This window comes from Diabrotica virgifera, chromosome 3 (assembly GCF_917563875.1).
Source record: "Diabrotica virgifera virgifera chromosome 3, PGI_DIABVI_V3a".
Taxonomy (NCBI): domain Eukaryota; kingdom Metazoa; phylum Arthropoda; class Insecta; order Coleoptera; family Chrysomelidae; genus Diabrotica; species Diabrotica virgifera.
In genome coordinates, this window is record NC_065445.1 from 80,215,592 (window position 1) to 80,287,680 (window position 72,089).

The following is a 72,089-nucleotide window of genomic DNA, read 5'->3' on the forward strand; positions in this document are numbered from 1 at the left end:
GTTTCGAAACCGGTAGAGGTGCTTGCAGCACTCTCTGATTGGACTAGAATATGGTTCGGCGGTAGTTTCGTTTTGCAACGAAATTGAAAGTGGTTATTCATTTTTGATTTACATTTACTCTGTGTGCAGTATGAAGGGAACCATTCTCGTTGGAACTTTACCGAGCTGAGCAGATGGGACGTGAATTGTAAATTGTAGAATTCCCTCATCTTCCTTAGTCTCAGCATCCGTATGGCTTGCAAATTGTAGAAGTCTCGGAGGTGTAACCAGAGAAGGTTCCCACTGTTTTCATTCTGGTGGTATGTGGAATAGCATTATGTTGTTTTATGTGCCATTAGAGTGAAAACTTACGTCTTTTTGGTAGCAGTTGCCGCTAGGGCATCTGTGCCATTTCGTTCGTTGCAATCCGGGACTGCACGCTGGGGTTTGTTTTGGTTGGATCGGGGAGAGCAGCATATGTGCCTCCTGATAGACTAATAAGTTTCGAAACCGGTAGAGGTGCTTGCAGCACTCTCTGATTGGACTAGAATATGGTTCGGCGGTAGTTTCGTTTTGCAACGAAATTGAAAGTGGTTATTCATTTTTGACATAATAATTAATATCCGTACTTATTAGTAAGTAATTAATTTTTCAATTTCAATACTCTATAATATGATTTGGTATTGCATTTGAAAAGGAAACAATAAATATTCAAAATGTAGTGGTCGGGATTTTTGCTTATGCGAGGATTGGTGCATGTCGGGATTTTGGCCTGTCGGGATTCTGGCGTGTCGGTGTTTTGGCCGTCGGGATTTTGGCTGCCGGGATTTTGGCTGTCGGGATTTTGGCTGTCGGGATTTTGGGCGCCACCGGAGCAAGGGTAACATCAACCTTCGCAGTAAAAGAGATAAGACAAATGCAATTACAACTAAATGTTATTTGGATGGTTGTTAGAAACAAGTTAAAATGGTGTTAAGAGGAAAGGAACATTTTGACGCCTGTCAAACTTTTCAATGTATTTTAAATGTAATAATTTTTTTTCGAATCCTGAGAAAACTAATAAATATTTTTGAAAAATTTAAACGCAGAATGAAACATTACTTTATTACCGAGGACCGAAAGTCCCTTAGAATAAATAAAAAGTTTATTTTGAATGAGATATTTGAAATTAAAAATCACACTACATTTTCTCTTAGTTTTTCACCCCTGTAACTTATTAAAATAAACATTATATAAGTTTTCAGGGACTTTCTGCCCTCGGTAAGAACGTAAACTTCCATTCTGCTTTTAAATTTTTCAAAAATACTTATTAGTTTTCTCAGGATTCGAAAAAAATGAATCCCCATTTAAATACCATTGCAGCCGAAAATACGTACCCATCCCCTTAACGTCACTCTATTTATTTTTACTTCACTAATTTGTTTAACGGATGAAAATTATTTCATATCAGACTGTACAGAGTAACAATTTACACAGTCTATATATAAAATAATACAAAAAAAATACATAATTTACTGCAATCTTTTTTAATTTATGTACCATTTCGTTCTAATGCTGTCCGGTCTAGTGAGGTTTCGGTAAAGTGCTTTTCGGTCCAATGAGTTCGGTCTACTGCTTTCGGTTTAATGATTTCGGTCTAATTGTCGTGTACCCATACATACAGGCATCTGCTGAAAGTGATGATTTGTGTAAAGACGTGTGTTTTCCACCGAATGAACGAATCATATATCATTCATTTGTATAATATGCGTGGAGTGCATATCGTTTTGTTTACAGGTAGCTGATAATTAAAAACAAATATCTTTTAATCGAATACTTACCTACAGGGAAAGATAAGAGAAGGAAAGAGTATAAGAAGAAAGAGTGTCATGGTTGACAAATTTAAGGGACTGGTTGAAATGCAGTTCCATAGACCTCTTCAGAGGAGTGGTAGATCAAGTAAAGATAGTGATGATGATCTCCAACCTCCAATTAGGAAACAGCTCTTAAAGAAGAAGAAGACTACTTACTCGTCAGTAAACCAAATGATTTATCAGGATTTATGGTTGCTGATATAGTATTTATATATTTTTTTGCATGGTATAATATTTTTACGTGATAGGGACTGAATCCTATGAGTATATTACCAATTACTACTTTGAAATTATAGTTCGTTGGATTCAAAAATGAAAACCATGATATGGTCGAGCATACGAAAAACTGCCTACAAGAACAACAACCATACAACCAAATAACACAAAACGATACTATTGAAATAAAGTCAAAGGCCTTATTATTGTAAAAACTACTAACATAGTTTTTAACGATCCAAAAACCAATCTATTAGTTTTAAATCACTTATTTCAATTCCCATTCTGCATATAAGTGTGGTATGTTATGAACCCTCTGTATAAATCATAATTTAAATATGATGTTATTAACCTTTAGGGTATTGAACATACATAAAAACAATAGCTTATAGTTTGTATCACATGTTTATTACGAGTGAACTTGAACTATATTTGTTATGGTTCAGATAGGTATAAAAACACGCTGAACAATCAGTATGGATATAGATATACAAATAATTATTAGAAGTTAGTATGTAGTAAGGCGAGGCGCTATGAATCATTAATGTTATTGTTTAGATATTGGATACCAGTGAATAAAATATAATGTATAGTAAGACGTGTTTAGTCTTTTTAATTAATTAGAACCAGAAGGCAGTAACAACACACTATTTAATACATGGCTGATCCTGCAGATTAGAGGAGGTCTTCTGAAAGGAGCAGAGATGGCGGCAACAAATTGGAAACGGAGACGGCGAAGATGGACAGGAAACCCAGTGAGCGACAGTGTAAAGACAAAGTGGAAATAAAATGTAAGTAAGAATGTCTATCTAATCTTTATTAAAAATGCTTCCCTCGTTTTATATTATTATTGAACATTAAATATTTATCTTTTCTGATTTTTGAATAATTTATGAAGTATCTATTTTTTTTAAGAATATCTATGAATTTTGAAACATGAAGTGATTTTTGAATTGAATATTTTTATCAAAGTTTATTATATATGCTATTCTTGAATTTTTATTGAATTTTGAATCTTTATTAAATTTATTTGAAAAATCTCTATCCGATTTCTATTTTTAGTACGGTTATTTTTGAATATTTTATGGAATATCGAATTTTTTTTTTCAAAAATTTCTATCGAATTTTGAGATATGAACTGATTTTGAATATTTTTATCTAACTTTTGCATATGCTATTGTGAATTTTTATTGAATTTTTGTCGAATATGTATACTATTATTGAATTTTTATTAGCCAGTTGTTTTTATTATTGATATTTATTAATTCTATAGATACATTTTCATCGATTTTGTGTTAAATTTTGTATGAGATGAACCTGAATTAATATTTTTTTGAGTGATAAATGATATTTTTTTAATGAATAATGATTAGTGATGACATACGTTGATATAAGAGCTTTAAGACAAACATTGCTATAAGCAAGAGATATATTTTTAACGAACCGACCTGAAGAGTCGAGATAAAGAATCTGGAGGACTATATAGATAAGAAGAAGAACTAACAATATTATAAGCTAAATATTATGAGGCAACTAGAGACAATAAGAAACCCACTGCTCTTGTCAAATTAGGAAGGTACTAATGATTTATGGAAGCTTGAAAGCTTATTAGAGACCCACTCTGTGTTTTGAAGGGTACCTATTTTATTCATGATTATTCGTGAATAAACAACGGCCTCAAAGCAAGGGATTGAGGTTGTGATATTTTTAGAAGAATTTGAACCGCATAAAATACCTATTTCGTGTTTTGAGTTAACTATACCACCTAAATGGTGCGTACAGATCAGGGCGAAAATTCGGGTTAATATTGGCGGAGAACTAAGACATCCGAGTGAAACCTCTTTTATTAAGGTAAAACGAAGGTATCGGAGCTAGTATATGAAGTGATGAGTATGATGTTATATGAAATGATATATGAGATAAATGATATATGATTGTTATATGAAATATGTATATGAAGATGAATTATGTACACTGTAGAAGTGCTGTTATATGAAGAAAAATGAAGAAATATATAGTTGTAGTACCAGACAAGAAGAAGAGTAGAAAAAAAGATAATTTTTTTATTAAAATATGTGGGAAAAATGAAAGAAGACACATAAAAATTGCAAGAAAAGAAGCAAAATTAAGAAGAATATCAAATAAGTAGCTAATCATTGAATTATGTCTAAGAATTAAAGCTGTAAATTTTTTTTTCTCTAAAGTAATGTTAATTATAAATAACTTATTTTAAATGTAGATAATGAATTCAGGTTAAATTTTCGCGGAAAATGGAAGTATTTGAATTAAGGATAGACAATATCTTACAATAAGTGTTAGTAGATAGCAAGCAAAGGGACACAAAAAGTGAAGTTCTTAGATAGATTAAATCTTTATTATAGCTACAAAAGAGTTATTAGAAGTTTAGAGAAATATTAGAAATGTTTAGAGAGATTACATTTTTATTATAGGTACATTATTTTAAAGTTAGTAAGACATATATAAATAAATCAAAAGAAGACTGAAATAGGAATTATTAATAGAGTAAAGGATACATTTTTTTACTTATTCGAGTAATATTAGCTTAGCTTAGGACTTTTAGTTAGATACGAGATTTTTAGTTAGGTAGATTAGATTATTCCCCTGCTTATAGGAGATGCATATAGGCACTAAAAGACTATATTAAAAATCCCGATAGGTTTAGTCACTGTTTTTATGTGGACACTGTTTTGTGAATGGAGAAAAGACTAAAAAGCAAGACGGAACAGAAAGTGAATTAGTGATAATAATAAACAATTTTTAGAATAAAAAAAAACTCTGAAACGTACCATGTTACAGTTAGTTAGGATAGTTAGGAAATTTAATTTTTGAAAATAGTATTAGGTAACCATAAACATTTTGTAAAAGGGAAAGAGGAATATACCGTCAGATATTCTTCTTCTCTTCTTAGGACTTTCTTTTTTAAAAACGGCGGAGATGTGGTATGTTATGAACCCTCTGTATAAATCATAATTTAAATATGATGTTATTAACCTTTAGGGTATTGAACATACATAAAAACAATAGCTTATAGTTTGTATCACATGTTTATTACGAGTGAACTTGAACTATATTTGTTATGGTTCAGATAGGTATAAAAACACGCTGAACAATCAGTATGGATATAGATATACAAATAATTATTAGAAGTTAGTATGTAGTAAGGCGAGGCGCTATGAATCATTAATGTTATTGTTTAGATATTGGATACCAGTGAATAAAATATAATGTATAGTAAGACGTGTTTAGTCTTTTTAATTAATTAGAACCAGAAGGCAGTAACAACACACTATTTAATACATAAGGTTTTAATATGCGCCTTACAAATATTATATTGATAGTTGGTTATAAACATTCGAATACCTTCGGAGAAAAACACTTTAGTGTTCCTTGGATTAGAATAAACAAAATCCAATAATTTATTTGTTTTGACAGCTGCTGCCAGCAAAATGAAAGTGTTTGTTTATTTAATACACGCTGAGAGCGAGCCTGAATCAAATTCCAGATCCTGAAAATATTATTAAGCTCATTTGGATGAATATGAAAAAGATTTGTCGAATAAAAATAACTCTGATTATCCCATATTTTTTATTGTCTTATAACTAACACAAAGAACTATTTCAAAATATCCCCAAAATCTAAAATGTAATATAATGTCTATAAAGAAACTATTCAACCAGAAAAAATACGAAAATTAACGTTTAAAAAATTTTAACATGAATAACAAGCGATGTTGTTAACGTTAACAACACCTAAAATTACTAATAGAATATATAAACATGTTGAATACTTTCTTTTACCAGAAATATATGAACAAGAACTAAAATTAAAGTAAACCTAATTATTACAAAACAGTTATTAATCTACTGGTTAATCTTCAGATTCCCTTTTAAGCCCAGTTAACCCATTAGCGCCCAGCGTTACCATATGGTAACGTAAAACATATGATTTTTAAAAATTCTGCGGTATGCCCATGGAACTAGTCAGCCGCATATTTTGAAAAATATCGTTTCTATGAATACTTCAGGCACCCATAAAACGTAACGGATTCGTATTTTAGTCTTCTCTTAACCGTCGAGAGATAATCATATGACAGTGTGGTTTAAGTTTATAGAAAAAGATGGACCTCCGTTTTGCTTATGCAACTTTTGATAGTCTTCTGGTAACTATATCTGCATATTTAAAAAAAACTAAGTTTATTATACCCCAAGTTATTATAAATTGTTGTATTTTATTACCAATTAAATGTAGCGAATTTGGTAGGAATAGTCAAAGTACGCCGTTACCATGTGGTTGCGGTGGGCGCTTACGGACTCATAATCTTATTTTTTTTTCAGTCGTGGATTTTAGTTAGAAGAAGCGATAGTGTTACTGGTGCGATGGAAAGATAACTCTGTTGTTACAATGGCATTTACGAGTTGTGGTGGTTCAGCATTGTGCACGGTAAAAAGATTTTCTCATGAAGAAAAACGCCACAATCAAGTAAGTCGGCCTCACTGTATTGCTGAATACAATAAAAATATGGGGGTACCGAATTGATGGATCAAGGTGTTTTAACCTACCGAGTAGCAATTCGCAGTAAAAAATGGCACTGGCCAATTGTAACATCGTTGTTGGATGTTGCAGTCCATTATTTATGGCATTTATATAAAAAAAAAATAAAAAAGATATATCCTTGCTATCGCTTAGGAGAGAATTGGCCCAAGTTCTTCTCGCAAGATATGAAAGTCCTCCCTTATATACAGGAAGACTTAGTCTATATAGACAGAACTTGCCAGATCTTCGTTTTGATCGTTTTGATCATTTCTTTACACCAAGCAGTAGAAGGCGATGTGCTGGAGACGAATGTACAACATCTGGACGAACAATGTGTAAAAAATGCAACGTTGGTTTGTGTGTTAATTGTTTTATAGGATACCACACCAGACGATGAAAATATTCTCAAATAAATATTCAAAAAAAATTTAATTTTGATTTTAGCGATTCTAAAAATTCCTTAAGCGCCCAGTGTTACCCTATGGTAACATCATATAATTTTTTTAAAAAAAGACATGAAACCGAAAAACTTACTTTTTTGGTTTAAATTATTAACATTTTCATCTACTTGACCCTAGAAGTAAAGATTTTCAAATAAAAAAAAAAACTTGGGCGCTAATGGGTTAAGTTAGCCCAATAAATAGGCATATTGTTACAAAAATTCACTTAGTGCTAATATAGTGGGTACCGATATTCCGAAAACAATACTGAAAATTATTAAAGCTGCAGAACAATATGGACGAACTACAACATCTTCATATTTTATTTGCTCACACTAGACCACAAACACAATTGTGTGACAATTTCGCAGGAACTTACGCAAAATGAACGAGTTTTTGCGTCGTTTTAACCGTGGACGAAACGTGGATCTACTACAACACACCGGAGACCAAACAGCAGTCAAAAGAGTAAAAAGGTAGAATTCCGCACCAAGCGACCGAGACAGGAGACCGCGACAGGCGACAGATAGGTCGCGATAGGCGATAGTTGGTCGCTGGTCTCGGTCGCGGACTGCAGAACTACCCTGATATAATTGCATTGAGAGAAGTCGTGGGGAGACCTCGCCTATCTGTCGCATGTCGCGGTCTCCTGTCTCGGTCGCTTGGTGCGGAATTCTACAGTTTCTCGTAGTCAATCGGCACCAAAGAAGGGAAAGGTGGGTTTGTGAGTCATTTAAGTTATGACGACCGTTTTTTTGGGATGTTAAGAAGGGAATAAAATAAATGGCGAATATTATACCAACTTATTGGGTCCACTCAATGTCGAATTGAAAAACGACCGCATTTGGCAAAGAAAAAAGTTCTTTTCCACCAGGAACATGCAAGGGTGCACGAATTGCTCCCTCATTCGCCCCATTCTTTAGATTTAGCCCCGAGTGACTATTTCTTGTTCCCAAACTTAAAGAAATGACTCGGCAGAAAAAGATTTGACTCCAACGACGAAATCATCTCTCAAAATATTTTTCGGAAGGAATAGAAAAATTGGAGACACGTTAGACTAAGTGTATAGAACTCAAAGGAGACTGAAAGGATGTTTAAAAGTAAAATAACTTTTTATATAAAAACCTGTGTTTCATTCAAAAAGTCACGGATTTTAATCCTCCCTCATATAGGTATAATATAGATAATCGCATGGTCTACAAATTTTTGTCCGACGTATTTTGATAATAAAACTTTCGTTTTAAAAATGACACAAAAATATATTTGGGTCCTTTGATCTAGAATAACTTTGTATATATATATATATATATATATATATATATATATATATATCAAATGAAATAGAGAATGTGGAGAAATCCCCTTACGAATAATTCACACATCCACCATTTTGGGTTGGGAAAATTTTTTTTTTGAATAGAATTAAAAATCCAAACACTAGTTCTTAGAAATGTGTTTCGCCCTCTTCTACGAGTGGTCGTTAAACCAATAACTTCTCATCTTATATATATATATATATATATATATATATATATATATATATATATATATATATATATATATATATATCGGGTGTTCTACAGCATTCGCCGTTTCCCGCATCCTATTCGCCATGCTTTTCGGTCACGAATATCTTCCTCGTTGAGTTGTCTACTGTTCATTGCTTTGTCTACATCTTGTAACCATGTTCTTTTCGGTCTGCCTCTTTTTCTTCTCTCGGGTGGTGCATACTGGATCATTTTCTTGGGTCATCTTGTTGGTCCCATTCTCTGGACGTGCCCGTACCATATCAATCTTTTTTGTTCTATTCTGTCTATAATATAATTTTCTACTTCCATTCTTTCTTTTATTTCTTCGTTTGGGATATGCTGCAGTTTAGATATTCTGCAGCTTCTTCTAAGCGCGTCCATTTCTAAAGCTTGTAGTCGTTTATTTTGTCGGTCTTTTACTTCCCACACTTCCGAGTTGTACAGGACAATTCCTTCCACGATAGTTTGGTAGATTTTTTTCTTTGTCTGATTTTGCAATCCTGTACTCCACCAAATGCCATTCAGCTGTTTTATAGCTTTTCTTCTTTGAATTATTCGATATTCTATATCTTGATCGCATGTGGAGTGTTTGTCAAAAATAGAACCTAGATATTTAAATTCATCACATCCTTTTATGTATTCCCCTTCTAATTCTAAGTCTTCAGTATCACCTCCGACTACAAGGTATTCAGTTTTCTCCATGCTCATTTCCAAGCCCCATTTTCGGTACTCCTCTTTCAATTTTCTAATCATGTAACTGGCGTCATCTTTATCAGCAGCAATCACAACTTGGTCGTCAGCAAATAGCAACAACAAATAAGAATCTCCTACGGAAGATAAATAACTTTGTAAATGTGGAATTCATAGGGACTTTTATTATTTCATTTCATTTTCATTCACATTTCATCATTCATTATAGGCGAATTTTTGTAACCTTGAATGTCTGTCTTGGTCGGGCTATTTAGCATTTAATATTTTTAAAAACCAAGCGGGATCTGAAGTAATGATTTTAAAAAGAATATGATTTTTTAATAAAATATTACAATAAGCAAAAACCACAGTTACTATGCGATTAAAGAATGATAAATTAGCTATTAAATAAAAAAATCACGACCAATGTTTCGGGAACAACTAGGAGTCATTGGAAATTGGAGCTATTTCTTACCGGACAAACACAATAATTCCTGCACAGAAAAAGAATGCTGCTCATCCTCTTACTAATTTGAACATCAACATGCAGCATAGCATACCGCAACACACGAAAAGATAGAAGAGGAAAGAGGCATTGTCCAGCCGAACGTAAGAACAGAAGATGTGCAAATGATGTAAGACAAACGGGCCTTTTTTGCAACTGTAAAATATCTAGAAAAATATAAATATATCCATAAGAAGACAGTTCAATTGTTCAATATTAAAGTAGAATCATTATGGTGTTGAGACGTGTGTGATAATTCGGAAGCTTGAGAGAAATTTAAATGTAGGCTGGACAAAAATGCTCTTCGTACAGCAAATTTTTTGAAGCAAATATCCTCCAGAAGATGATTATAGGAAAATATGACGAGGAAATGGAAATGATTAAAGAATATATTAAGGAGGATGTCTTAGTTTGGAATGCTCAAACAAGCCTACAAATAACTAAAAGGATAACAAAGAAGGGATATGTCGAGGAGGATGCTAGATGCGTTTATGTGCTATAAATAAAGGCGCTGGCAGATAATTGACATCATTGGACGACTAAAGGATAACCTCTTTTTTCTCCCCAGCAGTTCTCAGAAACATAATGTTAACTGCATTAATTGTATTCAACTAATTATGCGACTTTCTTCGCATAAAAAAAATCAAAAAATTTCGTTTAAGTGTAGTAGTGACAACAAAAATGTTTCAAATAGGTACAACAAAAACCTAACTTTCTAGGAAATTTTTACTGCACTGGGATTAAACGTATTTTAATATCTATAGAAATAAAAAAATCTTTACTTGTAACTAAATATTTAACATAAGTAAAATGAATTTTGCTCTAAAGAAAACAATTATTATTGCAAATTAGTACATATACTGCTCAATCTAGCGACATATTTGCAATATAATAGAAAAGCGACAATTTTTGGTAGTATCCTCTTAAAAATTAACTATAAAATAAATTTTTGTGACAACAGAAAAAAAATAAACTTATAAAATCAATATCTAAATTTAACTACTTCGATATTTTAAATTTTTTCTAATGAGTAATTCACAACGAAAACCTAAAAAACATGTTAAAAATATGTATTATAAAACAGATCTCAGGAGGACTTTACTTCAGCCCAAGTTACATGACAAAGTAGGATCACACAGGTTGCTAAAAATAGAGTATAAAATTACATTAAAAGGCTATATTCTATTCTTGCCTAGTAAATATGAAGAAAAAAGTTAAAATTTAAGATACCGAATAGCTTAAACAATGTGATATGAATATTGAAGAGTACTTAAACATAATAAAAATAAAAACTAGTAAATTATGGGTGTGTTAGTGGTATGTTATCTTTTTAAAACAGGTGTCGCTGATAGACCAATAAATGTGAACATAAAAACAAATGAGATGTATCAAAAATTAAACATAAACAATGTAAGAAATTATGAAACAAGAAATAAAAGTAAACTGAAAACAGATTCGAAAAATTGAATGGAAAGGCTTACAAAAGAAATTAAGAAGAATGCTCACCCAAAAACGGGTAAAAGGACCAACTTTGTAAGAATTTTAGGATCAAATACAGAAGGTATAACACACATGTGTGGAATTACAGCTAGAAAATCTGATCGAGATATGTAAGATCGAGAAAATATACCTATTCACGATATGACACAACATATTAATGATCACATTGTGAGGAACCTTTTAGGTTTACTTGCCATTCAACTAGATGAGGGACCGATAGTAATGACGATGTTCAATCTATATGTGACGTAACGTACATAAAGAAACAAATGTATCTGAGGGTTTGTTACTTTGCAGAAAAATATGTGAAAATATACACGTACGTAGAAACGAATCCTCACGTGCACCACCTGTTGTAGATTTCTTTATTATGCTTTATGCTGTAAAAATTTATAATGTTTGTTGATTTTTTCAAAATATTAATAGTATTATCTTAATTACGTGTAATACAAAGGAACATAAGATAAGAGCACCTTTCATTTACAGAAAAATTAGAAATTAAACACAATATATTTTTTGAATCATAACTTACAAAGGAGTGGCATATGCTTGCAATTAGAAAATATTGTGTACTTAAATATTCCAACTTAAAAAAAATGTTTTTAGCAAACTAACTTAAAAACCGTTACAAATATAAACTGAGAGGTATAAGTTAGAGGTAAAGCTAAAATAAAATTGTGCCCCACTGTACAGCCATATCACTTCTCTACATCAACAACTAACACTAGTTTTTGTTTTAACTTTTTTTTTGTTCAAAGAAATAAATAATTAAAATGAAATATCAACAAATTATTTAGTCCCTGTTTTAATTTTATTGCGTCGTAAACTAAATCAAGATGAAGCTGTGGAGCTGTGGAGATGTTTCAAAATGGTTTCCAACAAGTCGAATTGGCCAATATTTTGAATGTTTCGAAAAGATTACATCTAGATTTCGGAATATAGGAAATGTTGCTGAAAGATAAAGAACAGGTCGGCCTAGAATTACCACGGCTCGAGATGTCCGATATGTTACACTAACTGCGAGAAGGGGCGAGAAGGGGTTTTTACTGCACAAACACTCTCACAGAGCCTTTAAATGCCACTGGTATTATACTACTGGTTCCACTCAAACTATTCGAATACGTTTAAAACCATTTGGATTGGTATCTAGGCGTCCTTTGACACCTGTACTATTGACCTTACGATATCGGCGTCTAAGATTAGATTGGGTTAGAACCCATTCAAATTGGAAAGATGAATGGCATTCACTATTGTTAACAGACATGACCAAGGGCACCAAGAAATCAAAGACCGTCTCGTATGGTCCATCCATTTTGAGGTGGTGGTGTTATGGTTTGGACTGGAATCTGTTTCGGTGGAAGAACAGATCTCTACCTTTGCCAGGACACTATTAGTGGTGATGAACAGACGGGACGTTATTGAGCATGTTATTGTTAATTTCTATGCAGCCAATGGGAATCAGTTTTGCTTTCTCGACGATGATGATCGATCACATAGATATGCAGTTGTCTAAGAAAGTAGAGATTTGAATGGATTTCCTCACTTGGAATTACCCCCGCATTCTCCAGACCTAAATCTCATTGAACATGCTTGGGACATGCTAAATAGAACTGGCTTTCAGACCACGTTCTCTCTCCGTAGACCTTTCAGTAACTTCTAGAACTGTTACTTCGGTTATGGGGGACAAATGGTTCAAAAATCTCTTGATAATTTAGTAGATAATATTTCACTTAGATCTTTAGCAATAATTGATGCCAAATGGCGGATATACGACGTATTTGGCACAATATTAATTTTTTTTTGTGGATAATTATTCTTTTTTTATATATTTATATTTTTTTGAATATTATTTTTTGTAATCTATAAAGTATGTTTTTCAAAAGTGTAATTTAAAAAATAATAAAAATTAAATTTATAAGCTGCTTATAGTTTTTTGACAATGTCCCTAACTTATGCCACGCAGTATATTTGAATTATTAAACAATTTTACCACGACAAAAAGTTTTAACTCCCCCTATGCCCTATACAATTGTGGACATATACATATTATAAAATCTTTTCGTTTTATTATATCAAGTATTAAAGCGTTGTCATTGGAGCATTAAATGTCACTACTTTTTTACATATATAAAAAAATAAAATTCCGAAGTAAAGTTTATTGTAAAATTACTGTCTGTTCTTGATAATACCACCCACATATTACCCTGACGTCCAATATGTTTTTGATTCTATCTTTTAGGCAGATGAATTTCAGCCACATGTCGAATCAATTCTCTTTTGTATCTGTAGCTCTTGTTACAAATACTGCAAACGAACTGCGGGTCCTTGTAGCATTGGAGTCGGATATGTTGGACGCAGTTCTTCTTGTATTTATATTTCTTGTGACACTTGAGGCATTCTGTATAGTTTTTGTAAACGCAATAACCAAGACCTAAAAAGAGTAAAGATTAGTAAGGTTCGTATAATTTGGTTGGTATGGGAGAGGGGTAAATTTGTTGAAGATACATAAATCTCCCATACTTTTTATTTTATGTTAGTTTCACATATTTATTAAACCATTTTAGTAAAAACAGAATGCCTTCATTAAAATATCTTGACATCGAAGCCTTTTTCTGCCACTTTTTCAACTATTAATTAAAGCAAAAAATGAAGTAAACCTTCATGTACTTTAAACCGTTTGTACAAAATCTTCCATTGAACAAATTATTCCACGGACCCGTGTATGCCTCCTCCACACATCGGCAGACGTGTCCGCAGATGTGTAGATGGGGTAATTTGATCGTCTGTTGTCTGGCTTCGGACCTCTTTTTCGCAGTAAATTTAAAGTAGATATTGCGTCGCCCTAGAATTAACAAAGGCTGAACGATTTACAGATGTGTACCTGCAGATGTGTGGTCAGCGCGTGATGATACATCGGCAGATGCATCCGCAGACACGTCTGCCGATGTGTAGAGGAGGCATATGATACCTTTAGTGCCCTTTCCACAACCGCACAGATCAACCTAACTACCTCCCATGTAGGGATGAAATAATATACACGCACATGACATGATCGCTCTCGTTTCATAAACAGAAAATTCCAAATGTTAATAAGCAGTGTTGTCTAATCTTCGGGCTCAGTGGAGGATGATCTTCAGTTTATTGAAACACCAATAGCACTGGGCAACTTTATTGATATCGACTGACACCAGGGTAGTAAACCCTACAACCCCGAGAGACCGTTTGATGTACTGGTATGTTGCTTGTACGCGAATTGGCCTGTTGGCCTGGTTGAAGTGATTCTTGAGAATGATTCTAAAATGTATTATCTCTTGTTGGCAACATGAATTGGGTCATAGCTCACACGCCAAAATAACAAAGGTTTTTAATTAGTCAGGTAAAATTATGTCCATTGCCAAAATATTGTTTATAAATTGCAACAATTAAACAAATGAAATATCCCGCACATGTTTGAATATGATAACAAATTGGTTAATGTGATATACGGGGTGATAAAAATATACTGTTAAATATCGGTTATGAATAATGAATGTTTGGTGTTTAACAAGTGTCGTTTTGTCTATGTATGGTACCCAACAACATAGCTCAGCGAAGCCGTCTGTGAAATTTAAATCACAGTACAATTAAGTATGTATAGAAAACAAAAGTTTTCAGTGTTTTATTGTGAGAATTAACTATGTATTAAATATTAGTGCTTGGTTAAAGTTTTGTTGTTCCTTGGTTTGCTCTTAATGTTAAGTAACTAATGTATAATGACAAAATGTCTATTTAGCATTAAATGACTATTTAGCAGAATAATAAAGAACAGATTAGACGTAGAGACAAGAGGGAGAATAAGTGAAGATCAAAGTGGTTTTACTGCGGGACGCTCATGTGTGGACAACCTTTTCGTCATCCAACAACTTATAGAGAAAAGGACGAGCGTAAATGAAGAAACTCACATTGCCTTCATAGACTTGGAAAAGGCATATGACTCCGTCCCTAGAAACAAGTTGTGGCATGCCCTTGTTGAAATGAAAGTTAGTCCGGCTATTATACATATTATCAAATCATTGTACAGCGATAATGTGGGATATGTCAAGATTGGCACACAACTATCTGAAGGAATAAAAATAGAAAAAGGACTGAAGCAAGGGTGTAGCTTATCACCGTTGCTATTTAACATATACTTGGAAGTCGCTTTAAAAGAATGGAAAAGAAGTTGTGGACTAATGGGAATCATGATCAGAGATGACTGCCTGTTTAACATCCACTTTGCTGACGATCAAGCAGTACTGGCACAAGATTCGTATGACATGGAATTCATGTTAACCCGCCTGTATTCAACCTACAAAAAATGGGGATTAAATATAAATATAGAAAAAACAGAATATCTAGTCGTGAATTCTGACGCCCACTTTGACATCCTAATTACAGAGAACACATCAATTAAACAGGTTGAAGAATTCAAATATCTGGGAGCTGTAATAAACAGAGAAGGCCTAGGCAACAAAGAAATTCAAAGGCGAGTTGAACAAAGTAGGAAGGTAGTAGGTTGCTTGAATTCCGTGTGGTGGGATAAAAATATATCCAGAACTACAAAATTAAGAATAGGGAAGACATTTGTGGAATCGGTACTCATGTATGGAAGCGAAGTCTGGACATTAACAGCAGAGTCCAGAAGAAGGATCAATGCTGTGGAAATGGACTACATACGTAGAAGCGCTGGAATCTCCCGATTGGACAGAATACGTAACGAAGAAATAAGAAGAAGGATGCAGGCACACGATACAGCGGTAGACAGGCTCGAGAGAAGAAGCCTAAAATGGTTCGGTCACTTACTTAGAATGGACGACCAACGATGGCCAAAGAAACTCCTGAAATGGAAACCCTCAGGTAGGAAGAAAAGGGGAAGACCAAGACTATCCTGGAATGACACGATAAGGAAGGCCATGGAACACCGAGATTTGGAAGAGGAAGATGCCCAGGATAGAAATAGATGGCGGTTAGGTGTGGGGATGCGGCGTCAGCCGATATGACACCCCGGATATATATACAAAATGTCTCAGTATACACTCTATAGACTATTAAGTTCAATACTATACAGTTGTTTGGCTTTATTGTATGTAACTTAAACCAAGACATAGTTGTTTTTATGTTATTATATATGTATATGTACATTTTTGTCTATTTTTGTGATTTTAGCTTGTAGTTTGTAATTCTGAAGACTTTATGTACTGGGCCTGAAGATGAGGCATAAACTGTAAGCCTAGAAACCGGTCGCCTCATGATTATGTAACAGCTATTAAAATACAAACTTAAGATTGCGAGTATTGACTCAATTCCTATATCCAATTGTACAATGGACTCGCATTGGCAACCCTTTCATCATATTAATTAACTAAGTTTTTAGAACATCTCAAAAAACCTACAAATTGTTTGTAACTATGAATTTCGCTATTGTTGTCGTTTACTTATAAACTTACATAAATATACAAGTATTCGCCATAAAACGAAAGAGACTTATTATATTTCAGTTCGTTCAGAGGGCGTCATAATCACCCTTACTAGTCATTTGAGATATTCAGAGAGTGCATACATGGATATCTCTGAACGGACTGAAACAAATCAAGTGTCCTAAAAAGCGTCAAAAAATAAGCGTTTTTTAGTACCGAATCAAGACAAAATAACTCGTTATGGATGCCGTAGACACATCAAAACAATTCGGTTTTATTTCCGGAGAAATAAAACTTCTAATGAGACCAAGTTTCTGTTAACGCCTTCGTGATTTCTATTACTTGTAAACCGAACCAACGCTGAATAAAAGAAGGCACGGGAGGTATATAATTTGCCTATTCAGCGTGGCAAAATTCCAACGAAAATTTAATCCCGATACTCACTTAGGAGTAAAACTAACACAAGAATTCGCCATAAAACGAAATCAAGGGACGTATTATATTTCAGTTCGTTCAAAGAGCGCTATAAACACCCTTACTAGTTTCACTTTCATTAGAAATCTTCAGAGAGTATTTATATGGCTATACAGTTATGGATGCCGTAGCGACATCTGCTTAAACAACTCGAAGTTTTATTTCCGGAGAAATAAAGCCTCTATTGAGACCAAATTTCTGGTTATGCCTTCGTGGTTTGTATTACTTGCAAACCAAACGAATGCTGAATAACATTTTGATGCTTAATTAAAATTTCGTTGGAATTTTGCCACGCTGAATAGGCAAGAAGTGAGATGCAAATTATAGACTTTCCCGTGCCTTCTTATATTCAGCATTCGTTTGGTTTGCAAATAATAGAAACCACCAAGGCGTAACTAGAAATTTGGTCTCATTAGAGACTTTATTTCTTCGGAAATACAACTTCGAATTGTTTTAAGCAGATGTCGCTGCGCATCTATATTGAGTTATTTTGTCGTGATTCGGTACTAGGAGGCTTGGTTTGTTTCAGTTCGTTCAGAGATAGCCATACAGGGTGGGGCATTAGTGTGACAAAGTCCAATTACTCGTTTGTCGTAAGAGATACGAAAAAAATTTATTTACATAAAAGTTCGGGCACGGATAGGACCATAATTTAAAAATATTTTCGGATATACAGGGTCACCTGTATTGGCAGGGTGACACAAACTTTCGTTTTTTTAAATGGAACACCCTGTATATTTTTATATTTTTGGATTCTCCTCGACGTCTTCTTTGTCAAAATATAGAGTTTTGTAATATTATACGAAGTAGTTTAAAAGATAATTACGTTTTATTGTAAATTTCGTAGCAACATTCACACCCTGTGTAGAATTGTAGCGATTTGACAACAAAGTTTCTATTTATAGTCAAACGATTTTTAATATGGTCTACTATTGTTAAACATTAATAATATAGCGAAAAGTTTAATATTAATATACAGGGTGGGTCAAAACTCGGAATGAGTATTTTCTGAGTTTTTTTAAATGGAACACCCTGTATTTCAGTATTGTAATGAAATTATATTTTTTGGTACTTTTTTATTTCTTAAGCATTCCCTATACCTAAGTGCTTTAATTTTTAAGTTATTCGTGATCCCTTAATCCAAACGTTAATTGTAACAAAAATTACGTGAAATTTTATTAGGTGGCTGTGCAAATATTCAATCAAAAATAATTTTTCGAAAAAAAAAGTAGATATTAATCTAGACTGATCCCTTATTTATTAATTTTGGATGAGATATCCAAATACCTACGTAGGTAAGATTGTTGGTGCGTAAAATATTAATAAAAATATACAAGATTCTACCTAGTTGGTTATTACAATTTTACTAAAACATTTGACATTATACTATTTTTATAGTTCCAGTTGCTCTGTTACCATTACTAATATAAATTTTTCTAATGAGTAACAGATCAAAATGGTTTTTGTGCTAAGAGAGTATAACAAAAATGTGTTACTAACAATTATTAGAATTTTTCATCAGCAATTCCCTGATCCATCAGACGAAAACCAAGAAGAGAAACCTTTGCAAGTACACTGAAACGATTTCAACAGTCTAGGTCTAGATAGTTAGATTATAAGAACGTTCTTCCTAATATGAAGATCCTCAGTTACACTAAGGATTACATTTAATTCATTTTATTTATTTACAATAGTTTTTATTCGATCAGGTTTCTCGTAATTTAAGCATCCAGTCCGTTGAACCCGTTTTAGTATACTTTCAAAAGTTTCTCTTCTTGTTTTTCGTTTATCAGGGAATTGCTGATTAAAATTTCTTATTGCTAGTAGCATATCTTTGTTATACTCTCCTAGCACACACACCATTTTAATCAGTTACTGATCAATTACCAGCAACTAGAGCTATAAAAATAGTATAATGTCAAATGTTTTAGCAAATTTATTGTCATAGCCAACTAGGTAGAATATTGTATGTTTTTATTATATTTTACGCACCAACAATCTTAACTACGTAGGTATTGGGATATCTCATCCAATATTAATAAATTATGGATCAGTCTAGATTAATAACTACTTTTTTGAAAAATTATTTTTAATTGAATATTTGCACAGACACCAAATGAAATTTCACGTAATTTTCGTTGAAATTAAGGTTGGGATTAAAGAATCTCGAATAACTCAAAAATTAAAGCACTTAGGTATAGAGAATGCGTAAGAAATAAAAAAGTACCATAAAATATCATTTCATTAGAATACTAAAATACAGGGTAATCTATTTAAGAAAACTCAGAAAATACTCATTCCGAGTTTTGACCAACCCTTTATATTAATATTAAACTTTCGCTATATTACTAATGTTTAACAATAGTAGACTATATTAAAAATCGTTTGACCATAAATAGAAACTTTGATATCAAATCACTACAATTCTACAGGGTGTGAATGTTCCTACGAAATTAACAATAAAACGTAATTATCTTTTAATCTACCTCGTATAATATTACAAAACCCATAGTTGGAGAAAGAAGACATATAGGAGAATCCAAAAATGTAAAAATATACAGGGTGTTCCATCTAAAAAAAAATGCTATGTGTGCTACAAAATGCGCGATGTGCAAAGTAGGCGCCGAAAATATTAAAATGCCGATCGTCGCGGTCCGTTCCGTAGCGGGCTGTTCCGTATAAGTGAGTACCGGACTTAACACAGCATGCTTACTTTTAAATTAAATATACGTCCTACAAATGGCAACGATGCGCACCGTCGAGTACCAGACGGTCCCACTTCCACGCTTAAGCCGGCTTTACATTTACGAGTACTCGGATCCGAGTTCCTCTACTCGGAGTGCATCTCGGAAGTATAAACGCCTTTTCGGAACCTCTTGTCACTCGGATACGAGTACGGATCAAAGTTGAACGTAAACCGAGCGATAGCATGTGTAATTTACAAATAGAAGAGAAAGAACAGTTTACTGATTTTTACCTATCATTTAAATGTTTGTGGAATGTAAACTCAAGGAATATCGCGATATCAACAAACGAAATAATGCATATTATGAAGCTATTGCAGATATAAATAATGAATATTTTCACAGAGTGAAAAAAAAAAGTAAACAGAATCGCTCGTATTCAACGTAAACGTCCTCAGTTCTATTCGTAACTTGAATCCGAGCTTCTCGGATACAAGTATGTACTCGTAAATGTACAGCCGGCATTATTAGTGCAGCCGATATGTGAAACAATTTTGAATTTAATGATAGAAGTATACATATAATATGGACCACATATACTACACATATAAAGGTTCAAATTTAGATATGAGGCTATCTCAGATTTTGCCTTTTACAAAAATGGCGGGCATTCAAAATGGCGACTATACATATGTGACTAATAGCACAATAACTTTTGAACGACACGTCAGATTTCAACCAAATTAGGTAAGTATATAGGTTCCTTTTGTGATGTATAAGATCGAGGTCTTGAACGGGAAGAATCGGTTTACCAAAAGTTGTGTTTTTCCTGGTTTTTGTAAAAAAATATATTGTTTTTTTTTCAATTCTTTAACCCTCTATGTATTAATTTTTCAAAAAGCTAATACCGCCATTGAAAAGAGCGTAAAAATATTTTATAGGAAATATTTTGAACTTTTTAGTTATGTTAATTACCATTTAATAAATGCATAACGTATCTTCATATGTAACTATGTATGTGCGGCATATTCGTGCAAAATATTATAAGAATTATTGTGGATTTAATGGCGGAAGCATATAATTTGAACCACATATACTACCATATAAAGGTTCAAATTTAGATATGAGGTAATCTCAGTTTTTGTTCCTTTTGCAAAAATAGCGGGCATTAAAAATGGCGACTGTACATATATGACTAATAGCACGATAACTTTTGAACGAAAAGTCCGATTTCAGCCAAATTTGGCATCAAGGTTCTTTTTTGATGAATAAGGTCGAGGTCTTGAACCGGAAGAATCAGTTTACCAGAAGTTGTGTTTTTACTGTTTTTTTTTTATGTAAAAGTATGTTATTTCTTTTTCAATTCTTTCACCCTGTATATATTAATTTTTCAAAAAGGTAATAACGGCATCGATAAGAGTGTAAAATATTTTTTAGGAAATATTTTGAACTTTTTAGTTATGTTAATTACCATTTAATAAATACATAACGTATGTTCACATGTACCTATTATGGGCGGCAGATTCATTTTGAATGCCCGTAATTTTTGTAAAAGACAAAATATGAGATGGCCTCATATTTGAATTAGAATCTTTGTATGTGTAGTATGTGTGGTCCAAATTATATGCTCCTACCATTAAATGCACAATAATTCTTATATTATTATTTGCACGAATCTGCCGCACATAGGTACCTACATGTGAAGATACGTTATGGCTTTCTTGAATGGTAATTAATATAACTAAATAGTTCATACTATTTCCTAAAAAAAAATTTTCCGCTCTTTTCAACGTCGGTATTACCTTTTTGAAAAATTGATATATACAGGGTGAAGAATTGAACAAATAAACAACATATTTTTACATAAAAAATCAGAAAAAACACAACTTCGGGTAAACCGATTCTTCCGGTTCAAGAGCTCGATTTTGTACATCAAAAGAGAACTTATATACCAAATTTGGTTGAAATCAGACTTTTCGTTCAAAAGTTATCGTGATATTAGTCACATATGTATAGTCGCCATTTTGAATGCTCGCCATTTTTGTAAAAGGCAAAATCTGAGATGGCCTCAAATCCAAATTTGAACCTTTGTATGTGTAGTATATGTGGTCCAAATTTCCAAATTATATGCTTCTACTATTAAATGCACAATAATTTTTATAATATTTGCACGAATCTGCCCCCCATAGGTACATGTGAAGATAAGCTATGCATTTATTAAAAGGTAATTAACATATGTAAATGTAAATTGTGACTCTGATGAAGAGATAATAACTAGAATCGAAATATCACGGAAGGCTTTTATGACCTGGAAACCGGTTTTATGTAATAGAAACCTGTCGATGAATATTCGAAAGAAGGTGCTGAAATGTTATGTGTGGTCTATCCTATTGTATGGTTGTGAGACATGGACGTTAAAAACCACAATGCTAAACAAAATAGAAGCATTCGAATTGTGGTGCTATCGACGAATCCTAAAGATATCGTGGGTTTCGCACACTTCCAATGAAGGTGTTCTTCAAATGATGAATTCGGAACGTCTGCTCATAAGCATCATAAAGAGGAGAAAAACAGAATACTTCGGCCATATAATTAGAGGACCTAAATACCATCTGCTTCGCCTTATAATACAAGGAAAAGTGGAGGGAAAGAGATGGATTGGTCGAAAGAAACTTTCATGGCTGCGTAATATTAGACAATGGTGTGGCTGCACAGTAGAAGAATTATTTCGCGCAGCAGCCGATAGAGAGAGATTTCAGGAAATTGTAAACATGATGACGGCCAACGTCTGAATACAGACACGGCACCTAAAGAAGAAGAAGAAGAAGAATTAACATAACTAAAAAGTTCAAAATATTCCCAAAAAATGTTTTTAGGCTCTTTTCAATACCGCTATTACTTTTTGAAGAATTAATATATACAGGGTGAAAGAATTGAAAAAAACAACATATTTTTAAATAAAAAATCAGGAAAAACACAACTTCTGGTAAACCGATTCTTCCGGTTAAGGAGCTAGTTCTTATACGTCAAAAAAAGAACCCATATACCAATTTTGGTTGAAGTCGGACTTTTCGTATAAAAGTTATCGTGCTATTAGCCTAATATGTATCGTCGCCATTTTGAATGCCCACCATTGTTGTAAAAGTAAAATCTGAGATGGCCTTATATCTAACTTTGAACCTTTATTATGTGTAGTATCATTAAATGCACAATTCTTATAATATTTGCACGAATCTGCCGCACTATATGCACAAGACATGATTATCACCAACTCCGTCGCTTCGTTCTCCCCAGTCATTCGGCGATTAAACAACGATAGTGGACTAAGCAATGTTGCCGATTTTAGCGCTTCTTTCAGTTGCCTGTATCTAATCGAAAACTAAACGTATTGTATAATCATCAGAAGCGCATTTATACGTTATTTCACTGTTCGTACTGGTTGCTGAATTTCGCACAATGTTGACTGCTTCTTGATTTCGACTCTTCTCCTTTTTAGTCCTCTTAAATGTCGATATCTGATCGAATTCATACATATTGTACCTCTTTATTTCGTGTATTGGTGATAAAGCTCAGAATCTAAGGATAACAGCTTCCGAAGTATTGGAATTAATGAAGTATTTTACACGTTGGTAGATTTCATTAAGGTTTGCACTGAAATTGATGTAAAAAAAGTTTGAACATAATTTGTTTCTCTATTTAATTAGAGATTCAATACATATTTTTCTAGTGCAACGCAAGACTAACTTACATAATTAAAACACAATTTATAAACTTACAAGTTTATTATTGCATTATAAAAATTAAAAACTACAAAAAGTAAAGAAAATAATATCAAATACTAATCAACTAAAAAACCTAAAATAATATATATTATTGAAATCATGTTTTAAATTGATTAACAAGTCTTACATGAGAAGCGTTCGCAAAATGGCGACAGTTCTTTCACTAAAATTAAAGAGTCGAAATAAAAAACTTAAACTTAACATAAATTTATATATACAGTATGCCAATTTGACACCCTCTACAATTTGGTCCCTATAGAAAATCTAAAATATGCAAAAACACGTCAAATTTATTTGCGAAGAGGGACATTTTGTAGACCAGTTTTCAACTAAATTTCATCAACCATCTAGCAGGGGCGGACACAACCCACAAAATCTTTAATGGAAAGGAGGGTTAAGTGATACCTCATTTTAAAGGTCGTTCAACTAGCTTTTCCAAAATATTACATACATTATAAGTATATCTCTTTTCAATACTTTTGAAAAATCTTGGACTCAATACTCCAAAAAAATTTTGAAGTTCTAAAATCGATACCTACTTAATATCTTTGATTTTTGATTTTTCCAAAAATACTTCCAAAAATACTCAGAACACTCCAACACTCAAAAAAAAATCAGTTTGGAGCTATTCTAAACAATTTTTGGAGTTCTGAATTCGATACTTAATATTTTTACGGTTTCACTTGATTTTCCAAAAGTACTGAAAAGAAATATAAAGTACGTGGTATTTTTGAAAAGGTGGTTAAATGACCTTTAAAATGAGGTATTATTCAACCCGTCTTAAATATTTTGGGGATTTTGTCTGCCCCGCTAGAAAGTTGATTTAATTTAGTTGAAAATTGGTCCCCCTCACAAATAAATTCGACGTGTTTTGCCATATTTTTAGATAGGGGGTGGTACCTTTTCAAATTGACACACTGTATATACAATATTGAAGGCACATAATTTAACAAGTTATACAATCGTTATTGTCTTTAAGGCACTGGAAGATTTGAGCCAAATCAAACATTTATAAGACAACATATTACAGTATCCTACAACTACATCCATACTGTATATCCTACAACTACATCCATACTGTATATCCATAAAATTAAACTTAAACTAGAGGTAAAAAATTTAACCCGGAATTGATCGCTATATGAGATTTTCTCTCGCGGTTTCAGAATATGGCATATAACTTTTTCCCTGGTAAATTACACATGCTGTAGTTCCTTTAAGTCTCCTTATTATCCTTCCTCTAAAATGGAATAGACTCGTCTTCTCAGATGGTGGTTCAGTTGACTTAGTATGGCCCGATTCTTAAGTCAGTGCGCTTCACGTGAGATATTCTCTTATCGCCCTTTTAGAACTTGCCCTGTTGCAGGACAATAAAATTAAGGCACTAGTACAAATTTGATATTTGCATAATATATTCAAATATTAAAATTAATATTATTTCTAAATTTTTAGATTAAAGTGTACAAACGCACAGGGACGCGCCGTCCATATGGGCAAGGTCGTGCGGCGCACGACGGCGCCAAGGCGTTAAAGGCGCCCTTTGACTCTGCAATGTTAAATAAATATCCAATTCAAAACTAAATATTTTTTGAAGCAAAAAAAAAAACATTGCAAAAAATAACTTAGTCCACGCATTCTTAAACATTACTATTGCGTTACGTGTATTATTAACTATACCGATTTCTTTACCTTCAGCCGAGAGATAATTTTCTAAACTAAAACTAATAGTACAATATTTTTGAAAAATCTATCGAATGGCACCAAACACGACCCCCACGGAGGTGGGGTGGGGGGTTACTTTAAAATTTTAAATGGGAGCCCCCACTTTTTATTGCAGATTTGGATTCCTTACGTAAAAATAAGCAACTTTTATTCGAGACATTTTTTCGAATTATGGATAGATGGCGCTATAATCTAAAAACGATTGTTGGAAATGGAAAATTAAATTAAAAATGGAAAGTCCCCACTAAAATGGAAAACTTTACTTAACTTTTTTTGGTTTTAGGACCTACTCTTCACAACCCAATAGTTCCCCAAAAGCGCTCGAGTGACTGCACATTTAGCATACTTTGCTCCCCTACCATAGAAAAAATTTCAGTGTCCACGTTGAAATGTGAAGGAGTGATTGATTATAATATTTCTACTACCCTGGTAATTTTGATACAGGCGCTTATCAATATTTTGCACGACGGCGCCGAAGTTACTTGGCGCGTCCCTGCAAACGCATCAACAGGCACATTGTGTAAAGCTAATAATAACTTTATGAAGTTTAAAACCTATTTTGAAAATTTTATTTCGTAAAAAAGGCAAACGTATGGTTATGTGAGACAAAATCTTACGCTCAATCACTGACGTAAAAGCATACCTAGCAACCAATCCCGGGTTAAAGAAAGCAAAACCTAACTAAAAGTCTTTCAAGTACTAATAAAAAAATTAACAGATACTTTTCTTTTATCTACTTTTTGTAACATTGTAAAAATAAACCATAAGTGCTGTTTCACATTATAAGAATTTAAACATGCGAGGGTTAGAACGCACGACGACATTCCAATGGTGGTGCATGTAATCATATTGGAGCCTTTCTCACTAGAACGTTCGGTGAAGTCGCCGTGTTTATGTCGTCCCTCGCTTACAACAACAGACGGCAGCCGTGTCGTCTTTACGCACCCAGTAGCATAGGTGATTTAATGCATCCTTTAATATGATACTGTCGTTCAGTCGCACGAAGGTAGTTTCTTTGGTTGTTTGGTACATTATTTTCATTTACACTTTGTGGCTGTTTAAAGTAGGTGCATATATTTTATATTATGATATCTCAGATTGATAGTGAAATATTAATAACATTAATTGAAGCGAGACCTGTTCACTAAAATGATAAAATATATAAATAAATATATAAAGATAGAAACTTGACGAGAAATGCTTGGAATGGTGTATGCCGTGCACTTAACAGTGCACGAATTAATTTGAATTAATCAATTTGACGAATTAGATGATAAAGTAAAAACACATTTTATAAGTACAGCAAAATTAATTATATGTTACTGATAACAACGGTAATTAAAACTGCTAAGTATATTATAATAAACTTTATTTTACATAGTTGCAATTAACGTTGAGTATAGAGGGTGTTCCATCAATATGTGTTAATATAAAAATATGTAAATCGTATCTTTTTGTGTTAATAGGATGGACCCAATGAATTCGGTTCCTCTTATTTCTCTTTCTTCGACGATAAAGTAAACAAACCGCTATAATTTGATTTCGCTCCATATAAAATATACCTTTTATTCTACGAAATTATATTTAGTTTTATAGGGTAAACAACTAGGTGAAAACTGGAGTAGGGCGTCGGTCACGTCTTGTGTGATATTATCTAAAAACAACATTTGAAACGAGGGGAACAACATTTAAAAATGAATGGATGACAGAGGGTCTTTTAAATTCTGCACATGAAAAACATAGATTGTAATGTTGTTCTGAAGATGTTTCCTTGTGGAATTATTATAATAAACTAGTCTAAATAAGAAATAAGCCACAATTTAACTAAAAAAATAATTTTATTAATGTTTCGACGCCCAAATCGGATGTCGAAATGTTAATAAAATCATTGTTTTAGTTCAATTGTGGCTTATTTCCCATTTGGAATAGTTTATTACATGGATTGTATGAGCTAATTAGATGACCTAATCCAAGATCCCACAAATAACTGAGTAGAACAACGATTATAAAAACAAATTAAGGCTTTTAATTAAAAAACATAAGAAATAATAACTGACAAAATAGAAATTGCAAATGAATTAAATACGGATTACAGTACATTAGGACAAGAGTATGGACAAAAAAAAACCCATTTGTAATGATACATCGTAATGATACATATCCGATATCGTATCATGTACGTACCTCAGCCACAAAGTGTAAATAAAAATAATATACCAAACAGCACAGCAAAATATCTTCGTGCGACTCAATTCTTATTGTGTGAAAAGAGCAAGTGCGACAAAACTACGGCACGAGAAATCCCTCGCACGTTAAAAATTCTTATAATGGAAACAGCAGTAACAGTCATAACTTTTCAAATTTTCGATTCCAATTTTTGTTGATAGTCCAATCCAATGTTATCTTGTTTTGATATTAAAGCGGACATTTCAATTTTGTGCATTCTGTTAATATGGCGATAGATATGCATTTTTTGCTTGCCCTTGTAACTGCAAAAATTACAGACAAATTGAGCCTCTTTGCCGCATTCCCACTTCCTATGATTCCTCAAGGAACTCTTCAACTAAAAACAAAAATGTGTTAACGAATAATGTCAATGTTAAATAAATGGTGTTGTATTTACTCGCAGAGCAACCAAAATCTTTGTATTAATGAAAAATAATATTATCGCCCAGATAAGACTAAAAAGGGTTTAAAAAAATAAAAATAATGTAAAGGATAAAGTAATCATCTAATTGGTATTTTCACTATAAGAAAACTTACTGTGATTAATATAATACAGTCTAAAACAATAAAATCCCCGTTAGAAAGTGCCAACTGTAGTAGCCGTAAAGTTTGGGATACTCAACCTCAGCATTGGACTACATCACAATAACTGAGTGACAATTTTTGGATCACTGGTCCATACAATCGGTAGTTTCTGATTTCTGATCATGACAAGATCATGTCAGACAATCTTAAGAAGCACAAGGGAGTCTTAAAGGATATTGAACTGAAGAGTCACCAATGAAATCTACGGTATTTTTACTTTTTTGTTTTATAAATTCTGAAGGTTTTACTATGTCAATTTTTTTATTACAGTACAGGTTTGGATTTTATGTTTAAAATCTTTTGGGTCAGCGTATATTTTAGGCCTGGATCCCGCGTACCAAAAAAAGTTGATTAATAGCAAGCTGACAATTTGTTAATAGCTTAACGGTGTCTAGTCGAACAAACTTTGATGTACGGGAACACTGGAACAGGGGAGGTTTTAATTTTGGAACAGTTTAAAAATTTGAAACGTCAGATTACGAAAACGTTCCATGTATTTTGTCGGACAGAACACCCAATTGATTTGTTACCCTTTCATTAAACTCTCATGCAAAAAATCAGACTACTATTACTAACCAACACGATTCCTGTCATTTGACATGTTTTTCGTGTTCCACTCATTAAAATGCCCAGTTGGTGATAAACGCCAGTCTGATTTTTGCATAACAGTTTAATGAAAAGGTAACAAATCAATTGGAAGTTCTGTCCGACAAAATACATGGAACGTTTTCGTAGTGTGACGTTCCAAATTTTTAACGTTCCGCAATTAAAACTTCCCCTGTTCCAGTGTTCCCATACATCAAAGTTTGTCCGACTCGACACCGTTAAGCTATTAACAAATTCTCAGCTTGCTATTAATAAACTTTTTTTTGGTAGGCGGGATCCAGATCTATTTGCAAAATATAATTTTAAAAATTTTTAGCCTCTATCAACTTGTATCTTGATTTATTTTGAATAATTTAAGATACTCATGTACCACTTATTATTACGTTATCATTCGTGTTAAGTTACCAGTCAATCAAGATATAATATGCGTGATTTATTGACTATAATAAAGCATTCGATAAAGGACGACATTAACGACATAAATAATGAATTATTGTTCTGAAATCCTGAAGAAATATTCAAGGTTCCGAAACCTTCGTCAATGGACTGGATTATCAGCAGATAAATTAATATATGCCGCGCAAGATTGAGAACGATATCGGCAAATTGTGATGGAAGCTACTAACGTCTAAAATTTGGGCACGGTACCTACTTAAAGAAGAAAAAGTGCTGAAATCAAAGGAGATAGACTATAATGACCTCAGGATCATTATCGAATTTATACTGGAAGCAGCGATCAATAGTCCGTATAAACGAACAGCTGTCGGAAGAAAAAAAGGAAGAAAAAAAAACTGTCATCTTAGCCCAAAAAATATTGAAGATTTTCAGAGACTGGTAACTGAAAAGAAAATCCCTATAAAGGGTTACATCACAGAACAGAACTAGTTTTCGATCGGATAACCGATCATCATCAGTGTTTACCTAAAATGTGTATAGATGATGATGATCGGTTATCCGATCGAAAACTAGTTCTGTCCTGTGGTGTAGCCCTTTAATAGGGATTTTAACTAATATACCTTTTATAAAGGATTTTATCGTTTTTTGTAATACATGGTATACAGCCAACTACAGGAAAACTTTTTCCTGGTGGAAAAATAAAGAGGTTCTGAGGAAGATAAATTAATAAATGTAAATCTTAAATACAATTAAACAAGAAAATTGGAATATCTTGGACATATTACACGTTGAGAGAAATGCAACTTGCTCCAACTGATTAAGCAGGGAAGTTTCAAGGAAAAAGAAGCATAGTGAGCCGTAGAATATAATGGCTTCGGATCATGTGAGAATGATATGGATGTACATCAAAACTTTTCAGAGCAGCCGTCTCCAAAATCCGAATAGCTATGATGATTGCCGGTGCGGAGATGGCACTTAAATCAGAATGTGTAACACGCACAATGTAGTTTCATAAAAGTATAATCACCAATGTTGACGTACAATAATGTCGGCGAACAATTCAAAAGGACATAAAGGCCAGATTTTACAAGTTACGGATGACATTGACAGTAGGCGAAAAATACGAAATAAAAGAGCCTGCCCTAAACAAGTTAAATTATTACAAAACTGTAATAAATCCAATAAATATAAGTCATAAAGAAAAAAAAATCAAATAGGTACGGTTCTGAGACTACTTTCGTATGGTATTACAATTTTGATTAAGTCCCACTAAGAGTTTAGACAACAATAAACGAATTTGTGAAATCTGAGAACAAACATTTTCGTTGCTCTAACAAAAAGGTGTGTGCAACTAACCTTGTATCTTCTTCCGCAGTCGCCGCATGCAAATCCGTTTCCGATTATCTGGTTCTCTTGTGATGAGCTTTTTAAAATTCTCCCTTTAACACAACCTAAAAATTTAGCTACAATAAAATGAAAAATGAAACAGATAATTCATTACTTTTCATCGTGATATTTTGCCAAATTGTTTTGAATATAAAACCAAATGGTTTCAGAATGATACTATACATTAAGAAAATAGAAAAGATTTAGATGTTAACGTTTGGGTGTTCAGATTTTCTACCTTTCTCATAGTATAGAAATAATTTACCTAAACAATTATTAAAAAAACTTCTACCTACCACATTGCGCATTTCTAGGTACCCGGCAAAATAACGCAAAAGCCGGAAAACATAATACGTTGTGAAATAAAAAGAGATGAAACTAGGAGAGGTGGGAAATTATCAGTAGTAAGTACACGAGAGCTCTAAAATTATCGATTTATATCCTGAGTGACACTATGGCAGTTTTAATTTCACGATCCAAAGGGGTGTGTCACGAGGATAAAACAAAACGATAATTTTTAAGACGAGTGTAATTTGGTAAGATTCTTTCATGAACAAAACTGTTTTTAAATCATTTTAACTAATATTTTATTGATATCTTCGCCTGAATATTTGCTAAACCTGTTCCTGGTGTCCTGGTGGAACAAATTGTAAAACATGAATTGTCATTAATATCACTAAATGTTCATTTTTTTGTAGCAACGAAGGGCATTTGACGTAATACTTGACGACGGGAAATTATCAGTAGTAATTGCACAGGAGCTCTAAAATTATTGAATTTTTCCCAAGTGACACTTTGATAGTTTTAATTTCACGAGCCAAAGGCGAGTGAAATTATGTCAAAGTGTCACGAGGGCAAAAATTCTATATTAATTTTAGAGTTCGAGTGCAATTTGTTGCGATTATTTCAGGAATAAAACTGTTCAAAACCAAAATTTTGTGTGAATTGTTCGTAAGGGGATTTTTCCACATTCTCTATTTCATCTGTTTGATTTCAAAATTTTATTGTAATTTATTTATGTAAGTACAAATTAGTACAATTAAACACAAAGTTTTTATAAATATTTGACGATTGAAAGTCATCACTTTTATAATTTTTAAAACATTAATTGTCATTAATGTCACTGAATGTATTTTTTCGTAGCAACGAAGGGCATCTGACGTAATATACTTAACGACGGGCAATTATCAAAAATTATCAATTTAATTCAGATTTCTGTAGGTCAGAATCTGTCAGAATCTATTGGTCAGAATCTCCTATGAATGAAATAATCAAAAATTATCGATGTAATTTTTATTTCTGTAGCTTTCTATTGGTCAGAATCTCTATGAATGAAATAATCAATAGAAACGTATAAATTTACATTATATTGATAATCTCCCACCTTTAAACGTATTGGGGGAGTTTGGCAACTACCAATGTGACAGGAGAATTTTATAAAATTCTAAAATGTCACAGTTTGACTCCGATACGTCTAAAGGTGAGAAACTATCAATATAATGTAAATTTATAGGTTTCTATTGATAATTTCCCACCTCATCATTTTTATTTATTATTATTTGGGCCGGCGTAGCTAAGTGGTAGTGTGCTTGGCTCGCATGCCGGTGGTCCGGAGTTCAAATCCTACCGCCGGCAAGAACAACTAGACATTTTTAAAATGTTTATAGGCCCCAGGTTGACTCAGCCTGAATAAAATGAGTACCTTGGGTAAAACCAGGGGTAATAATAGGCGGTTGAAGCGTAGCACTGGCCCTGTTACCTTCCATGTATACCGTAGGCCCTAGATATAGCAGACTACCCTGCTATATTCCCAAAGCCACGTGAGCGGTATAAAACGGGAGACTATTATTATTATCATTTTTATTACACAACGTATTATGTTTTTCGTCTTTTCCGGTATTTTGCCGGTTATTAGCGCACTCATCACTTATAATTGTAGACGATATGTCTCCTAGTTACTATTAATCCGCTACTGTTGGTATATTTTTAATGATGCCGTTTTCTTTTATTATCTTCAAAGCTTGCTGCATTCACCTGATGTGTTTTCTACACATTTTTCTTCTTTTTCTTTAGACTGGGAGCTACTTATTCGATTTTACTATTGTGTGTATGAATGTAGAATTTATGTAGAATGTAGCCAATGGTTGCCAATACTAAAAGAAGACGTCAACGACAACAATATACCAACAATAGCACATTATTAGAAAGTTGGAGACAATATTATATAGTATATCGTCTAAAATCATATACGCAATACATATTATGCAACATACAATACAAAAAACTTATAATATATAAAGACACAAATGCCACAAGAAAACCGTTTCAGGACTTTAACGAGAAGGTTACCCGAAATTTACCTACTTTTACGAGAAAATTACAAAATAGAACAAAGTTGCAACTTACTCCTCAGTATTGCTGTGGAGGTAGTTTTTAAATGCTGAAAAATTTGCTATTTTGAATCTGAGCACCCAAAACTAAATTAAATTTGATCTTTTTCTAAATATTACTGGGTAAGTAATTTTAAAAATGATATATTTCTTTAATTTTTCCCTCAATTTTAAATAAAATATCACAATTATAAGAAATAAACATTGTTAGTGTAACTAAATATTGACTACTATTAACTACCAAACTATTAGGTATTAGGTGAAAGGTCTTAACCCATAAGTATTTATTTCAATTGTACAAAACGTCTATAAAATAGTTATTTATGAAACAGTTCGTCAAGTATGCTTTTTGCAAACGCGCGCGATTTTTAGAGCACGAGCGACAATGGAGCGAGTGCTGTACACCGGGTAAGTTCGCAAAAAGTACTTCACGCACAGTTGAATACAATATTGTATCGACGATAAACAAATATAAAGACTGTAACTATTCGTCTCTGGAATTTATTTCTATTCTACAATTTTTAAAATTTTGACATTTAAAAATCCTAAATACTTTCAAACCACAAAACTGTCAAAAATTTTGTTGTAAGTCATTGCTCATATTGTCATCACCATGACAACGCGAAAGTTAAGGATATTTGATTATATGAAAGTGTGCCAAAAAACCCATTAAAAGTGTGCGAAAAAGTAAATCCCATTTAAAATACATTGTTACTTCACGCATACTTTAAACCCTTCACGCACTGCTATCTATGACAGTTTTCACAAGCTAAAAACTTCTGCTCTAAGTCATATTATGTATAAGTTTTTAGTTTGTGAAAACTGTCATTATAGATAGCAGTGCGTGAAGGATTTAAAGTGTGCGTGAAGTAACAATGTATTTTAAATGGGATTTACTTTTTCGCACTGTTTGTAACTTTCAAGTTGTCATGGTGACAATCTTTAACTTTCGCGTTGTCATAGTGATGACAATATGAGCAATGAATTACAACAAAAGTTTTGACAGTTTTGTGGTTTGAAAGTAGTTAGAATTTTTAAATGTCAAAGTTCTAAAAATTGTAGAATAGAAATGAATTCCAGTGACGAAGAGTTATAGCTTTTTTTTATTTGTTTATCGTAAATAAAATATTGCATGAAACTGTGCGTGAAGTACTTTTTGCGAACTTACGCGATAATAACTATTTAAATATCCATAGAAGAATATTAAATTATATGGTTCAAATAAACTTATAACTGTCTTATAGTCAGTCACTTTTATTAGTAGGGAACAATAATTATTATTGTTTTCGAAGGCAGGAGAACAATTATCACAAAAACATGGAACCCCTAATAGACAAAAGGATTGCGCAAATTATTATTTTTTAATTCACTCAGGGCCGGTTGTTCGAACGCTAATCAACATTGATCACTATCAAATATTTAATTACTGTCACAACTGTCAATGTCAACTTTGGTTGGTTTGCTGAAAACATAGTTAATTATAATTATGAGATTAGTTAGTCAATTAACATAACAATTATTAACATAATTGATTAACTAATTTCATAATTGTCATCAATAATTATGTTTTCGGCAACCCCACCAAAGTTGACATTGACAGTTGTGACAGTAATTAAGTATTTGATAGTGATCAATGTTGATTAGCGTTCGAACAACCGGCCCTTAGGGTTTCCATCTAACATTCTTTTCATTCTCTCTGTGTCGAGTCGTGTTTCTGCCGAGTGTGTTATTATTGGCCTGATAACTGGTTTGTAAATTATGACTTTCATTGTTTTCCAATATTTTTATTCCTCTACATATTTTTTCATTCGTTGTACTTTGATGTACCTACCTAATATTTCCTAGTAATGTATAGTTATAGTAAAAAATCAAATAATAAATTTTTTATTATTTTATATTATTTATTATATTATTAATTATATATGTTATATAAGTATAACATTTATTATATTATTTAATGTATTTATTTTGTGTGAATCGACAATATATGTCTTTTGAGGACGTGTCGATGCTTATAGGACGTTTTACAAATAAAGCACTCAAAAAGGGGCTGTCTACCACATTCAAGTTTAAGATGTCTTTTCAAATTTTTGTTGTTGCAATAACATCGTCCACAATGTTGGCACGTAAACGTCCACCTATTGTCCACATCTAAAATATAAACCTAAATTGATCGATTTACGAGTATGATCTCACAAATGAAACATATATAATATAAAAAATATCTGAAAAGAGAAGAGAACAAGTGGTAATAAACCGATTAAGAATTGGGCATACAACATTAACCCATAAGTAATTAATAACCAAAGAGCTACCACCACAATGCTCATACTGTAGATGCCTGATAACAGTCCAGCACATTCTTACAGAATGTCCACTTTACTCGTATGAACGAAGCATCAACAACATTTCTGAAGAACCAAGTCAGCTGAAGAATATATTAAGTTATAATTTATTCAGTACAATTAATTATCTTAAAGATATACATTTATTTCATAAAATGTAATAATTATATTGTAATTGTTTAACATCCGCTAATAACCTTCCATGGTTAATGCGGGTTTATGTAAATAAAAAAAATGTTAAATAATAAATAATATTTATAATTCCAGAGTCGCCCGATAAGTACTTTGCCTACATATTATAGGTTCTTGATTATGTACTTTAGAAATGAACTACAACGTTAACGGAGTTTTGTTTCATATGGTCAATGGAAGTTTCATATGGTCACTTTTTGTACAAACACGTCTACACAAAAATTTGTTCCAGATTAAATTTACTATCGACATATCACCTTTCAAAGGCAAAAATATTTTTTTTGCAAAAATATATTAAAAAAGAGCAAAAAAAAAACACGAAACAAAGCAATTTTGTTTTTTGCCCCATACCTTTTTTCCACGGGGATATAGGTATAGGCATTGCTTTACAGCAAAAAAAACTTCCATCCTTCCTCTTTAAAATGACGTTTGGTATTATAGAAATCTCTACCAAACGTCTATCTCTAGATTTATGGTTTCCGAAATATTATTTTACAAAGTTCGCCACTCACAGCGATTTTGTGTTATTTTCCTTGTTATTTCGAAAACATTGTTCTGAAACACTTTTTCTACGCAGCTCTAGGTATGCATTGGTACATTTAATAGGAAGAAAGGTCAAATTCTCCTTTAAAATGGTCTATTGTAAAAGGCTATATATAACTAAGTATAAGCAAGATATGCAAGATATTTGATATATTTTACGATTATTTTTAAATTTCTCATTATAACTTTTTTTCTTTCTGCATAGGCTAAAACATATCATAATCATCAGATATAAAATTATATCTAAATCTATAGTATACGGGGTATGTTAAAAAATATGAATTTCACTCAAAGTACCTTTATATTTCACAATATCGAGAAGTGGTATTAAGAAAAGTTATTTGGAATTAAAAATTATGTTATAATATGCAATAATTATATTCTTCTAATTGAAAAAAATAAATTTCAAAATATTTCTGAAATAACGGATACCCTTGGATATCCTACGGATATCTTGTTTAAAAATAGTCCTTGAATTTTTACAATACACCATTTTAAAGTAAAGAAAATAAGCCTTCTTTCTTATGGCACAATGTATATACATACCTATATGTCCAAGAAAAAAAGTTATAATGAGAAATTTTAAAAATAATCGTAAAAAATATCAAAAATCATTAAAAGTATAAAATTTTGAAAAACCATAACTTGTTTAAACATAGTCATACAACCTTATACTAGACCATTTTAAAGGTAATTGACTTCTCTTCCTACTAAATGTATCATTGCATACCTAGAAATGCGCATAAAAAAGTAACAGAACAATGTTTGCGAAATAATGGGGAAAATGGCTTAGAGATGCTGTAAGCGACGAAATTTGAAAAATCATATTTCGGAAACTATAAATCCCAGGACTTCTACCGCACGTCATTTTAAAGAGGAAGGATGGAATTTTTTTTTCTTTGAAGAAATGCCTACACATATATCCTCGTGGAAAAAGTTATGGGACAAAAAACAAAATTACTTTCTTTCTTGTTTTTTTTTGCTTTTTTTGAATATATTTTTGTAAAAAAAATATGTTTGTCTTTAAAAGGTGATATTTCGACAGCAAATTTAACCTGGAACAATTTTTTTGTAGACGTTTTTGTACCAAAAGTGCATAGAACTCACCCTGATTCACCCTGTGCCTAGGGACTAATTCACCCCTTCCTCAAAAACTTCTTCTTCTCTTCTTCTACGGCACTACAGCCCAAATTGAGCCTTGACCTCCTTTATTTTTTGCCTCCACCCTTGCGTGTCTGTGGCTGCTCTTCTCCATATACGGACTCCTAAAAGGGCTTGTGCGTCGCTGTTTACTGTGTCTTCCCAGCGCTTTTTTGGCTTTCCAACCGGTCTCTTTCCCTGAATTCTAGAATTGAGTGCTCTTTTTGGTAGCCTATCCTCTCCCATTCTTATCACATGTTCGGCCCATTGCAATCTTTGTATTCTAATGAAGTTTGACAAGGGTGTGTCATCAAAAACGCACCCCTTTAAATGGTACCACTAGCACGTCACTAGTATGACATATATACCAAAATATCGTAATTTGAAAAATAAAAATCGACCTGATTCAGGATTTTTCCTTAACGTCACGGGTTTACGAAATAACGAATTTATTCATTTCATTTGCACCATACTCTATGTCTGAATTGCCGATATGAATGAGTCAGATTAAATTAAATTATTAGAAGAATTTTTTGCTAAGCAACAATATTTTTGTTCAATTTATTCATATTTTGTATTTTGACAACGACCGCGACGTCCGAAGTGGAAGTCGAAACGTTAATAAAATATTTTTTTAAGTTCAATTGTGGCTTATTTCCCAATTAGAATAGTGATTTAAAATAAATGGTACTCCGTAAAACTTTTTATTGGGGGTGTTGTCGCCGGGGCTGTTTTGGTCGGGGCTGTATTGACCGGGGCTATTTTGTGTGCGATCTATTTTGTCGAGGCTATTTTGTTTATGGGCTATTTTGTCGAGGCTATTTTGACGGGGCTGTTTTGACAGGGCCATTTTGACGGGTTACGCATATATATACCACTAATAAACTCTGAAGTTGATGCGACTATGTTTTTAAAATAAAAAAAAAATATGAAATTTAAGTTCTTTTTTATTTCTATTAAATGTTGCAACTTGCAAATTTATTGTTCTGTTTTGGACTACCTAGATACGTTTCGTCAGTGAACAAAATGTTTTTTCATTCTTTGAAAAAAAAAACATATTTGAAGTTGGTGTTCTCTGGTAAAAAATCAAATCTGTTCAAAGGATTCAGATTTTATTTAAACAAAAATAAAAATTACATATAGTATAAACATTCATAGTTCTAAACATATTTATTACCATTAGGTATACCAATAACAAGAAATAATCTATTTTTCCATTAAAACATTCTTCCAAAGTCTTATATATTCTTTGATTATCTTATACTGTATTTGCCCAAAAAACTTTTTGTTATATTGTAATCACTTGGCTATTCGGATAATATAACTATGTGTCCTCACTTGGAAACTAGCTAAGTGAAGAGTCTTCGCATATCTACATGATTGTTAAGTCACTTCATTATATTAAATTGAAGACCACTGATTCCTATTTGAATATAAACTGCTCGTCAAAAGTTAGGGATATAGAAATTTCTGCTGATTTTCATAGTTGATTTTTTCGCGAACAGACGGATTCCGCTATTTTTTTTTTATTTTAGCCTTTTCTTTAGTATTTACACAGTTGTGCAAAGGTTTACTCAAACTTATTTGTTGTATTTATACCGGGTGGAAGAAAAAATATGTTTTTCTTGTGTTAAGTTTGAGACACCCTGTAGGGAGAACGAGGTACAAATATGAGTATACATCATCAGAATAATATTGTAGTCTCATGTTTTGTGAACATACTGTTGTTTGAATGTCCCTGATATCTTTAGAAACAAAAAAAATAGACAGTTTTGTAATTTAACGTGTGTTTTAACCGAAACAAAAGTTTGAGACACCTTGTAGGGAGAAAAAGGCACAAAGGTGAGTATACCCCAATATTATGTTGTAGTCTCATATTTTTTGAATATTTTATTTTTTTAATTTCTCTGATACAGTACGTAAATCGTTCGGCTGGACATAGGGAATATACATTGAGAGAATTGTGGCAACTGCGCTAACCTGTGTTAGTTGAAGCTTCTGTTCGAGTACGAGTTTTTGGTGCAATAAGCTGTTAAAACGAATAGAATAAGTGAGTTTTGAAGCAAGGCTGTCCATAAATAAATAAAAAACAAAGTTTATGATTAATGAGTTAATAATTTTACTTTAATTTTTAAAATATTTTTTATTTAAAAACTAATTTTAAAACTAGACGGTTTTCCCATTCTCTTAGGCTAAAAATATTTATCTACTACATTCATAATTTTGACGTTTATTTGTGTCAGTCGAAATAATTTTGAGGTTAATAATGTCATCGAGAGAGCTCAGTTGCCACAATTATCTGAATATAATACAATGTAAGTATTTATGTATCTAAATATATACAATGTTTGTTCCCTATGTCCAGCTGAACGATTTACGTACTGTATATTTAATAACAAAGAAACTAGACGGTATTACTCTTTAATATGTTTTTCTATGTTTCACATGTGTGATGTGACGCATGTCGTCAGTTAAAACACATATTAAAGAGTAATATCGTCTAGTTTCTTTGTTATTAAAGATATCAGAGAAATTAATAAAAATAAAATATTTACAAAATATAAGACTACTTACAACAAAATATCGAGGTATACTGACCTTTGTGCCTTTTTCTCCCTACAAGGTGTCTCAAACTTTTGTTTCGGTTAAAACACATGTTAAATTACAAAACCGTCTATTTTTTTTATTTCTAAAGATATCAGGGACATTCAAAAAACAAAATGTTCACGAAACGTAAGACTACAATACGATTTCGATATATACTCCCATTTGTACCTCGTCCTCCCTACAGGGCGTCTCAGACTTAACATAAGAAAAACATTTCTTTTCTTCCACCCGATATAAGTACAAAAAAAAAGTTTGAGTAAACATTTGCATAACTGTGTATGTACTAAAGAAAAGTCTAAAATAATAAAAAAAAATTAGCGGAATCCGTTAATCTGTTCACGAAAAAATCTACTATAAAAATTCAGCAGAATTTTCTATATCCCTAACTTTTGACGAGCAGTTTATTTTACCCATAAATAAATTGTTTGAGAGTGTGGAAGGGAGGAAGGGAAAGAGATACATATGACGAACAGAGATAGAGAAATAAACAAAATTAAGTGGGACAACTTGGTAAGAGTGGGGAAAGTTGACTTATATCAGTGGCCAAATGGTTTTATTTGGTAGCCGTATCGTACCACGTACCAAACTTGAGCAAGTTGATCAAATTGTTTACCTTGAATATCAGATAAATTGTAACGCAGAAAGTCACGGTGAGATTAGATCCAGAATAGAGCAGGCCAGGTCGTAAAAAGCCAAATCCAGGCCAAATAATACATGGTTGTATAAATAAAAAACTAGAAGAAGGAATAGATGATAGTCAGTTTGGGTACAGAAACGGACTAGGAACCAGAGAGGCGTTATTTGCTTTTAATGTGTTAGCTCAAAGATGCATGGACATGAGTGTGGATGTGCATGTTTGTTACGTTGATTTTGAAAAAGCTTTTGACAAAGTAAGACATGAAAAATTAGTCCAAATTCTAAAGACAAAAAACATAGACAAAAGGGACTTACGAATAATAGCAAACCTTTACTGGAATCAAAGAGCACAAATTATAATAGATAAGGAACCCACTCCAGAAATTGAAATCAGGAGAGGAGTTCGGCAGGGATGTATTATGTCTCCATTACTCTTTAATGCATATAGTGAAGCCATTTTTGAAGAAGCATTGCTATCTCAAAGTGAAGGAATAATAATTAACAGAAGATCTATTAACAACATAAGATATCCAGATGACACCGTGATTATGGCAAGCTCTGCTGAACAACTCCAACTACTACTAAACAAAACAAACAATTTCTGTGAAGAATATGGACTAAAGATGAATATAAAAAAGACCAAATACATGATAATAACTAAGAAAACAAACATACAAACAAACATACATTTGGGAAATGTACCGATAGAAAGTTCAAAAAAAAATGAAAACAGTTCTCTGCAACAAAGACCTTAGCGTAGAACTGAGAGTAAGAGCTTTGAGTTGCTACGTGTTCTCGATACTACGGATATGGACTTGAAAGCTGGACATTAAAATAAAAACACATAAATAAGCTACAGTCATTTGAAATGTGGTGTTACAGAAGGATGCTTAGAATAGCATGGACACAGAGGAAAACGAACACGGAAGTATTGCGAGAAATGGGTAAAGAATGCGAAATAATAAACACAATAAAAATAAGAAAGATACAATATCTGGGACACGTAATGAGGGGACCGCGATATGAAATGCTAAGACTGATAATACAGGGAAAGATAAGAGGCGGAAGGAGTATAGGAAGAAGGAGAGTGTCATGGTTAAAGAATTTAAGGGACTGGTTTAGATGCAGTTCTATAGAACTCTTTAGAGCAGCGGTGGATAGAGTAAAGATATTGATGATGATATCCAACCTCCGATTAGGAGACGGCACTTGAAGAAGAAGAGAGCAGGCCAGAGTCGCTTTTAGAGTATATCCAAGGAATTATGTAACAAAGGCTATACAATAATTTTAAAAGTTTCTTGGGTGAAGAAGATTCAAAACTCCACAATACTATAACGTCTCAGCAAGATTACTGAAATTATAAAAAGCATCACGAAAAGAAAGCTGGATTATTTCGAACATGTAATGAGAGGTCTCAAAAATATAGGTTGCTAAAAAATATTATGTAAGAAAAAATAGCAGGCAAAATCAGTCCAGAAGAAGGACTTCATGGTTGAAGAACTTGCGAGATGGGTATGATATTAAAAGGCTACAGTAGCGATCCACAGGTAGCAACAAACGCGGTCCAAGATTGCGGCTGTAATTTTGAATATTTTGTCAAGATATTTGGCACACATACTAGTAATATACTAAAGAACGGCCCAATTTGAGAAATATATTAGTATGGGGAAATTACTCTGTAAATAAAAACAATATTAAAAAAACGAGCCTGTACCGCCATTAAGAAGAACAAAAAATACACTTTCTTGAAATAAACTTTTTTATCCCATGCCTAGATTTTGTGTCATTTTGGACCTACTAAATTTTTTTATTTCTAACAATAAGTTGAACATATTATACCTAATAACTAATTAGGCAACATAGAGAAATCGTCACTGTCATTTTGACAAACCTGCGTCAGATTTTCTCTTATCTGTTCTGTTATCTTTATCGATATCTATTCAGTGCAGTAGTGTATTATTTTAAGAATTCGTTATTGTTGTTTTATAGGAAAGTAGTGTTTATCTGTCAATGACTGACAGACTAAACGTGTTTCAATGAAGACCTAATCACTTAAAAAATCTCTTAATGTGATACAGTAGAGCATCATGTTGCTGGTAGTAATCCATTGGCATCCAATTTAGGCCAAATTATTTTGCAAATTTTAATATGTAGTTGGAACATACATCTTACTCAGTGTTTGGCATTGTGGCTATTTAAGCAAAGACAGGGAGTTCACTGATGATGGACCGAAAACGTTCTGAACGTAATCCTTTCGGATTTTTAAAATTTTTTAAATTTTTTATTAAATATACCAACTACACCAGGGATTGTCCAGGACTAATTGTCAAAATATCGACCTTAGATAATGCCAAAGATTACCACTGTTGCCAAAGTTTCGCAGACCTTACCAAAAAAGGTATGATACTATCTCCCTTAGTTATATTGATGACGCGCTACTGTATGCTCTTAATGCAGGCGGGATATTTAGGGTGGCAGTGAATAAAATTAAGATAGCTATGATGGTAACCAACATTCTGAAAGAACACGGTACATGAACTAGAAGATGGTCGATAGATTGATTTGCTCCTCGTCTATGGACTTTTACCAGAATGAATAAGTGGATGCGTCTAAAATTTAATAATAAAGAAGATGGTCCCTTTCTTGGCTAATTTTTGGCTCACGCTTATAGCTATATGTCCTACTCACCAAGCAACTACAATGTAACCATAAACTATTTAATACCCATTACAAAAAAAAAACGTTTCTTTGGCTAATAGCGTCTCAAAGTTTAAATTAAAAGTTTATGTATACAGTGATGTGCGCGCTAATAACCGGCAAAATAACGCAAAAGATGGAAAACATCATACTTTGTGGAATAAAAATAGATGAGACTAGTAGATGTGGAAAATTATCGATAGGAACCTATAAATTTACATTACATTTTATAGTTTCCTAACTTTAAACGTCTGCGACAGGGGAATTTTATAAAATTATCCTGTCACAGTGACAGTTGTCATACTCCTCCGATACGTCTAAAGGTGGGAAACTATGTAATCTAATTTTTTATAGGTTCCTATCGATAATTTTACCTCTCTACTGGTTTCATCTCCTTTTATTTTCAGGACGTATTATGTTTTTCATCTTTGGCGGTATTTTGCCGGTTTTTAGCGCACTCATCACCATCACTATACAGTAAAGCTTGTACTTCTGTACTAGCCTATGTGGAATCGCAAGAAACAATTTCGATCTTTGTTCAGGCACAGATGTTTGTTGCAAACACTGCAATATACAAACGTTTTCGAATGACAATCGTTCAAACTGCACCGCCGCCTTAGATGCCGCCATTTTGGTAAATGACTGAGCTGGCTTCGTTTCTCTTCTGTAAACAAATCATCTTCACTATCTTCTAATTTTTGTGTATCTCCTCCTAGTTTAATATCTGATCTACAGCCTAAAAACCATTATTATAATATTTGTGATACGTTTAAACAGAAATAATACAACAGGTTATTATTTGACAACATTGATAGTCTGGTATAATAGTATTTTTGCTACAAAAGCAAGATTACGCAGGTCAAAATTTCTGACGGAAAGGCACTGTCAAAACATTAGAATGTGACTTTTCATCATGGCCACGTTAATGTCATTACTTGTCAGATATTTTTCTTTGTTTTTGTTTACTATAAAAATAATATCTATAATTCTTGATTCTAATTAATGATTTCAATCGGATTTCATCAATTGCCGAAATATATTAATCATATGCCAAAATATTTGTTATTGTTAACGAAAATAATGATATTCAATAACATCAACTCTAGAATTGAAATTTGTGTAGCACAGCTAAAATACGACACCAACACGGAACTGTCCGATCTTGTATAAGCGTCCACATAGTCCAGAAAGCCACTGCGCATCCGCTAGGAAAAATATTCTAATTCGGATTTTTTGCACAATCATACTCAAAAAGGACTCCTTTTAACAAATTTGCATGTTGCCAGGACCAAAAGGTGGTCAAAAATTTTTTAAACGTTTTTTTTTTGTTTTTTTTCCTAAAATTATCTTTTTTACATGGAAAAAAGTTTTTTTAGGTTTTTTGGATCATTCCAAACAGAAAAGGTCTTTGGTGACTTTTCTCCAAAAATGATAGTTTTTGACATATAAGCGATTAAAAATTGAAAAATTGCGAAATCGGTCATTTTTAACCCTCAAAAACTATGTGAAAATCTAAAAATTTGAATGTTGCCAAGGTAGGCAGATATTCTTTAAACATCGATTGATGAAATCCTGAAGAGTTTTTTGCAATACAATATTCAAAACTCCTTTGTTTTTTGATTGCTAATCAAGCATGCGCGACACTATTTTCCACCGACCGACAGTATGGTGCAAATGAAAGGAATAAATTCGTTCTTTCGTAAACCGGCGACTTTAAGGAAAAATCCCGAAACAGGTCGATTTTTATTTTTAAGTTATGATATTGTGACATATATGGTATACTAGTGACGTCATCCGTCTGGGCGTGATGACGTAATCGATGATTTTTTTAAATAAGAATAGGGGTCGTGTGGTAGCTCATTTGAAAGGTTCTTCAATTCTCTATTTAGTAATGTAAACATTTACATAATTATTTATACAGGGTGTCCTTCTACTTCTTTTTTTGTCAAATAATTTAATTTAATAAAAATTTTTTGGACAACCTGTATCATTAATTATGTAAATATATGTAAATATAATTATGTAAATGTTTATATTACTGAATATAGAATTGAAGAACCTTTCAAATAAGCTAGCACATGACCCCTATTCTCATTTAAAAAAATCATCGATTACGTCATTACGTCCAGACGGATGACGTCACTGGTATACCATATATGCCACAATATCATAACTTAAAAATAAAAATCGAACTGTTTCGGGATTTTTCCTTAAAGTCGCCGGTTTAGGAAATAACGAATTTATTCCTTTCATTTGCACCATACTTTTGGTTGAAAATAGTGTCGCGCACGCTTGATTAGCAATTAAAAAACAAAGGAGTTTTGAATATTGTATTGCAAAAAACTCTTCGGGATTTCATCAATCGATGTTTAAAGAATATCTACCTACCTTGGCAACATTCAAATTTTCAGGTTTTCACATAGTTTTTGAGGGTTAGAAATGGCCGATTTCGCAATTTTTCAATTTTTAATCGCTTATATGTCAAAAACTATCATTTTTAGAGAAAAGTCACTAAAGACCTTTTCTGTTTGGAATGATCCAAAAAACATAAAAAAACGTTTTTCCATGCAAAAAAAATAATTTTAGGAAAAAACAAAAAAAAAAACGTTTAAAAAATTTTTGACCGCCTTTTGGTCCTGGCAACATGCAAATTTGTTAAAAGGAGTCCTTTTTGAGTAAGATTGTGCAAAAAATCCGAATTAGAATATTTTTCCTAGAGGATGCGCAGTGGCTTTCTGGACTAACATGGTATTTTAATAAGAAAAACGTAATCGCGATTACATTGAGAATTTTACAATTATATTAATTAAATATCCAAAAACATTTATTATTATCAATAATATAAATTTTCTAAAACAATTATTTAAGTTCAATATTCCAAAAAATAATAATTTTCAGTGACAGTTCAGTGTTGCTGGTTAGTGACAGTTCAGTGTTGCTGGTTGCGGTCAATTATGCTGTGAGCTGTGAAATAATCTATTTCACAGACTATAGGTGGCAGTGCAGTTACATGAAAATGGCCGATATAATTGGGATAACGCATTTTGATTTAATTAATATTTTTATTGATGTAATTAATTAATATAAATAAATCATTCATTAAATGAACACACCAGACAAGCATTCAATCGACATTGATACATAGGTTAACGGATGTTTTGTTTAAATCTTCATCCCAATTCCTCTAGTTCCAAATAAGCGGCAGCACCCTCGCTTGAGTTCGCGAATACCTACACTATGATAATATTGTTGCTAATTAATATATTTCGACAAGTAATGAAAACCAATTAACATCATTTTAGAATAAATAATTATAGATATTATTTTTATAGTAAACAAAAACAAAGAACAATATATCTGAGAAGTAATGACATAAACGTGGCCATGATAAAAAGTCACATTCTAATGTTTTGACAGTGCTCATACGTCAAAAATTTTGACCTACGTAATCTTGCTTTTGTAGTAAAAATACTATAGCATCAATTTAGTGCCGAAAATCCTCGAAACTCCAGAAGATGACATGCCTCAGCAGTGACCTTGGGCACCATGCTATCATCGTTTTGCTGCGAAGTGCTCTAGGAAATGTGCGTTCGAATCCTGGCCCGGTGAACATAAAAATAAAGGCTGACGCAGTAGTTTAAAATTCTAAAATCAATCTACTATTTTGGAATACGCTGGTGTCTGATCGATTTATAGGGAAGCAGTATGGCAGTATAGTAATGGACAGCCAGTGAACGTAATAGAGAAGTCAATTTATAATTTTGAAATAAAATACCTTACTAATAAATATGAAATTTAATTGAGAAATTCTAACATCATGGATCCTGGATCTCCCGTACAAAAAAAAAGTTGATTGGAAGCAAGCTTACAATTTGTTAATAGCTTAACGGTGTCTAGTCGGACAAACTTTGATGTATGGGAACAGTGGAACAGCGGAAGTTTTAATTGTGAAACAAGTTAAAAATTTGGAACGTCAGACTACGAAAACGTTCCATGTATTTTGTCGGACAAAACTTGCAATTGATTTGTTACCATTTCATTAAACTCTCATGCAAAAATCAGACTGGTGTTTGTCACCAACTCGGCATTTTAATGAGTGGAGCACGAAGAACATGTCAAATGACAGAAATCATATTGGTTAATAGCAGTCTGATTTTTGCATGAGAGTTTAATGAAAGGGTAACAAATCAATTGGACGTTCTGTGAGACAAAATACATGGAACGTTTTTGTAGTCTGACTTTCCAAATTTTTAACCTGTTCCACAATTAAAACTTCCCCTTTTCCAGTGTTCCCGTACATCAAAGTTTGTCCGACTAGACACCGTTAAGCTATTAACAAATTTTCAGCTTGCTATTAATCAATTTTTTTTGGTACGCGGGATCCAGGACTATTACAGATTTACACAGCGCTTAACAAATTAGTCTATAAATAATAAGTACTGTTTAAAACTGTATAGGCACATATTTGAACATAGGTTGTTGTTAAAAATAACATTGATGCACTGAGAATTTAATAACTGTTCGTACGTCTTTTATACATTTAGAATTTCACGTATTGTAGTGATAGTTTTTGAGTTAAAATTTACGCTTCAATGGAAATAGGCCACAATTGATTGTAATGAAAATTACATCTTATGTACCTACTTGTTAGTCCCAATTTATTTTACGACGGGGACGTGGGCGACACAACTGTCTTACGGGGTACGTTGAAGAATCGTGTGATATGAAAAGCATGGGCTAGTTTATAGTACAACGGAACGAGGCTACAACGGGGACGTGCGCCGTCTATTGTTCTACGGCACGTGCCGTCCACGTCCCGTCTTAAGATAAATTGGGCTTTATTTGGCGTTTCGACTTGCATATAATTTTCTACGGTTTATTTAAGATTAATATATAATTGATACATTCATATACCGAATAAAATACCGAATACCGATTTATATACCGAATAAAAACTGTCACTTTTAGATTTTGTAACCACATATTGCAAAAAATATTGCTAACGAAGAGATATATGTATTCGCGCCCTAAAATTCGCATTTTCACAAGATCAGCTATGTACTCAATACATACAAAAAAATAGTGATATAAAAATATTATTTCTTTTTTAGCTATATTAATAACATACACAGAGTTTAACAAAAAGGTAGGTCATAAATTAAATCACATATTCTGGGACCAAATATAGTTCGATTGAACTTAAGAATAATAGAATAATAATATTCAGAAATATAAACAAAATAATACTTAATGATTTACGTTGACATAAAAAATAAACAAGTGGTAATTATTGCTAGCTATATTGGCACTTCCTTTTTTAATTAGATTTATTTAATTTATTTACTTTATGTACAGGTTATTTTTATATTCGATACCAAAAAAATCGGTAAAAGCAAGCGAGGTATGGCAAAGGGTAGTGTGATTTGAAAGCTAGGGCTTGCTATCCCTAAGACCTGAAGGACTGATGGAAGAAAATTCGAGGTCGTTCGTATTTGGTAAAAGCGCGAACTGAAGGGCTTGCGAGGATTTGCAAATTTACTTTGCAAAACTTTTACAAAATGTATTGTTGCAGTAGCAATTTCCTGCAATATCTTCTTTGCAATTTTTTTTCAGGGGGAAAATAGTGACTAATTATAATTATTAAATTATCTCATTTATTATTAACTTTACGACATAAATGCACATAAACAAAAATGGAGAGAATAGAGAAATTATATTTTATCCTATAACTGCTTTGTTTTTTGTGCTATAATCAAAATTTAAGGTTCTACGTCTATAATTGTCGTCAGCAGCAGACCACAAACAAAAACGAACGTAGCATCTTAAATATTGATTTTAGTAAAAAATAAAACAGATCAAAATTCTAAAAAATATAATTTCCCAATTTTTGTTTATTTAAATTCATGTCGTAAAATTGATAATAAACGAGATAAAGCAATAATTATGCTTGGTTACTATTTTCCCTCTTAACTCAGTAACTCATTTGCAACAAAGAAATTGTAGCAAATCGTATTTGCAACAATTTCAGGTCTTACGCCCCCCCCCCTAAAGGTTAGAATAATAACATTTGTAGTAGCTCGCCATGCAAGATCAAATTACATTCCGACTGTACTGGATACATGGGAAAAACTTTTTGATAGTCAAAAGTGATTTACCGTCCAATATACTTACCGTTGCACGTCATTATCTACGTCAGAAATCTAAGTTGACATTGTTGCCCAATTACAAAAAATTCTTTGATTCATTTTAAATCAAATATATCACATAATTTTTGCGGAAGTGGATTATAGGTACAACAAAACAAATAATTAATATTCAATGTAAATAAATAAAAAAAAAACTTTAGAAATAGAAAACAAGAATTAAGTTAAAAATCTTAAGTTAAAGTAAATATTAAAATCAGTAAATTAAATAAAACAAATACTTATAGTAAAGAATAAAAACAAATCTGTCAAACAAAGTGTAAATACCGCAACTGTCAAATAAATGTTACCAATTTATGCCAACATGTCACCTTTGTCACCATGTTGCTGCGCAACATGAGAGCCAACGATCGACAAGCGGTCTCGGCACCTTAAGAAGAAGAAGTCACCTTTGTTCGATCGCAGTTAGAGTGTAATCCGAACAAGTGTGCTTTATAACAACGCTTTCTATTCCACTTATACAAATTAAAGTTAGGGTATGTTTCTTTAAATGTATATTAATAGAAATCTTCCCATATTATTTCTACGCGTATATAATAAAATATGTCTAGTGGCTGTAATTCCCGTTTACTCGGCTATATGATTCTAATAAGGCACATACCTACCGCCTAAATATTTCGTGTTGGTATCATGTGACGTCAAGGGTTATGACGTGGATGACGTGCAACGGTAAGTATATTGGACGAACTGTACATAAACTTGAGAGCAAATTGATTAAAGAAATTATAATATTCCGAGAGTTGTAAACAAAATATCAAAGGAAAATATAAAAAAGACTAATAATACTATTTAAACTAAGGTAGAGTATAATGAACTCCCACCATATGAATCTTCAAACTGTTCTTTTGAGAAAACTTCCTACTGCATATCTTACACTGGAACTGCCTTTCTTTATTGCACTCATACTTTTGATGTCTGTTAAGCGTACTAAGGTGTTTGTAAGGTTTAAAGCACTTGTAGCAGAAGTAGTAACCATCCATCCTTACATAACTTTTATCTAAAACATTGCACGAATAAATAAACAAATAGGCAGCATTTCAAATATCTACTAGGCTTGTTCAATTGAAACGCATATTTGACCCAGAAAAAAATTGTGGGTAAACTTACGGTATCCGTCAAAATAAACAGTACCGAAATTAAGATGACTGTGAAATTGCGCATGCAAGGTGAATTTATCATTATTAGTATACCTGTCATTAGATGTCAACTTGACATTACATTACTGTTAAAATCTTTATCATTATGGTTCCTTCTACCGAAGAAAATGTTTTTTCAGTAGAACATTATATTTTCTCAGACGTAGTTAGACGGAATAAAGGCCCATGCTTAAAACAAGTGTCAGAAATATATCAACAACATTTTAACAAGGAATCCCTTAGTAAAGATGTAATGCTAGCGGTTGATGAATAGCTTTAAGCGCCGGACTCCACTTGCGATTTGTAGTCGCGCGATTGTTTTGTCGCGAAGATTGAACACATTGCTTCAAATACAAGTGGATTGTTTCGTGGATTGACTTGTATTTGAAACAATGTATTCAATCTTCGCGACAAAACAATCGCGCGACTACAAATCGCAAGTGGAGTCCGGTGCTAATGCTAGGGAACGCCTTGTTAAAATGATGTTGATATCTTTTGACACTTGTTTTAAACATGTGCCATTATTCCATCCAACTCCGTACGAGCTAAAATAATGTTCTACTAAAAAAATTTTTTCTTCGGTAGAAAGAACCATAATGACAAAGATTTTAACAGTAGCGTAATGTCAAGTTGACAACTAATGACAATTATACCAAATATAAAAATCCACGAGCAAAATAATAGTCCGTTCTTTAACGGTAAAATATTACAAAACCTCTAAATTTTAAAGAACCGCTTGGATTGACATGAAATTTGGCATACACATAGCTAACAAGTCAAAGAAAAAAAGTGATATTGTGCCGATATGTGCTTTTGCCCTGGGGGTGGTTTTCACCCCCTCTTGGGGGTGAAAAAATATTCATCCAAAGAAAGTCAGGAAATGGGTAAACTGGCTAATTTTAAGTAACTTTTGTTCTATAGAGTTTTTTCACTAAGTCAATACTTTTAGAGTTATTTGGCGTTGAATATGTTTATTTTTTCAACAAAATAACCACGCTTTTAGACGGTTTTTCGCAAATAACTCAAATAGTAAGTATTTTGTCGAAAAAACATTTTGAGCAAAAATATAGCCTATAAAAAATTTAAAAAATAGTGTAAATATCACGTCTCTACACCTAGTAGAAGCAGAGTTATAGCTAATGAAAAATAGTTTCATATTCGTCAAATTCCAAATGGAATACTTTAACGTGAAATAACCAAAAATGAAGCACATTTCCGGCGAAAACTCATTACCACTTATTTAAAGTGTTTAAAAAAAGCTTCATTTTTGTTTTATAAAAAAAATTTCAAGCATCAAAATTAAACAAGTTACGCTCAAAATAAAGTTAGTCCCTTTTGGTTTTGGTAAAAAAATCGAGTAAATCACCCCCTAATTAGTATCTTAAATGAACTTAATCGTTACGACTTCACAAGTTTCTTGACTCGTGTATATATTGTTTATATGATCTGTAAGTTTAATCGGTTCAAAGTCCTTATTATTGAAAGGGCTGTAGTTAAAAGGGGTTGAACGAGTCACTGATCACGAATGTATGCAAATTTAGAAACACCAAATCTTGATCAATTTTTGTCTAACAGAAAAACAAAAAAATACATGATATTCAGAAAAGCAAATCTGACTTTTTTGTTTTTCGAGATTTTTGGTATCTTTAACAATTTTTAAGTTATTTTGAAAAAAGCATATTTTTCAAAATTTAAATTTTTAAAAATTTTACTTTGAAACCAAATTTTTTCAAAAATAAGCACTTTGAATTGATGAAACTTACAGATCATATAAACACAACATAAGTAAAATAATTTGTGGAGCGGCAACGATTAATTTCATTTAAGTTGCTAATGAGGGGGTGGTCTTCCCGATTTTTTTTGCAAAAACAAAAGGAACCAACTTTATTTTGAGCCTAACTTGCTTAAATTTAATGCTAGAAACTTTTTGTAAAAACAGAAATAAAGCTTTTTTTAAACACTTTAAAAAAGTTATAATGGGTTTTCCCCAAAAAGTGCTTAATTTTTTGGATATTTCACGTCGAAATATTCTATTTGAAATTTGGTGAATATGAATCTATTTCTCATTGGCTATAACTCTGGTTCTACGAGATCCAGAGACCTATCGCGTACACCATTTCTTTTATTTTTTTATAGGCTATATTTTTGCTACGAACGTTTTTTTCGACAAAATACTTACTTTTTGAGTTATTTGCGAAAAACCGTCTAAAAATGTGGTTATTTTGTTGAAAAATGAACATATTCACTCGCAAATAACTCGAAAAGTGTTGACTTGGTGAAAAAGCTCTATAGAACAAAAGTTACTTAAAATTAGTCAGTTTACCCATTTCCGGACTTATTTTGGACATATATTTTTTCACCCCCAAGAGGGGGTGAAAGTCACCCCCAGGGCAAAAGCACACATTGGCACAATATCACTTTTTTTCTTTGACATGTAAGCTATGCGTATGCCAAATTTCATGTCAATCCAAGCGGTTCTTTAAAATTTAGAGCAAAAACCGTGAAAGAATGGACTATAAAATTCCTGTAGCTGGCTGTATACCGTATACCATAAATCACAAAAAATACAGGATCCTTTGCAAAAGGTATATTTAAAAGACCCAAATAAGGGTTACATCACAAAACAAAACGTTTTCGGATTAACAGGTAATCCATCATCAGTGTTAAGCCAATAGCCAATTGATATCATACGTTATATACCACGTTGATATCACGTCCACGTGGGTTAGAGTCCTGTGTTGCCCTGGGTAATATCCAGGAATATTTGCAACATCCATCTATTTTAATAATAATATGTAATATCATTTAAGATCTTGCAACTTTTAAAGGGTTTTTATCCATAACTTTTTGGTGGCTCACGCATGCATGCTATTGGCTTAACACTGACGATGGATTACCTGTTAATCCGAGTACGTTTTGTTTTGTGATGTAACCCTTATTGGGGTCTTTTAAATATACCTTTTACAAAGGATCTGCATACCAAATATGATAAATGCAACTTGCATGCGCAATTTCATAGCCCTCTTAATTTCGGTACTGTTTATTTTGGCGGATACCGTATTTGCAAATCGTTATCATTATAATTAAGGCACATATTCCATTTTTTTTTTCACGTACCGACACATACCCTTTAAAGAATTCTTGTGGATGTAGCTCGAAGAATTGTTTTACGGGATTTTGTATTTCTTCGTCTATCTGAAAACGATTACCATTTAACGCCATTTTCGGTAGCCCACGCCCACAGATGTGAAAATCGTAGATCGATAAATCGGAACTATACGAAGGATGCTATAATATCCTCAATTTCTTTCGTTTAGATTTTCTTTCACTACTTTGGCGACATAAGGCCGAGCACTGTGGTGCTGAAGAATGATACCACATCATGAGAGCTTTTCTAGTAAGTAGAGTTTTCACTCTACGTTCTGTATGAGCAAGGGTTCTTCATGGTTGAAAAAAATATAAATAGGACCTTACCCTCAGAAGGTTGAACTTTGTACGACTGCACGCTGATTATATCTGGATGGATTTTTAACAACATAGATACGCCATTTTTAAGTGACAATACTTAAAATCGCAGTCAAATACAAAATGATAGGAACTAATCCTTGTGATGTTTACAAAAATATAACAGCTAACATTTTAGAACGTAAGTTGAGTGACCACAATTATTTCCAAGGCTAGCCTGACCAAAGATGTGTTTCAATTGAACAAGCTTATACAGTCAAACCCGCTTATTAGAATACCGCTTATAGGAATATCCCGGTTTAAGGAATAGAAATTTGAGGTCCCGAAACGTTTTTACTAGCCGACAATGATCGGTTATTAGAATATCCCGGTTATAAGAATACTTTTGCTTGGCACGAAGGCTATTCCAATAAGCGGGTTCGACTGTAGTAGGTATACGTTATCATGTTAATTATTATTTTTCATACTTACCGCAAAATAGTTCTTGAGAGTGGTTGTTTAAAATAAAACGGAAAACGTGTGACACTTTTCATTCAAACAATATGGAATGGGATGAAATAAAATCGTTTGGTAACAAAATCGCATTAATCTTGTACCAAATATGATTTTAAATTAGAATATTGTTACGCTACCTGTCTATTAATAGGGCCACGAACAAACAAGACCGACTCAGCACTTTGGAACCAGTTTTACCTCTTGTTGGGGTCGCGAAAGTTCTAGTGGTAGACGATTATGTTCTCGACCGTGTGGCGCCCCCAAATGTCTGCTATCAAAAGATCTAGCAAAACATCGAAGCAGATTTATGGAATCCCCGCCGAAATTACTAGACATTAATAGTCCAATCAACAGCCATTTTCTCGTAGAATTTTGAGAACCAAGGTCGATTTCCTTGAAAATTTGTATTGAGTAATAATTATAAATCAAAATCTACCCTATGACGAGCTGCGCTTTTGCCCTGGAAGTGAAAACAAACCCATCTGGGGGATAACATTTTTTTAACTCACGTTTTTTAACCGTTTTTCATCAATAACTTAAGAAAATTTAATTTCATAGAAAAAATCATTAAGAACAAAATTGTAGTTAATAAAAAAAGAGAGATTCGCGTTTGAAAAACCTTTGTAAACCCAATAACGACTTATAACGAGTTATTGCTCTTTAAAGGATGGTTATTTTCGAAGAACATCGCCGTGAGCTTACAACCAAAAGGCACTAAGTCAGAATTTTAACTTTTGAGATAAATAGATTTGAAAGTTTGAATACCAATGATAATTCATACACACATAATAAGTTATTTGAAATATTAAATACTTGAAGATTATTCTAAGAGTTTTTCAAATAGATTATTACGTCTGTATGAATTATCATTAGTATTCAAACTTCAAATCCATTTATCTCAAAAGTTAAAATTCTGACTTGGCGCCTTTTGGTTGCAAGCCCACGCTTTAATCTCAAATAACTCGAATGTGATGCAATTTTTTGGGAAAACTTAGGAGACATCTTTTAAAGTTCATTAAAAAACCTTTCAAATAAGCTCTGATAAAAGTTTTTTGCATAAGAACTGACTGACTTATGACGAAAATAAAGTCCCTCTCTGCTTTTTTCTTTTTGAAATGTAAAAATTAAACCATCGTCGTTACAATCCTAATAGAAATGAATAGCTTCCAACTTGAAATTAACTTTATTTAGGTATAATTGATACGATCCATGTGATTTGACAGGTTTGGAATGCTTAGTTTAGAAAAAATAGTTGATTAAATCGAAAATGATAGTTTTCAAATTTTTAAAAAAAGGGCATTTTTTTAAATAAATCTAAAACTATTCATAATATGAAAAGATGTTTCAAATATTAATTGTAGAATTTCTTTTACTAAAAATTTGGATTTTTTGTTTTTGTATTATGAATATGTTCAGGTTTATTTAAGAAAAATGCACTTTTTTTAAATTATAATAATGTCATTTTCGATTTAATTAAATATTTTTTCTAAACTCAGCATTCCAAACCGGTCGAATCACATGGATCGTATCAATTATACCTAAATAAAGTTAATTTCAAGTGGGAACCTATTAATTTCTATTAGTATTGTAATGGCGAGGGTTTAATTTGTACATTTCAAAAAAGAAAAAGCAGAGAGCCACTTTATTTTCGTCGTAAGTCCGTCAGTTCTTAAGCAAAACTTTAAGTGATGTCTTTTAAGTTTTCCCAAAAAATTGCACCACATTCGAGTTATTTGAGATTAAAGGTTCTCCATTTCGAGGTTCTTCAAACATAAACATCCTTTAAAGAGCAATAACTCAGTCGTTTGTCTCTTTGTTTCTTTTATTAGCCACAATTTTGTTCTTAATGATTTTTTCTATAAAATTAAAATTTTCAAAGTTATTCATGAAAAACGGTTATAAAACGTGAGTTTTTTCAATGACAATGCATAGTTTCATTCGCAAATAACTTGGAAAGTGTCAATTTTGCAAAAAAATTTTATAGAACAAAATTAACTCAGAATTGGTCACTCTATCGATTTCCATAGTTATTTTGATTAAAAACTTTTCGTCCCCTAGACGGGGTTGTTTCACCCCCAGGGCAAAAGCGCAGTTCGGCATAGGGTAGATTTTGAGGAAAAATGTCAACAGAGCTTAAACCTCAATTTTCGTTAAAATCGGTGTTGATTCTCAAAATTCCACGGTTTTACAGTTTTTTTGCCGCTGATGAATGGTCTATAAAGGACGCTTCTCAGAGCCGGCATGCATATAGAAAGGGAATTTATATGGAACGGATTCATTCATTATTTTGGTGTGAAGTGCGCGTGTTATAAATGTAAACAAATATCGAAAATAAATTGTAAATAACAGTTGTAGATATAAATTATATGTTTTAGTATAAATAAGTGAATGTACTAAATTAAAATAAAGACTAACGAATTGAGTGTTTAAATTAAAATAACTAAGATTTAGTAACAAGGCTTCAATATAAAACTACATTAAAACCGATATCGGATCATGCGACGGGAGTAAGGTGGAAGTGGCCACCTGAGTCCTCTTTGACTCAATTTATAATTTATTATGATATAAGATCATTGGCCCTTTTTCATTGGCTGAGGACCTTAATTTTATGTGTGATAAAAGATCCAATAACCAGGACAATCATCATTCACACAATTACATATCTTAAGCTCCTACTTGTGTTATTCTATTCAAAAGTTTTGAGCTGTTTGTCTTTTGGAATTTTACTTTTAACCATTAAATAACTGCTTATCTTCTTCTTCTTTAAGTACCGTACCCAAATTTTGGGCGTGGGTAACTTCCATGTTAATTTGTCGATATCGTTCTCGATCTTCCGCGGCATGTAATAATTGATCTGCTGATAAGCCAGTCCACCGACAAAGGTTTCGGAGCCATGAATATTTCTTGTCTTCAATTCCCTTTTTTCCGTCGATATTTCCTTTGAGTATTAACTGCAGTATCCTGTATCTGCTATCTCTCATTATATGCCCCATATATTCAAGTTTTCTCTTTTTTTATCATCTTAATGAAGTCACCTTCGCCTTGATCTACTCTGTTTAGGACTTCTCTGTTTGAAATGTGTTGAACCCATGACATTCTGAGCATTCTAGATATGTCCACATCTCGAAAGGTTCTAATTTGTTCATCATGATCCATTGTTAACCCGCATGATCCAGAACTAACTGCTTCTGCGGACGCCAATACGTTAGAAATATTATTTTTACTGATATTGGATTACTTTATAACGTGTCTTGTGTTTATGGCCAATCTGTAAGGCTCAATTACACGAACTCTATCTTAGTTACCTTTTTGAACATTTGAGACAGAAAGAATTGCGTTTTTCTGTTTCAAATAATCTCGACGCCAAAGGTAGGAAATCTTCAGAAGCACATCAGCACCAAATTTTGGAAGACATTTAATTTACATTAACTAGATTAAAATTTTGAGATGTATTCGGAGAATTAGCCCGATCAAAGAACAATCTGACCCCAAAAAAATAAAGGAAGGATGAAAATTTGGGAATGGGTAGTTGAAATTGTCTATTATTATATAAGAAACAGTTTACAATTCTACATCCCCTCCATTTTACAAAAATAGAGGGGAATACCCCCTCTCGAAGGTGAAAAATATACATTCAAAATAAGACCGGAATTGGATAAAATGACTAATTTTAAACAACTTTTATTCTATAGTTTTTTCACTAAGTCAATACTTTTCGCGTTATTTGCGAGTGAATATGTTCATTTTTAACAAAAAAAAAACATGTTTTTGGACGGTTTTTCGGAGACAACTCAAAAAGTAAGTTATATAAAAAAAATATTCTTAAAAAAATATACCTTATAAAAAATTGGAAAAAAATGGTGTACGCATGAGGTCTGTATACCCAGTAGAAGCAGAGTTGCAGATAATGAAAAGTAAGTTCTTCGTCAAATTCCAAATCGAATATTTCAATGTGAAATAACCCAAAAACGGAGCACTTTTCGGGGAAAATTCATTTCAACTTTTTTAAAGTGTTTTAAAAAGGTTTGTTTCTGTTTAAAGCAAAAACTTCTAACATTAAAAGTGAGTTACGCTCAAAATATTGTTGATGGTCCCTTTTATTTTTTGGTAAAAGCATCCCGAAAATCACCCCCTAATTAGAATCACAAATAAATTTTATCATTACCACTCGACAAGTTACTTTGCTTATGTATTATATCAGGGGTTCCCAAATTGGGGGGCGCGCCCCCCCTGGGGGGCGTAAGGACATGTCAGGGGGGCGCGAGACAAGTCGAAAATTAAATTAAATTCAGGTGCCTACCTAGTCTTTCTAAAATTCTAAATTAACCATGATGTTTAGAAAATTAAAACAAACCACTGTAACATCTGACTTTACTACATAAATTTGAAATCGAAGGCTTGAAAGAATGGAATGTGAGCCGTTCAATGTGGCAATAGCGCGCATAATTTGACAACCGAGCTTTTCCAAGCACTGCCTCCCTGCTTCCCTCCTAAACGCCAGACGCAGGCCAGCTAACCGCAGACGCAGCTCTTATCAATTGTGACTCAGTGTTTGAGATACCTTGGCGTAGCCTGCACTTATTTTTGCATTATAAAAGCGTACGTGTTGTGAAATTTTAATTGTGGTAGTTGACTTTTATTGATTTCGTTGATTTGAGTGAGGGAAGATAATTGTAGTCAAGATGAGCTCAGCAAAGAAACACAAGTATAATGATGATTATATCAAATATGGGTTTATTTGTATGCGTAAAGATAATGTCGAACATTCTCAGTGTGTAATTTGCTATGAAGTATTAAGTAATGATGCAATGAGACCTAATCGTCTTGAAAGACATTTGTCATCCAAACATAACCCTTTTAAGGACAAACCAAAGGAATTTTTTGCTACAAAATCTGAAAATTTAAAACGCATGAAGTTAGATAGTACTGGTTCTACTGCTCAGTCATCTGAAAAAGTTCTTGAAGCTTTATATGAGCTATCACTTCTGATTGCTAAAGAAAAGAAGAGCCATATTATTGGAGAGACGCTTGTTAAACCGTGTTTGTTAAAGGCAGCTGATATTATTCTTGGAACGCAGAGTAAGCAAAAGTTATCTCAAATACCTCTTTCTGACAATACCGTAAAACGTCGCATTGATGATATGGCCGAAGACATACAAAACCAGGTAGTTGATGCAGTAAAACAATCGCCATTTTTTGCTATTCAGCTAGACGAGAGTACCGACATAGCACAATGTTCTCAGTTAATTGTTTATGTTCGGTATGTTGAAAATGATAGAGTGAAAGAGGAGCTACTCTTTTCTGTAGAGTTGGAGACCACGACAAAAGCTATTGATGGTATGAAAGCAGTGTCAGACTTTTTTGACAAACAGGAAATCTCTTGGCAAAAACTAATCGGTGTATGTACGGATGGCGCGCCTTCAATGCTTGGTTCTCGCTCAGGATTTGTACAATTAGTAAGAGAGAAAAATGCTGATGTGACTGGGATACATTGTGTTATACATCGACAAGCCTTGGCAGCAAAAACTCTTTCAAATGAATGCAATGCTGTCTTAAAGTTGTGTATTAAAGTAGTGAATTACATACAAAACAGTGCGTTGAATACTCGACTGTTTAAAAATCTTTGTGAAGATTTAGGAAGTGATCACAAAACACTGCTATTTCGTACAGAAGTACGATGGCTCTCAAAAGGAAACATGTTAGCAAGATTATTTGACCTTCGAGATGAAGTAATCACCTTCTTGGAACAGCAAAAGCAAAATGAACTAAGCGTGGCCTTCAAAAAAAGTTGTACCCAAGTAATATTGGCTTATTTGTCAGACATCTTTGACTCGTTGAACAGCCTTAACTTAAAACTGCAGGGTGGAGACTCAAATATAGTTACTCATCGTGATGCGATTAATATGTATATTGAGAAACTGCAACTTTAAAGGCGTAAAATATCAGCAAACCCCTGCACTTATTCGAGTTTTCCTAAAGTAGAGTCAATGTCAGAAGAAACACGCTTCAGAGATATTTATGAAGGATCAAGTTTGAAAATCCAAATATCAAACCATTTGGAGAGCCTAATTGAAGAGTTCCAGAAATACTTTCCAAACACTTGTGACGATAGTATTTTCAGAATGTCAACCGACCCATTCCATGTCAACATAGACTCCTTGCCTGAATCACTTCAAGAAGATGCTTTGCAAATAAAACATGATTCCTCTGCCAAATACAACTTTGATATAATGGACAAACCTTCATTTTGGTTAAAATATTTCAAAGTGTATCCTAGTGTATCACGGGAAGCTCTTCGTTTATATTTGCCTTTTTCAAGTACCTATTTGTGCGAAAAAGCATTTTCAACACTTGTGGCAATTAAAACAAAGTATCGAAATAAACTTGATGCTGCTAGTGACTTGCGTTGTGCACTTACTAAAACTCAGCCACGAATAGGCATACTAGTAAAGAAAATGCAAGCCCATTCATCTCATTAACCAACCTAATCTATTTTTTCTTTTATTAATAATTTTTGTATTTTATTAAAACTGATATTGTTGTATTTTATGGCAGTATGTATATATAAATAAATGTTTTGTTTCTTATGTAACACTTATTTGATTTTGTTTTGTTCCCAGGCATATACAATTTATTGTTAAGGGGGGGGGGGGAGGCGCGAGAAACTTTCATTTTAACAAAAGGGGGCGTGGTACAAAAAAGTTTGGGAACCCCTGTATTATATGATCCGTAAGTTTCATCGGTTCAAAGTGCATATTTTTGAAAAAGCTGTAGTTAAAATTTCTTGAACGAGTAACTAATCACGAGTTTAGGCAAATTTTGAACAGCCATAGAATAACCAATTTTTGTGTAACACGAAAACAAAAAATTGAAAATATTCAGAAAAGCAAAACGAACATTTTATTACTCTTTGAGATTTTTGGTATTACTAATAATTTTTAAGTTAACTCCATAAAAAATTCCATTTTTTTCAAAATAAAAAAACTGTTTTATTTAAAACCCAATTTTTTTCAAAAATGAGCACTTTGAACCAATGAAACTTACAGATAATATAAACAATACATAAGTAAATAAAGTAACTTGTGAAGCGGTAATGATTAATTTTATTTAAGAAGCTAATAAGGGGGGGACTTTCGCGATTTTTTTAGCACAAAATAAAAAAGACCAGAAATATTTTGAGCGTAACTCACTTACTCTTAATATTAGAAGTTTTTTTTAAAACAAAAGTAAACCTTTTTTAAACACTTGAAAAAAGTTATAATGAATTTTCCACGACAAGAGCTCCGTTTTTGGGTTATTTCAAATTGAAATATTCGATTTGAAATAAGACGAAGAAGAACCTAATTTTCATTAGCTACAACTCTGCTTCTACTGGGTCTACAGACCTCATGCATACACCATTTTTTTCAGTTTTTTATAAGCTATATTTTTGCTAAGAATATTTTCTTCGCTAAAATACTTATTTTGAGTTATATGCGAAAAGCCGTCCAAAATAGCTATTTGTATAACAAGGGAGAAAAGTGCTACTTTTCCTCCCGAGAATGAAGTTTACTATTCACGGGAGGAAAAGGCACTTTACTCCCATGTTATACATATGGTTTTTCCACCTTCCTTAAATAACAAGCCATTTTTTCATTTTTACTTAATTTATTTATGTAACTAACCAACAAAATTTATTAGAACTAAAACTAACAAGTAGGTACAATATAACTGTCAACTGTCACATATAAGTCAAATAATTAATGTAAACATTGTTAAATCAGAATAACAATTTACTGTTTTTACCATTCTGCAAAATACAGAGTGTTTTTAAATAAACGTTAAAATGTATAGATATTTACGTAATAGAAAATAGATGTTGTACAGGGCGCGTCAATTAGTTATATTTCATGAATGAAATACCATGAAATCACTTTTACTTTTCCTCCCTAGGGAGGAAAAATATTTTCCTCTCTAGGGAGGAAAATTGTTTTCCTCCCTAGGGAGGAACAGTACAACTTTGCTCCCTACAATCAGGTCCGGAAAAGTATACTTTCGGTACAGGTAGGTGGAAAACATATTTTTTTTGTTAAAACTGAACATATTCACTCGCAAATAACTCGAAAAGTATTAACTTAGTGAAAAAACTCTATAGAACAAAAGTTACTTAGAATTAGTCATTTTATACAATTTCGGACTTATTTTGAACGTATATTTTTTCACCCCTGAGAATAGCTATTTGTATAACAAGGGAAGAAAGTGCTACTTTTCCTCCCGAGAATGAAGTTTACTGCCGACGCGTAGCGGAGGGCAGTAATCATTCAAGGGAGGAAAAGGCACTTTACTCCCATGTTATACATATGGTTTTTCCACCTTCCTTAAATAACAAGCCATTTTTTCATTTTTACTTAATTTATTTATGTAACTAACCAACAAAATTGATTAGAACTAAAACTAACAAGTAGGTACAATATAACTGTCAACTGTCAAAGTCAAATTATTAATGTAAACATTGTTAAATCAAAATAACAATTTACTGTTTTTTACCATTCTGCAAAATACAGTGTTTTTAAATAAACGTTAAAATGTATAGATACTTAAGTAATAGAAAATAGATATTGTACAGGGCGTCAATAAGTTATATTTCATGATTGAAATACCATGACGTCACTTTTACGTTTCCTCCGTAGGGAGGAAAATATTTTCCTCCCTACGGAGGAAACGTAAAAGTGACGTCATGGTATTTCAATCATGAAATATAACTTATTGACGCCCTGTACAATATCTATTTTCTATTACGTAAGTATCTATACATTTTAACGTTTATTTAAAAACACTCTCTATTTTGCAGAATGGTAAAAAACAGTAAATTGTTATTCTGATTTAACAATGTTTACATTAATAATTTGACTTATATTTGACAGTTGACAGTTATATTGTACCTACTTGTTAGTTTTAGTTCTAATAAATTTTGTTGGTTAGGTACATAAATAAATTAAGTAAAAATGAAAAAATGACTTGTTATTTGAGGAAGGTGGAAAAACCATATGTATAACATGGGAGTAAAGTGCCTTTTCCTCCCTTGAATGATTACTGCCCTCCGCCACGCGTCGGGCAGTAAACTTCATTCTCGGGAGGAAAAGTAGCACTTCCCTCCCTTGTCATACAAATAGCTATTACACCCGTATTTCTCAATTTTTGTAAAATGGACGGGATGTAGAATTGTAAACTTTTTCTTATATAATAATAGAGATTTCCAGCTACCTATTCCCAAATTTTCATCGTTCCTTTATTTTTTTGGAGGTTTTTGTAAAATTTTGTGTTCCCTGATCGGGCTAAATACTTAAAATCCCATGGACTGACCGGGTCACAAATGGGGAAGTGCTCAGAAGAATGAAGAGGAACCGAGATATTGACCACCATCAAATCTCGAAAGTTAATACTTCGGACACAATATGCGAAATGAATCCAGATATACCTTCCTACAAGCCATCCTATATGGAAAAATATTTGGAAAACGCGGACCAGGAAGAAGAACATTCTGGATAAAGTATCTTAAAACTTGGTTCAACAAAAAATTTGTGTAGCTTTTCTTCGGACATAATAAGAGAGTTTTTGTAAAAAGAATATAAGTAGCCAACTCTCAAAACAAGGCATTTACTGAACAAGGACAATACACAAAAATATTATTCCGCTAATAACCTTACATGGTGCACACAAACAAATACATTTTGATTCAAATAAATAGTATGAGTCCGGTACTGATATCGAATAAGCACACATGCTTTTTGATCGATCCTGACAAACTGGTAAATTTAACTTATAAAAACCAATCATAGAATTCTTACACCAGGTACGTTAATATCATGTTTAATAGTGTTAGTTCGGTGTGTATAGAAAAACATTTTCTGTGAGTACATATCTTTCTATTAATAAGTAATTCATAACCAAAGAATTTTATAAAACCGTCAATAAACAACACCAGTCATTGATCGACACCAGTTTTTTGTCGCTAAAGACAATTACCAAAACCCGAAGCGGAACAGGTCCGTACTTAGGAAAATCAAATGGTGTTGAGAAATGGAATTTGACGTCACTAATCATAGCGATGAATTATTATCGCAATCCACATCACAAAAACCTTTATCTTACTCAGCTGCAGCCAGCAAACAACAAGAAGCGATCTATCCATCCAGTATTTTTTAATTCCAGCAGTAGTTTCCAGTAGTTAACTCCAGCAGTAGTTTTTAATTCTCTCAATGATGTTAAATTAGAAGAATACTTGTTAGCGGTAGGATCTCTAGTAAGTCCAAAACACATTCTTTTTTCATCAAGAATCACCAACAATCGTATCTGTATTTATTTCTCAACCAAACAAGTCGTAGATGATTTCTTTTCGAACAGTAGAGGTTTTATAAATGTAAACAATACACAAATTCAAGTCCGTAGACTAATTACTCCAAGTGAAAGACTCCTAATATCCAATGTTTCTCCCACTATCCCGCATAAGGTAATAGAAAACGAACTACTGATCTTCGGGCTAAAACCAACTTCATCAATGTCATTTTTGCGAATAGGAACCAACAATCCTGAATACAAACATGTACTCAGTTTCCGTCGACATATTTACGTATCTCCACCCACAGGCCCAATTCCCGATTCCATTTTAATAACTCATGAAGATACTAACAATCGAATTTTTTTGACACTAGACAACTTATGTTTCCTTTGCAAACAACATGGCCATATTTCCAGTAGTTGCTCAGAAAATGCAAATCACTCAGACACAGCTGTCCCAACTGCTATACTTTCAAACAGAAACGAATCTACTACGGCAACTTCAACAGAAACGACTACTATTACACCTTCAACAACATGCACCTCTACAAACATATCAAATAATTCAACGTCACTAACAAAAATATTATCTACAACCAACCTAACATCCCTTGATACATCAACTACAGATAATACAATGCCAGTGATATCCAAATCAAATATACCCACCTCACCAGCCCAATCACCTCACACAGTCATAACTAATCACCCTTCATCTTCCAGTCTAAACAATGTTTCTTGCTCTGTTAATGAAAATAAAGAGAATCCATCACCACAAGAATTTAGCGTATCCAACGAGGAAAATACATCAAAATCGTCCTTCAAACGAACTGTATCTGAAGCAATATCACCCCTGGTTGAGACATCAGCTAGTTACGATGTATTTTCAAAGCCAACTCAGAAACAAAAAAGAATAAAAACAAAAACATCAACAATACCTTTAGAAACGCTGATGCAACCAATTAAAGATTTATTCAATTCCGAAAAACAAATGTTAACTTTCGAGGAAACAGTTGATTTATTTGAGAACACTCATGGAACAAAAGATGTTCTCAGAGTTATAAATAAATATACAGTAGATATTCCAGAACTTAGAAAATTCTTATCCAAAATTCATTCATATACATCCGAGCGCTCATTAAAATTGAAATGTACAAAGTTAAACAAAAAAAATTACGAGACAGCTTACAAAAGACAACTACGAGGATGAAGAACCTGACACGGATACATCGACTGAATTATCCCAGGAGCTGAACATTCAATAATTATCAATATAACATTCAATTTGTTACAATGGAATATAAATGGGTTTTATACCCATTACTAAATATACTTCCATCAACAAACTTTTAAAATTTTCTAAATCCTATCATATATGTGTGTGTATATGTGTGTATATATGTATATATGTGTATATATACAGACGCTTCTAAAACACCTACTGGAGTTGGGACAGCTGTCGTTACTCCAAATATTACACTTGAGTATAAACTACCATCCTTAACCTGTATATATACTAGCGCGCTATACGCCATCTATCAAGCTCTCGTTTATATTAACTTCAGTAATATATGCTCGTATAATTACCGATTCCCTCAGTTCCAACAATACTATTAACCAACTGTACACAAAACATCCAATTGCTCTCCTAATGAAAAAATAACTAGCTACCATACAGAACAACAACCATACTGTACAATCTCTATAGGTTCCTTCACATCTTGGCCATCAAGGAAATGAAGAAGCGGATCGTACAGCCTAACAAGCAAGGAACAGTGAAAGCGCAAGTGTAGTGACAAATGTAGTTCTTAATGATTTAAAATCATTTATTAAAGTGAAAGTTGGAAATCTGTGGCAAAATCAGTGGGGCAGTTCAACATCAAAACTTCGCGAAGTGAAAACATTATTTATAAAACCGTGGAAATCTCAAATTCCCAACAGAACTCATCAAGTCATTGCTACTCGTCTTCGTCTAGGACAAACATATAGTTGGACTTACCACGGACATATAATTGGTCACACTAATCCCATTTTATGTGACAAAAGTAATAAATATTCCACTAAGTGTTAAGCATGTACTTGTAGAGTGTCCAAGATACCAATTGTAGAGACAGACCAACCACATCATCGGATCAACAAGTGAAATCTTAGGAGAAAATTGTAAAATCGAACATTTGGTAAAATTCTTTAAAGATATCAATATATTTAACAAAATTTAACATTTGTAAGTAAACCATCTCATGTATATGTATATATGTCGCTAATAACCTCAGAGGTTGATGCGACTATTTTGTAAAATAAAAAAAATTTAAAAAAAATAAATAGTATAAAATATAATAAGAATGTTTATTTTATAAAGTAACACAAAAAGTACATAATTATTTTGATACATGTTTAAGTATAATGTGACGATTTAGATTTTGTTTATGTGTAAACTTCTTGAAGCATGTTGGACAAGGAAATTGGGGATTCTTATTGCATTCGTACGTTTGATGTCGGTTTAAAGTATGCTTGTAATTATACATTCTGTCACAATTACCGCAGTAATATCGGCCATCCTTAACATAGTAGTTGTTATCTAAAACTTGTTTTGTTGTTAAAATGTATTTTTGCAAATTTTAATTAATTTTATTGGACGCAATGTATAAGCCCCTTTAAACATTTACTCACATAAAACCTCTTTGCAATGTAGTTTTTGGTGGGAAATAAGCAACAATTTTGCTTTAAAATTAAGTTTATTTGGTTCTTCAATGTCTAGTGTAAAAATCGTTTTCAAAAACATTAATAAATTAATTAAATTTTGTTAAAAAAAGAGGGACACATTTTTTTTAATTTTATCGATTATTCTGTAGCTATTTATTTGTGTCATTTTTGTAATAAACTATTCTAATTGGGAAATAAGCAACAATTTAACGTAAAAAAAAATAATTTTATTAACAATATCATTTTAAAGTCTTCTACTTTAAAATGTATAAAATATGTCTGAATTGCCGATATAAATGAGTCAGATTAAATTAAATTATTAGAAAAAAATTTTTACTAAGCAACAACATTTTTGTTTAATTTAGTAATATTTTGTATTTTGACAACCACATCATTTGGGCGTCGAAACATTAATAAAATTATTTTTTCAATTTAATTGTGGCTTATTTCCCAATCAAAATATTTGTTTAATTTATTAATATTTTGTATTTTGACAACGACATCCGATGTGGATGTTGAAACGTTAATAAAATTATTTTTTTAAGTTAAATTGTGGCTTATTCCTCAATTAAAATAGTCAATTTACCGATTATTCTACCCTTACCCCAAAAACAGGATAAGAATGACCCCAACATATTGAATGGCAATGGGGATCAAATAAGATATAGTTTTAAAGCCCTTGCACATTAATCTTTAAATTTTTAAATTCGGTCCAATACTTTATTTTATTTATTAAACTTTAAATTGTATTAACACGCTTAATTAATTGATTAAGTCGCCGAATGATTTTTCTTCGCCGAATTTTTGTTTTTTTGTCACATTTGTCACACTAAGTAAATAATATGATATAAATACATAAAGAGCACAAAATTAAAGGTATCTTTAGTGAATATCAGTTGTAAGCATTAATTTGTAGTTTTTGAAAGTTCACAGTTTTGCAAAATAATCAGTGAGCGAGCAGTGACCGATCCACTTTTTCCATAACAAGTAAATCGTCACAATTGCCGTTATTGGTCTGATTATCCCCGCGATTTTTCACGAGATTAAAGTCTCGTGATATTATTGAAAATAATCAACAATATGATGAAGTTTCTTTACAAATAAAAGGCAGATATCTAGCACAGTTATTTATTAAATCTTACTTAAGTACTTTCGCTCTCGGAGCATCATCAGGGGCATCTGAAATAAGCCAAAAAACGCCAGTGTAGAGATTAGTGTTGCCCAAAATCGGCCTTGGTCTTGTAGTCTTGGTCTTGTTCTTGCGTTTTCGCAAGACCAAGACCGTCTAATTTTAGCAAGACCAAGGCTTACCGTGCAAGACTTGAGCAAGAACAAGACTAAACCTGCGAGACTCTTGCGTCTTGCAGTTAGAACTGAGGGTCGTTTTAGGGAGTATATAAGTTCGGTTATATTCTTAGATACTCTATAAAAAAAAAAAATTGTAGAAAATTTTTTGAAAATTGGATTGATGCGCACTACGAACAATACCATAAACATACATAGCGAAACAAAATATCCATTAAAAAACACTTGACACATTTGACATGTACTCACATGACACAGAGGTCATTATTATAATGTAAAAATAATAATACATTCTTTCCCAGCAGCCGACTTTTTCGCTCTGAAATTAATTATCCAGGTTTTGAGAATAGTCGTCTTCTAATCATAACATAACATTCCTGCGTTGGGACGCCTACAGTAATATCGAATATCGTATATTACAAACTTTTTAAAAATGAGTAACCTTAGCTAATAGAAAATTACTTAATAAGTATATAAGTAATTAATTTTTTTCATTATTCGTTTTCCAGGAATCCAAACACCAGAAATCTTATCGGTATACATATTGTAGTAAGACGATAAGACTATTATGTATTGTTTATGCTGACTGTGCTATGAGGTCACTCGGCTAAACAAAAGTTGCCGAAATAGCGCGGCTATTATTTAAAAGTATCATAAGATAATGATACGAGACAAAAGTACAGATAATGTCAGATATCGTGTAAACAAAATACCGAAATACTATTTTAACGATATACACTTCTCCAAGAAATTAACGCACCACCTTACGGCCCATTTTTAATGTCTCAAATTTCCTAAACCTGTTGTCCGATTTAAGTGATTTTTTTTAATATGTTGTCTTATTCTTCATAAATATTGCTGTAATAATATAGTTGCTAGACAATAAGAAAGGAGTCCCTGGCGAATATGTAAAGATTGTGAGAGATATGTATGAGGGAGTAACGACTAGTGTGACAGGTGTGGGAGAGACAGACAAATTTCAGGTGAAAGTAGGATTGAACCAAGGCTTGGTGCTTAGTCCTTTTTTATTCTCATTAGTTTTGGACCAGATAACAGCGAAACTACAAGGTAGCAGTACATGGTGCCTAATGTATGCTGATGATGTAGTGTTAATAGGAAATAGTGAAAGAGACTTAGAACAAAAACTGGAACAGTGGAGACAAGCTCTGGAGGAAAAAGGTTTAAAACTTAGTAGGACAAAAGGTGAGTATTTGGAATGTTCATTTAAAGATGGAGTTAATACAAATAAAATGGTATCTTTGGATGGTGAAATGATTGTGAAAAGCAATAGTTTTAAGTACCTAGGATCGGTATTACAGAGTAATGGAGAAATAGATGGAGATGCATGCAATAGAATTAGGGCTGGATGGATGAAGTGGAAAGAAGCGAGTGGTGTGTTGTGTGAGAGAAAAATTCCAATGAAGCTGAAGGGAAAATTCTATAAAACAGCCATAAGACCGGATATGATGTACGAAACTGAATGTTGGGCAGTGAAAAGGAAAGAGGAACAACGAATGCATGTGGCGGAAATGAGAATGCTTAGATGGATGAGTGGAGTGACAAAGAAGGATAAAATTAGAAATGAGTATATTAGGGGAAGTCTAGGTGTGGCACCAATTAATGCCAAAATGAGAGAGCATAGGTTAAGGTGGTTTGATCATGTTCAACGTCGAGACGTTAATCACCCAATACGAAGAATAGCTGAAGTGCAGATTCCTGGAACGAGTAGGAGAGGAAGACCAAAGAAAACCTGGGGGAGACGATAAGGCAGGACATGTTGGTAAAGGGGATTAACATTGATATGACCCAAGATAGAATTGTGTTGAGAAATGCAATTAGGGACGCCGACCCCGCGTAGGGATAAGGCAAAGATAATGATGATGATGAATATTGTTGCTAGACAGGTCAATAATTATTGTCATTGTATACCGGGTGTACCAATCAAACTGTGTTTTTCCCACTCTGTGGAATATTATAGCATTATGCTAACTTATTATTCAAGCATGCAATAGCGTACTGAAATTGAAACACAACTATAGCCTCATATTTTCTTAACATTATGTTTTTTTATTCATTCACTTATATTGGATAATCAAAAAGTTAGGTACTTTTTTAACTAGCCATGTTTTTCATCAATACAGGGTGTTTTTAAATAAGTATGGCAAAATGGGTAATTCTGCACGAAAAAGTAATGACAGTTTGCTTCATAAACGTTTACTTTATAAATTCTTCGTTTTCCAAATAGGGGGTGTTGAAATTTTTCTTACAAACTGACGATTTATTTATTGCTCTAAAACCGGTTGAGATATGCAAATGAAATTTTATGGATTTTAAGAGGCAGTTTTAACTTTAGTTAGTTAGAACATAGGCAGGTATCACTTAGATAGTGGGTTCAAATCCCACCCGGTGTCAGTTGTTTCGATATTTATTAATTTGGCTAATCTTTGCTATGGCTATGATATTCAAGCTTAAAATGTACCTCTCTGTTACATTGTTCTAAGATATGCAATAGGCTAATGGGCAACTGCGAGACTTACAAGACTCTTGCTGCAAGACTAAGACCGGGAGCGCAATACCAAGACCAAGATCAAGACCAAGATCAAGACCAGGTGTACTGGCGCAAGACCAAGACCAAGACTGTCTACTACCAAGACCAAGATCAAGACCAGGTGTACTGGCGCAAGACCAAGACCAAGACTGTCTAAGTCTCGTCTTGGTCTTGCATTTGGGCAACACCAGTAGATAGAAAAAAGTGGAAAATCTTCGACAAGACAACGAAGTTTATGTATAATAAAAAATTCTAATAACGTTGTAGATTTACCTCGTCAGAAAAAGGAAGATGTCCCAGAATGTCGTAGACATTTAGTTAAAAATAGAATACAAATAACACACACTTGACAAAGGAAAAACAGATTACAATACTTGAACGGGTCTACATTGTTCGGCGTTTGGAGGTACAATGTTGGTTGTTCCTTTTAACGAAAGTGTTCAAGTGATATCAGACAAACATTGACCACAAGTCCAACCGACCAGTAGTATACGAATAGACAGGGGATAAAATAAGAAGATATAGAAATATGTTAATTTCTGGATGTAGAACTGATATGAATATGATAAAGATCATTTTATTTTTCAAAAGGTCGGTTCTCCTTATGTTTTACTTGTTCGTGAATATTTAGATCCAAATTCTCTAAATTAGATTGGGAGGAGAGGGAGCAACGAATGGGCTCCTCGTTCACCTGATTTGTCTCCCCTGGATTTTCTTTGTGGGGAGACCTACAAAATAAGATCTATACAGTACCACCCGTATCTTTAGAAGATTTACGTCAACAAATTTTTAACAAATGCCTACG

At 32.7% G+C, this 72,089-nt stretch overlaps 2 long non-coding RNA genes across 2 annotated transcripts; both read right to left on the bottom strand.

Moving 5' to 3' along the window:
• Positions 1–23,622: 23,622 nt before the first annotated feature.
• On the bottom strand, positions 23,623–30,676 carry LOC126881177 (uncharacterized). Its single transcript, XR_007696738.1, has 2 exons — positions 30,533–30,676; positions 23,623–27,926 (listed from the first exon to the last, which is right to left on the bottom strand). It is a non-coding gene; the product is annotated as an uncharacterized LOC126881177 (long non-coding RNA).
• A 16,216-nt stretch (positions 30,677–46,892) lies between these two features.
• Positions 46,893–50,308, bottom strand: LOC126881178 (uncharacterized). Its single transcript, XR_007696739.1, has 2 exons — positions 49,705–50,308; positions 46,893–49,626 (listed from the first exon to the last, which is right to left on the bottom strand). It is a non-coding gene; the product is annotated as an uncharacterized LOC126881178 (long non-coding RNA).
• Between the last annotated feature and the right edge of the window lie 21,781 nt (positions 50,309–72,089).